Source organism: Beta vulgaris, chromosome 1 (genome assembly GCF_026745355.1).
Source record: "Beta vulgaris subsp. vulgaris cultivar EL10 chromosome 1, EL10.2, whole genome shotgun sequence".
In the NCBI taxonomy this organism is placed as follows: Eukaryota; Viridiplantae; Streptophyta; class Magnoliopsida; order Caryophyllales; family Amaranthaceae; genus Beta; species Beta vulgaris.
Genome location: NC_079202.1, coordinates 19,872,513 through 19,944,601, shown reverse-complemented (window position 1 = coordinate 19,944,601; position 72,089 = coordinate 19,872,513). Strand labels below are relative to the sequence as shown.

At 35.1% G+C, this 72,089-nt stretch overlaps 4 protein-coding genes across 6 annotated transcripts in view; 1 reads left to right on the top strand and 3 right to left on the bottom strand.

Moving 5' to 3' along the window:
- Positions 1-8,430: 8,430 nt before the first annotated feature.
- On the bottom strand, positions 8,431-13,730 carry LOC104900964 (outer envelope pore protein 21B, chloroplastic). 3 transcript variants are annotated; one of them, XM_010688507.4, is made up of 5 exons: positions 13,553-13,719; positions 12,756-12,827; positions 12,346-12,507; positions 12,021-12,119; positions 8,431-8,709 (listed from the first exon to the last, which is right to left on the bottom strand). In XM_010688507.4, exons 1-5 carry the CDS (start codon positions 13,643-13,645, stop codon positions 8,626-8,628), a joined length of 510 nt encoding a protein of 169 aa, XP_010686809.1. In that variant the 5' UTR covers positions 13,646-13,719; the 3' UTR covers positions 8,431-8,625. The 3 variants fall into 3 exon arrangements, with proteins under 3 accessions (XP_010686809.1, XP_048501542.1, XP_048501544.1); XM_048645585.2 differs by lacking the exon at positions 8,431-8,709 and adding an exon at positions 10,682-10,951 and having other exon boundaries at positions 13,553-13,722; XM_048645587.2 differs by lacking the exons at positions 8,431-8,709; positions 12,756-12,827 and adding an exon at positions 10,682-10,951 and having other exon boundaries at positions 13,553-13,730.
- Positions 13,731-29,265: 15,535 nt separating this feature from the next.
- On the bottom strand, positions 29,266-36,572 carry LOC104900975 (dolichyl-diphosphooligosaccharide--protein glycosyltransferase subunit 1A). The gene is made up of 10 exons (XM_010688517.4): positions 36,358-36,572; positions 35,806-35,850; positions 34,247-34,881; positions 33,983-34,130; positions 33,730-33,906; positions 32,923-32,991; positions 32,722-32,811; positions 30,570-30,728; positions 30,229-30,453; positions 29,266-29,752 (listed from the first exon to the last, which is right to left on the bottom strand). The coding sequence occupies exons 1-10, from the start codon at positions 36,466-36,468 to the stop codon at positions 29,561-29,563; spliced, it is 1,851 nt and encodes a 616-aa protein (XP_010686819.1). The 5' UTR covers positions 36,469-36,572; the 3' UTR covers positions 29,266-29,560.
- Positions 36,573-37,512: 940 nt separating this feature from the next.
- LOC104901378 (uncharacterized) lies at positions 37,513-39,990 on the top strand. The gene has a single exon (XM_010688947.1). It carries the CDS (start codon positions 37,513-37,515, stop codon positions 39,988-39,990), a length of 2,478 nt encoding a protein of 825 aa, XP_010687249.1.
- Positions 39,991-71,373: 31,383 nt separating this feature from the next.
- Positions 71,374-72,089, bottom strand: part of LOC104901388 (uncharacterized) — a 1,898-nt gene continuing 1,182 nt past the window's right edge. Inside the window, exon 3 of the mRNA XM_010688959.1 lies at positions 71,374-72,089. This exon is cut by the window's right edge and continues 127 nt beyond it. Within this exon, the coding sequence (XP_010687261.1) occupies positions 71,374-72,089 (716 nt within the window).

Sequence of the window (72,089 nt, the reverse complement as noted above, 5' to 3'; positions counted from 1 at the left end):
TAGTCGAACCATCTCACTGTTGCTTTCCTTTTAATGATTAATCCTTTGGATCTCGACTTCAAGTTCATTGTTCTTCTCCAAATTTATTATTTGGACTTGATCCATCCACTCTTGAAAGGCTTCTACAGGCATGTTCAAAACCTTTCCCTTGCCTTTATTTTTCGTCAATCCGTCGTCTGGAGTAGTTAGGTCTCCACTGCTTGGCGTATTTGGCTCACTTGAAGTGGAGTAGTTGCTAGCTTCATTGATCCTCCACCTCTTTAAGCCACTTTCTTGATTAGCTGTCTTCTTTTTGCAAGCTTTGCCTGTATCTGCCATAGGCTTCCAGACAACACTATGCCCTTAGAATTTCCCAACAATGAAGCTTATTGAAGTATGTTTTATTATTCTTTTTGTACATTGCAAATGCAGTTTTCATGACGTCGTCATCAGACTTACCACTTTTCCGACGAGCTTCCACATGAACATATGCACCAACAAATTTGGATACTTTTGCATGTATTTTTTTTCCATTTACTTTGTAATTGACCCAACTCTCTGTCAAATGGTAAGATATCAGACTCCTTGAAACTTTCAACTCCTTTCAACATCGATCTCTATAACACTTAGCTTCCTTAAATATTTTAGTGATTTTTGTCCAGAAGATAATTGCTATTTGTTTAGTATTACTACCTTTATCTTGGCTTATCGTTAGCCAAGCCTTCACGAGAACCTCTTCTTCAGATGACCTCCAGAATTTCCTCGACCCTTTATATTCTTCTTCGTTATCATCACGCTCAACTGATGCAGCTCGAGATCGATATGAACTACTGAAATTCGGAAATAACCTTGCACCTTGTGACTACCGGAAATGTTAAGACATAGGAAATGATGTTTCATCTTGAGAATCCGATAATTCTCATTCGAATTGTACAAAATGTGGAGCAAATTGGGAGTAAGAAGGTGTATTTGAGAAACTCATATTCTGTTAGGGGAATTGTTGGTTAAGTTGAGTAGGATAAATCATATTTTGTGAGTTGTATCGCATATGAAAATTTGCAGTTTGAGAATTGAGATCAATTTGGAAACTAGTTTGAAATTTTGGATCAATGTGAGGTTGTTGAGGTCTTTTGGATTTTGGAGGGTTTTTTTTTCTACGAATTTATTTTTGTGGGGTGGATAAATTATGAAAGGAAACAAATATGACTTTAAATAACAAAATGAGCTCAAAAATGAAATGTGTAGAAGTAACTCAATATTGGTCTCTATTTATCGCAAATAAGTACATGCACCCAAGTGCACATAGAGTATGGTGCACCCTTTTCTAAACTACGTCGTTTTATTATTTTTAGAGTCTATAATTTTTAAAAATTATTGTTATTTGCTTCCTTAAATTTTGCAACTAAAGTTTCCTTTTTCAAATTTAAATTTAAAAGGTATATGTTCTTTTACCTTAAGTGTATATGTTCATTTACTATATTTTCTTTTCATTATAACCTTTGTTCTTTTATACATATAAATTTACACGTTCTTTAATTTTAAGTCTTGTGTTCTTTTTTAAAGTAGAAAAGTTGTTGAAAAATGTTCGTGTTCTTTTATACAAATGGTACGTTCTTTTTGGGTGCACGATGAGCATTGTGCACCCTAGTGCATAATCCACGCTTTGTCTATTTATAGACCAAAAAAAGTATAGTTGGTGTTTTTAAAAAAACAATAATTAATAGGAAATATGTCTGTTGCAAAAAATTGCAACGTTAATAATTTTGTGCAATCCTAACCATTAGATTGGAGAAATAAGGAGGGTTGGATGTCTGTCATGCAGTACAAATGTGGCCCACTTCATTTTTAGCTTCATCTCACCTTGTGCCATGTGGCGATTCACTCACTTTTGCCAAAGGAGTTTTAAATCGTTGGAACGATCTAAGCATTGCCCCTCTCTCCTCTCTTTTTGATCTAAGCATTGTCCCTCTCTCCTCTCTTTTTTCACTCTCCTATTTGTTTAATGTTTTCTATTGTCTCTCTCCTCATGATCCATAAATTGGATTAACCATTGGTCATGCTCTAAGCTACATATTTGGGTATTTGAACCCTTACAGAGATAATTTAGAAAGATTGTTACCGATTCCACATTTATGCTGTATAAATTCTTATTACATGTGTTTGTTCAGTTTGTGGAATGAAAAGGAAACACAATCAAATAGAAAGGAGTAATACCACTTATAAGTGTGGGATTCAAGAGGGTGGCGAAATTTATGACTACATTAAAAAAAAAAAAGGTAATAACTTGGTGGAAATAGCTATCTTCTTCAGGCTATAGGAGAAGGAAATTCATCACTCCACCCATTAAACATGTAATAGACAAGGTTTATTGTTTCCGATTCCAACCCTTAAAAAAATCATACCAAACACGCTATATATGTTCGATTAACGTAAAGCGTAAAAGTTGAAAGTGGGATGAGGGGAGCAGGGGAGGAGGGAAAGAGGATCGGATAAGGAGTGATAAAACATTATCAGATAGTGTTCAACATAGTCAATATCAACGATAATTTAATCTATAAACTCCTATTTGTGTATTAAAGACGCTTTTTATTTATAAATCAACCATTATTTGTGCGTGTTAAATTTTAATGATCTTTGACAAAACTTAAATGTTGCATTGATTAGCGTATCCACCACTTTTCCCCAAGAAAGTGCTACTGGATATTTATAAGAATACCTATTTGTGAGTTCAATATACTAATTGTTTATAAATCAACTTTTGTTTATGTGTTTGAGACACTTATTTATAAATCAATACATGTTTTTGCGTATTAATGAAGATTATCTCTGCTAGTAGTTAAGCTGGCCACTAGCTGATAGTGTTTCATCGTCTTTCATATGATGAATCTGAAGAGACATTGGAATCAAAGTACAAGCAAAAAACAAAAAACTAAAGGATAAGACAGGCTAGATTTCATCCCGTTTCCGCATCTCATTTGATTTTCTATATATATGGTTATTCTTGTTCTACCTTCTTTTTTGGAAGTGGATATGGTTGTTCTACTTTAATGTCTTTAAATGGCTGATGTGAGGATGGATTCCATTGACTAAGCTAAACATTGGTAATCCTCAAACGAATATAGATATGGGAATTTCAGAATTCAGAGGCATACGTAAACTTAAATTGGAAGAACAAATTACAGCACTTTTGACTAAAAAATGGATGACCAATTCATGAGAGCATCATTAGCACCAAAGAAAATACGATAAAATATTAGGGCTCCCGGCTCATTAGTTTTTTTTTTTAGAGAAAACGGGATCATTAGTTATTGATATTATTTCCTAGTGGAAGTGGGGTTGGTCGATATTAATTAGGCCGGCTTGATAGAGTCAAAATACGGCTAGTTTGATTAGTGGTGATAAATGTTAATAATGCATTGTAGTATAAATTTGGAAAGAAAATCTCATGTGTAAGGCTATCTCATTCATGAATATCTATTTTTTTTTCTAAAATCTCATGGGTGATAATAAAATTTACAGAGAAAAACTCGTATGTTTTGTGATGAATTCTCATAACCATAATATTGATATTAGAATTTTTTTACAAATTACCCTTAATTATAGTATCATCAACACTATTTATGACCACTAACTTAATAGACCATTTAGGATCGGACCCAACAATTCTTATTCAAGGCCGGAGACTTCGATGTCGAGCTAATCCTACATATTAAGAATTATGTTAAAGAATGGACATCAGGCTCCCATCACGTCTGTAGTGTGAATAGCCGGAGTTCTGAGACTCCCTAAAGAGGTTTGGTAGAGAAAACCCCCACTCACATCATTTTAATCTTTAGATTTGATGGGTAAGGATGATAGTGCCTCTTTTGGGTCTATCATTAGAGATTGGCTTGGAAAAATCTTTTCCTACATTGTGTTGAGACTTGAGACTTGCGTGAAGGAATCAGAGTTGTTGTCTTGGTGGACATTAAGAATATCTACATTGAGGGAGATAACCTCGTAATTAGAGATGGCAATGGGCCGGGTCTGGGTCGGGTCCAGCTAGACCCAGACCCAGACCCGTTTATTTTTTCAAGATCCAGACCCGACCCAGACCCGCTGGGTCTAGAATTTTCAGACCCGGACCCAGACCCGCTGGGTCTAGCGGGTCCATGGGTCCTAAATGGGTCCTAAATGGGTCCTTCTTAGTTTCTTATTTTAAAATTATTATACTTATTTTAAAATTATTATACTTATTTTAGTAGTGCATGTTGCTATGATCACTACATTATTTCAAGATATTTGGTGAAGCATCTCAATGACTATAACAGTAGGTAGGCAGTGACTGTGGGTGACATTTTCTATCAAACTACAAGGACATTTTCGAACAATAGCTCATTATTCACAATAGCACTGTAATTTCACAATTACAATAAATTTCACAAGAGCACTATAACAGTAGCTAATTATTCTATCAAATTACCATGACATTTTCGAACCAAACTACAATTTTAGCTCATAGGATCTACACATTTTCTATCATACCTTGCGATGCAGATTAGATATTAGACTTGCAGATTATAGTACCTTGCGAGTTGCGACTTGAGGTAAAATAACGCACAATCAGAAACAAAAAAAAAGAAATGCGTTTATTAACTTTGCGTGATGATAATGAAGAAACGTAGGAGAACGAACCAGTTAGAGTCTTAGAGAGTAGAAATAAGGAAGGAACAAAGGAGTGAGCCATGGATATTGGATACTGATGGAGTTAAAGAAAGAAAGAAACGGCTCTTAGAGTCTTAGAGATCTGGGTAGGGGGGCAGGGCAGATGGTGAGTATTAGGTTATTAGGGTTTTAGTCTTTTAGAATTTTTTATTTTTTTAATATATTAATTTATATGGGTCTGTGGGTCGGGTCTGGACCGGGTCTGGGTCTGATATTTCTAGACCCGGACCCAGACCCGACCCATGCTCTCTGGGACCCAGACCCGACCCAGACCCATTGGGTCTAAAAAAATTGGACCCAGACCCTTATAAATGGGTCGGGTCCAAGCGGGTCTGGGGCGGGTCCAGGACCCATTGCCATCCCTACTCGTAATATCATCAACTCTCCACTAGACTTTGAAAGCTCCTTGTAAAATTGATAGTGTTTTTTTTTTTTTTTTTTGTGATGCAAGGGAAGATTTTAATCACTTCGAAGTTTCTATTTCCCAATGTTTTAGGAAGGTCAATCAAGCATTGAATTTTCTAGGTCATAAGGTACACTCGTGTTGCTCTCTTTATCATTGGTTTGAGCTTGATGATTCTATTTTCCTTTCCATCATTTATAAGGATAATTTAGGTTGGTCATATCCTAAAACCTAGCCTAAACTTTATTTTCCTTCTAAAAAAAAGTCACATTTAAACAAGTGGTCACCTCTTAACTTAAAAATGCCACTTTTACTCTAAGTAGTGCTTTAGATTAAAAAAATTAACCCTATATATATATATATATATATATATAATATATATTAATAATATATTATAATATATATATATATATATATATATATAATATATATATATATATATATATATATATATATATATATATCCTTGAGAGTACAATAAGTGAAATATAGCTCTTTTTCTCCCAAAATATTAGTGTTTTGTTTTTCACAGGGTTCGGAAAACCATATAGAAATGCTTATATTAGGCCCGGCCCTAGAGTTCTTTTGAGGGGCAACCACACCCAGATTTTGAAAAAACTGTAATAAATTAAAGCGATAGCAAGGATATTAAGTATTATTGTTCCCTTTAGGGTTCATCTCTTGGGAGGGTTTTCTTCTTCTCTTTTGAAGGTTTTGCCCCTAGATCGGGCCTCTTTCTCTCATCTCTCTCTCCTTTCTCTCCTCCTTTTCTTTCTCTTCTTCTTTTATGTGTTTTTGGTGGTTGGCCCGAAAGGGGGGCCCGTCGGTCGAGATCGGGCCCTAACCATCGCTTGCCGACGAGCCACCAATCTTCTCCTCCTTCTTAATAGGCTAAGATCAGCGTCCGTTTTGCGTGGGTTCGACCTCCTTCGTGAAGTCCGCAGATCGATCTCATGGTCCGGGTATTCTGGGCTTGGGTATTTTGGCTAAGAAACCTTGGTTGGATTCTATCAATTTTTGGGCTTAAGGGTTAGATTTCAGTGCCGTTATCCATGTCCGGACAGTGAAGGATATAATCTTGCATTTTGCGAGGTGTTTGTCTGTGTAGTCTATTCTAAGATGGAGGATTTAATTGCTTTGGTGTGTTCCTTTATTTTTGTGTGCTTGTGTGTGATTTTAATACCCATTTGCATAAAAAAAATTTCTTGTTTTTATGGGTATTAATTGGTGTGTTGAATATCCAGGGTTTCATGATTTTTGCCAGAGTTGCGAAGACTACGAATGTATGTTCACCAGATTAACTATGCATCAACAGATAGAATGCCGAAATAGAGCAAACTCACAGAATCGTATTGCTTCATATGAAGGGAAATTATTTAAGGCTAAATTTTACAATCTGTGATGTAGTCAATTACGAAGGTTCATGTATATCTGTTAGTTTTCTGAATTTGTCAGAAATTTTGTAAGTGCCATTTGACCTTATGATTAATGAAATCCTTTTTCTTCTTGTCAAAAAAAAATATTAAGTAATATTATGGCAAGTTTACTTTTTCGCACTGAGCTTTTCTTTCCACATTTTTCCTATTTACACTTTTTCTTTTCTACTCTTTGTCCCACAATACTTTTAAATTTTTACATTTCCTATTTTAATTTTGTCCTACATAGTCTTTACACTTTTACTTTCTTAATACAGCCCATTGATATTTTAATCATTTTGTATTTCAAATATCCATCAATCTCTCTCCTCCAAATAAAATAATCACTATACTACCTCGTAATCACATATACCTTTTACGACTCAATGTTATTTTCGAAATAACAACTTTTTGTAATTTTTGTTTATTAACAATTAGACATATTAAGATTCATTGTATAGAATTGGCAATTGTACCTAAATAAATGGGTCAAGTTGTCAACTAAAAAACAGAGAAAGTACAACTTAGTAGCAAAATTCTAACTCCATCACTATGTAAAAGGCCCCGAACTTTTGTTTTCGCCCCGGACCTAGAAAATATCAGTAACTACACCCTGGCCTATATGTCCCATAAACTATCCCATGTCCCATAAACAACATAGAGACGCCTCGTTCCGATTTTAGTGGATTGCCACCTTCATCAGATTACTGTCAACAAGATTTGCACAATTGCACCAAAAAGTAGTACATAACACCTTAATATATAATTCATTTCTTGTACTCCTAGTAATAGATATGTACAATTATATCATCCCCTTTCTCCAACTCTAACCACCATGTGATAAGAATCAAAAGCACCACGTGACCTTTGCTCATATTCTTATCTTAAACCAACTTTCAGAAAAAAGAAAAGAAAAGAATCCCACAATGTTTAAAGTTTAAGGTAATACTAGTAAGTTCACCCTTTTCCCACCAAAAAGCTGTAAAGACCTTATCATAAAAACTTCCAATTCTTACCCAACAAATAACCCTTCTCCATAAAGGAACTCCTAACAACTTCCACCTGCTAGGCCTAAACTCAGGTCCCCCGTTAACAGAAAACGGACGTTTGGTATTAAACTCCTTTCTGCCATATTCCCATGTTTGTGAAATTGTTTGTTAGTTACTATATGCTGACAAAGGGATCTGTTAAAGCTGGTTGTTAGACTGAGATTCCACCCTTAAATCTCTGATTATTGAACTGGAAACAGCATATGTTGAGGATCAGAGCCCCTTCAGACACGAATGAACGCGTATGAAGAATGAGGCTAAATCCATAACAGTTATCTGTATAACAAGTGGGGAAAATACGAAGGTGGCATAATGAGATGAGCAGAAAGACTTGTTCATTAAGGGAATTTATGTCGATTTCTCCTGTTATCTGGAAAAAAATGGGTCACTTTCCGGTAAGGCCCCGAGAATAGCTTTAGGGAAGAACTTTTTGCAACGGTATGGGAAGGAAAGGTACTGTAGTGGGCACAAGTTATTCCAGTTTGTGAAACACTAGTTCTCAAGGCCCACATTTCCTGGCACCAGGTCAACTTCAGTGCACTAAACTTTGGTGTTGATGAGGGAAACTATACATAATGCACTTACAGCACAAAAGTTTTGGTGATGAGACAATTACATTCACATGGGCAGCAATTCATTAACATTAACTATTCCCTTCGTCCCACAATAGACTTTCCATTTCTAATTTTTGCATTATTCATGAATCCATGAGTAAAGAAAATCTTCCAAAAAAAATCCAATATATTAAGAAAAATATATTCATGTGGGGTCTTGTTTGATTCGTCTCATTGACTACATTATGAAAATCTAACTTTTATATTTTTTTCTAATATGTAATTAAAGATGTTGATGATACAAAACGTGCATTGGCAAACATGCAAAGGAGAAATGAGAAGTCTATTGAGGGACGGAGGGAATAACTTGCAAAAAGCATTATCATCATTAGGCAAAAGAACATCAATGAATATGGTCAGTTAATTGGCTGTCCATCTAATTAAAAAATGAAAACGTGCTTTTTAGGGTCTAATCGATGGCCTAACCTCCAAAATTTTAATATTAGATGATCTACCCTTTTTCACAAATCATATCTTATATTCCACTTGCCCTTCACATCAGCATTAACAGTCCAGTTATTTTCTCTGAGCTGCATGTATGGAACCTGCGATGATCCAAGGGAAAAAGTGGATTCAGGAAAAGGAAGAAATAAGATAGACGATGGTATAAACTGTGGTGGCAGGATAGCAGTGACGAGAGCAGATGTAAAAACAAGCCATGAGTGAGCAAACATCCATTAAACAAAAAAAAAAAGTACATCATATGTGTCTTTTAAGAAGCAGCAGAAAAACAAGAGCTCACTTTGCCAGAAAAGTTAAGTCAGAAACTATAACTTCCTGCTATTGAGAGGAAAAAAGAAACTGTTATCAAAATTGCCCAAAGAAATGACTAAATCCCATTTAGTACACAGACATTCCAAAAAAGTTTCAAGAAGTTCAGTAGGCTACAGTCCACAGACACAACACATGCTAGTATGTAACTCGATGCAAAACTGTAGTTATATGGAAACTGAAAAGTTGGAACTTCCTGCAAAGAATAATTCCACTTAGAAACAGAGATTGGAATTTGGAAGGTAGCTGAGGTTCTAAGAAAACATTTCCACTTATACATATACATTCCAGAGTTGCAGTGCCTTTCAGATCATGGATATGAGAGGATTAATAGACAAATCAAAAGCCAGTAAAAATTCTAAGATATGAATGATGCAGCTAAATCACTGGAAGAAGTCAATAAGGCATACTTTGCACGTTAAAAGACTAGAACTCACATCTAGGTCTCATTACTATTAACAAGTCAATACCATAATTTATTGAAAAACTGAACATGAAGCAAGGACAGGTTACAAATGTAAAGTAATAAAACTCAGTACCACAACCCATTACCCCTTAAAATACATATGAAAATCAGTAGCACACTGATGCACAATTGCAATAGTTATCCAGTTCTTGTTTACTTTCCCAACAATCCAATTTTCACCATTTAGGCTCCTTCCTTAGCCCCTATATCAACTATACTCCCTTGGTTTTTTTTATGGTTCTTCCCATTTTCCATTTCAAAGTGTAATTTAATAATCCTTTCCACTTTTACTCTCAGTCTCACAAAAACTACCCTTGTGAAATCCTTGGTCCCACCATTTTATCCTTCGTAACTCCCCAAAAGCAGGAGGCGAATAACAAAAAAATAAGAAAAAGGTATTATTTCACCTACTTGCCAATTTTGGTCATGGAATTTTTAAAAACATGCAGGACTATTAAGTTTGTTCTGGAAGAATGAGAGTTTCCACGGACAGTCTTTCTTTCGATGAATCCATGATAACATTTGTCGAGTTAGACAACACTATAATTCTTGTCCCCTTCCCTTCACATCTATAGGTCATGCATTTATCATAGACATGATTACATAAAACCAAGCACGTATAATTATTAGAAACTGACAACTCCAGTCTATTGTTTTGGAACTTAATATCTATCATCTATGTCATCGGAGATCCCCTATTTATTTCTATTAGCTGTACTAAAAGAATTCAGCTAACCTTGCTGAAGAGAGCAAATATTAGAACTAAACAAGCAAATCGCAGTGCATACTTCTTCCATCCCAAAACACCTTATTATAAGTACTATTTCAGAATGTTCAAAGAAATCCGCCTTTCTTTTTCTAGGTTATAAAGATGCACTATTTCTCAAATAGGCCCCTTTAGTCATTAGTTATTTGTAAAAATAGATGCTGCTGGCAAAAGTAGACTACCCTCAATATGGAAGTAACTACTTCGCAAACATAAAGATTCAAAAGAAAATCTAATTTTTGTCACATGTCGAAACCCAAATAGAAGTGCATCAAACTGAATTCACCAACAGATGTTATTGCAGACATTAGACATTATTCCTTAGATTTGTTAACTATAGTACCAGATAGTGACTCTCTCATGACAAAAACGTCACTACATCAAAGAAACCATATGGAAGTGATTCCTCTCCTCGATGATATAGTTAGACATTAGTTGCTCAAATCCCTTTTTTGGTCAACTTTAATACCAGATAGCGACTCTTTCGATTTCATGGTCCTGCCAAAAAATGTCATGACATCAAAAAAGAAACCTTTGTGCTGACCTTCGAAGATAATCGCCTTTCATACATTAACTATAAAATCCCTTATGAAAAATAGTGACTTTAACTTAGAAACATTGAGAGTAATAGACAACTATGCTACAGTGTAACTGTCCTATTCTCTGCTTATATCTTCTTAAATTTTATCTTCTTACATAGCAGCCAGATATACACCCAACTCTTCCAAAATTCCACTTTCAAGCTGTAAGGTGCTGCATGGAGAGCTTCAATAGCAGCTCCGGCCTATACGTTTCTCAATGTATAATGACAAATAGGACAGTCATAGAGGCAGTTATTTGCAAAGCATACAACAACAGCAAAGAGCTAAAATTATCATAACAGCTCATAAGACAAAAAAGATTGACCTCCCTCAGGTTTTTATTAATTTACACATTTCTTTAGGGTACATTTGTCACGGCACTAATTTGAACCTTAATATCTCTAATTATTAATAAGCAAAAATTGCAAAAATTGCAAAAAGTTGATATTTGGATAATACACATTGAGACAAATCTAACAAGATCTCATATGACTATATTTTTCCTTACGTACAAATCATAAGAGTTGGTCAAAGTCATGTATATGAATAGTCTCAAACGTCAAAACGGGTAAACTAATAAAAACAGAGGGAGTAATTAACAAGAAACAGTCAGTTGACACTATCAATACGATTGAGACACCAATTACTGGAGTCAACGATGAAATACTACTTAGAATGTATGACAATTCACAAACATGAGGCAGTGCGTATGACTTTGATCTCAAATCACATACATCTAGACATGCGACGGAAACAAAATATTTATATAATAATCTAGGGCTGCCAAGCGCAACAAAAACACAACATAGACAAGTGTTTTTCAACTAATTTATGTTCTTGGATCTGCCTACTTCTCCAAAGTCCTATGAACTAAACTATTATAGAAAAACTGTCCTCATTAAGGTCCAAAACGCTATTATTTGCTTGAAAAGTACAAGAGCATTAAAATCACTTCAGATCAATTTAGATAGAAAATATTTTGTAGAGTATCAGCAACTAGACTTCAAGCAATGTCCAATATCAGGAGAAGATAACAGCTTTAGCAGTACAGAAAAAAGGTCGATTACATTCAGCTTCATTCTAATTCCCACTATTACCCATATACCCATTTTCATAAAGACAAGATACAGAAAATTTAACTTAGAACCAAATGTCAACACCACTAACCCCACTAGCTATGGTAAATTTGTACGTCACACTTCAAGTAAAGTCATATGCGGAAAAGTATATCAAACTCGTCAGTATAGATATATGAACAATAATAAGGCCTACCTTCTCAATAACGTCATAGCCAACCTTGACCCTCAAATCTTGTTCCTTCTGAAAATTGAAAATGCTCCAGCTAAATTCAGCACCTCCCATCGACCTTCTCTACAAAGAATAGGGAAGCAAATAATTAACTAACACAAAGTGGACCATCAAGCTTTTCACCTAAAATGATTGCAAAAAAAAGTGAAGGAATAAGGATTGATTTAGCTCGCAAGTCATATGACGGGTGCCTCTACAAGTACTTTATGAGTTACACATGGAGAAGGGGGGGGGGGATATCACCAAACGTGAACTACAACTATGGATTATATTGTAAACCAATACTAACCTGCTTAAACTCTTTGTCAGCATCATATCGCCCCTTGACTTTAAAGCTAATGGAATCATCAGATGTGACAGGGAAAGCCATTTTACCACGAGCAGTGTACCCAAGCTTCTCATGCTTATCATATTGAACCCCCAAGCCAAGACTGGATGCTAGTTGTGGTTGCTGTCAATTCAATAGTTACATGGGAGCAAAGAGGAAGAGTAAGAAGTTTAGAAATCCGAATAGTCAAATGATCAATATGGTTTGCTAAATTAAGAGAATTGCATAGTTTAAAAGGGCAACAAGAGATACGTCCTTGAACAGAGATTGAATTGTTGAACACGTAGCACAAAGAAAGGAAGAAGAATAAGAATCTTATAAATTGAGACCCCTGAAAATGAATTAACTTATTTACTAAAACAAGCGCATACATTATGGAAGCGCCTCAACATTGCACAGAAGTAGTTTGGTGACCCATATTTTGTATCTAGCTCTCCGTGAACCTGAAAATAAGAAGACCTCTCCAAACATCACAAATGGTAAACCACAAAACACATACAGTTTACAAATTAAATGATGCAATGCCAAGGCACCTAGAAACAGAAAGCAATAAAGCAATCCACGAACAGAAAACCTTTCAAGAAACCACGAAAAGGTTGTACGGCCGACACTTCAAAAACCTAAGAGAGGAGCCCAAAACTGATGTGAAATAGTCACCAATGCGCAACACAGTTCACCCTTCACATACTACATCTACAGTAGGCATATGATAACGGAGTTAGCTTCAAACTTTCAGAATATTAAATGAAATCAACCAAACCCGATTCCAATTCAGCTTGGAAGGCCGAGATTTTCATGTAAAACAAGCTATTTCTCTCTCTACCCCTTCCCGTCCTATTGCAAAGAACATATTATACAACTGGGAGTCAGCAATTTCTGAACAACAACATGATGAACTCCCTGACCCACAAAAGTAAGTAGTTCAATAATTTCTCCAAACTGTAAGCCAGAACATTCTATCCAAATTTTTTAACACAGAATTTCAGCAGTGAGTGTTAAAATTTAGCCAATCTCTAACTAACAAAATTAAGAGCACTAAGACCTGGTAGTAAGCCAAATGTAACAGAAAATGAAGCTAACAACTAACAATAACATGCAGGTAAAATGCTGAAAAAAATAAATTAAACAGAATAAAATTTTGCAGCCACAAAAGTGGAAGAAAGAAAACCTGCAAGAAAGTGTCGGAATCAATGATAAGCTTCTGCTTGGCATGAAGTCTGAGAGATTTGGAGTCTTTGCTGTACCTCAAAGATGTCTCCATGCTTGCCGTACCCCTTTCAAGAGTGCTCAAGTGAAGAGAAAGTGAGTCTCATAGATAGAATTAGTGCAGATATGGATATAAGGGTTTCTCTTTCCTTTTCTTTTGGGTTGGGCCAACTTGGGGCTGGGGAGTGGCCCGTGGGTAGAGGTGCCCAACGGGCCGGGTCTAACTTAATCGGGCAGGGCCCATTGCATAAATTAAACGGGCCGGGCTAGATCAGGGTCCTTTAAGCCCGGCCCGGCCCATTTAATCGAGAGTGTGTAGTGTAGTATTTGGCTTACCCTTTGTCATTCTACATCTTTTCTCTTTCGTGTACATTATCAAAGATCAAAAATACAAAGGTAAAAGATCAAGAATAAAAGATAAAAATGGATTGTAGTATTCGGGAATTGAAGTGCACAATAATATTATAATTGTATAACTCATACTTTAACTGCATCCTTTCCCCTACTTTCATTGCACAAGATGTTTTTATAGAAGAAAAAAAATGCAATTATACATCTTGTAGAACTTTTTTTGGGTGAAAAACTAGAAAAATTACCAAAATTAGCTTAAATCATGCAATTTTAACAAGCAAAAAGTCCATCAAGACTGGCTCTGAATCTACATCTGCAACTATTGACATAAGACGAATTTTACCTAAAACGATTTTTGTGTACCTCAAAAGAAAATTATATGTGATATAAGCCTTTTATTATGGGTATACAAGCAATTTAGGGCCTAACATGTCATAAAAATTATAAGTATTATACTTGACATAATGCATCTTATCACCAATAGGTATTCAAAGTATTTATGAAGTATCAATCATCACTTACTCTCATTGAGGTTCCATGTGTTGATTGTCATGAATTACAGAAATTTTATCAAGCATGCATCATCACCTATTAGACTATCAATTTCTCTTAAGTCGATTGTAAGTTAATGTATTTTAGATTATTTTAAGGAAAAATTAATACTAGTTATTTCAACTTTTGACCATCTTTCATAAACGGTCCATACTTTTGAAAATTTATGAACAGTCCAAATTTTTTATCCAATCTTCCATAAATGGTCCCATTAACCTGTTTTAAATTTGAGGTCATGTAACCTTTTAATGAATTTAATTTTTTTTCCTTTTTTTTTTTACTTTCTATTTGACTTATTGTTTTTATTTTTTCTCTTTTTCTATTCTTTTCCCTCTCCTTCTTCTCACTTATCTTTCTTTCTCCCTTTTTACCCCACCTCATAACTCCTCAACCACCCAATCCACTATAAAAGCCACCACCAACCTCCTTACTACCAGTTCAACCGCCCCCACAACCACTACAACTCCAACGTCGTCATCCACCCCAAAACCACCCCCACCCACCCTAAAGCACCATCAATCACCCCGAAACAACCCTACCCACCCCTACCACCCACCCAAAACATCCCTAACCTACCCCTTACACCCACATACCCAAATCCCGAAACACCCACCATCCAAAACTCCCACATGGAAACCCAAAGCCTCGAAACTACCCCCACCCACTCTGAGAGAGAGAGATAAAATACGAGGGTGAGGTTTATTTGTAGGTTTTGGTGGCTGTTAGTGGCGGTTTATGGAGAGAGAGAGTGGGGGGGATGAGGTGGGGTATTATGGGTTGTGGTGGCTGTTAGTGGCGGTCTCCAGTGACAGAAAAGATTAGGGTGGTTAGAGGGAGTAGATGAGGGTGGTGGTTTCCGGTGAGAGAGAAGATGAGGATGGTCGCTTCCGGTGTGTGTGTATGTGTGTGTGTGTGAGAGAGAGAGAGAGGGGATAAGGGTGGTGGCTTCCGATGAGAGCGAGAAGAATGTTGATGATGATGATTGGGTAGTGATGGGGTGGTGCTGGAGTGATGCACGTTTATGGGTGGTTATGCACGGTGATGGGTGGTTGTTGGTGGATGGAGGGAGGAGAATGAGGGTGATGATGGTTGATGTAGGGAGGAGAGAGAGGATGAGGGTGTGATGGTGGGCGGGGTTGAAGAGGAGAGAGAAGATGAGGGTATGATGGTGGGTGGGGCTAAAGAGGAGAGAGAAAGAAAAGAGGAAGGAAGAGGCTAAAAGGAAAATATTAAAATGAAAAAGGTTTTCCAAAATACAAAAAAAAAACGAGAATTAAAAGACAATCATGTTTCACCTACTGTTGTAGGTTACTAGGTATTTTGGACCATTTGTGGAATATTGGAGTCAAAGTTGGGATCAACCATGAAATTTTTCATCGTATGGATCTTTTATGGAACAGGGGCTATAGTTTGGACCACCAGTGTTAATTTTTTCTTATTTTAATATGATATGCATTTCACATACATTTAATCTGGGATTGTTAGTTCTTATCATTTAGTTGTGGTTCTACTTGTCCATTGGTGAGTTTGTGCTAATTGTTAGTTGGTTGTTTGGACTCATGCATTTTCAACAACTTATGTACATATCGAGGTTTTAGTCCCATTTTCTTGGGTGGTCTAAAATACACAAAGTAGACTCTATCGAAATTAGTTGATTATTTCACTTATAGTTTTGCTCTCTAAATTTCACTTTTGCCTCTTTATTTAGGATGATGGCAAGTGACATTTGTAGTGACATGTAAGTTTTTTTTAAAGGGGATTCACAAGACCAACTAAATAATCATTAACCTACAAATCATAGGCTGACAAAGAAAAAATAAAAGGTGGGAAATAAAACTCTAGACTCTACAACATAAGTACCAAGGAGGAAGATTGCTAGAGCATGAGCCACCTTATTACCAATCCTACCAAAAAAAAAGACCAGCAAATAGAAGTAAAATTAGTAGCAAGATCCAAAATTTCATCAACAAGTAAATAAAAACTACTAAGGTCTTCTTCTTTGCAGTTGGTTGCATGAACCACGTTCATCATTTTCCATAAGCACATTCCTGGAGCCAAACTCCAATGCGATCTTCATACCTAGAGAATAACACTAGCATCAATGTATTTTGTGTCCAGCTGATGAGTTGTTTGCAAAATAGCACAACCCAATAAAGAGATCTCCAAACACCTCAAAATAACACGAACCCCACCTCGCACCAGACCCTCATCCATAGTAATCTTCACTACACCAGTTGGAGGAGGGATCCAATGATCCATTGGGGCAACAGACCTCGACGATTCACCACATACTATTTCCCCATTCAATTTCCCAATATAAGAACACACATGAAATGGGAGATGACACCTCCTTCTAAAAAACTCGATTACGAGCACCCCTATATAACCCAACATAAAACTATAACACGAACTCGCGGATCTTCATCCAACTTGTGAAACACGTCAATCACCCAAGCCATAAAAGATGGGAAGCGACGCTTTACTAGCCAAGCCATCTCGGCAGCACCTTATATACTCGCAGCCGAAACAAACCCAATAAGAGCATGCTGGTAGCATTCATAGGGAGCTCCACACAACCCACACTCCTCCTTCAATATAGGGATGACAAATCTTATGATAAGCCTGCAAGAAGAAAACTTCGATCCTCGGAAGAATGTTGGCGCGCCAAATGGAATTCCATATCCTTCTATCAACATGTCGTGAACTAGGTGCGCGCGCATTGTACGACAAGCCGAGCAAACCGAATAACAACCATATTTCTCCAAGTCCCAATAGAGAACGTCAAGAGGCTTTCTTATGATCAAGGAAATAGATAGAATACTATCGCACTCAAAAGAAGAAAAGGTCACAAACTTTGAGATTTTCCAAGAAGACTAATTATCACTAATTAAATCACAAACTTTGAGATTTTCCGAACCATACACACAAGGATCCGACCAAACATTAATGCTCGACTCATCCCCCACTTGCCAATGACTACCTCTACGAACTACCTAACAAGCTTCACAAATCCTTCTCTAGGTGTAACTTGTGCAATTACCCAACAAAGCCTCCTCAGAAAGACTAATGAGGAAAATATCTACCCTTAAGAACTTGGGCCACCAAAGAATTTGTATTGTGCTGAAGTCTCCGTAGGGGCAGATCAAGGGGGGGCCTCCCCGGGCCTTGGCCTACCCCAACACTGAAAATACGACTAAGTATTAAGTTCCCAATAGTATAATGAAAAACATCTGTAGCTTAGATGTTCTTTACCTGATTTTAATGCATGTGTTGGACTGCTGGTGCGATGTTCGAATCCCTAATATAGAAAATTTTCTAATGCTGGTTCTGCTTGCCAGTTGCCACAACTCTTGCATTTACTTCCTTCTATTCTTTCCCATTTTATTTTTCTTTTACTTTTACAATGCTAGACAAAACTAACAGTTTCAACTACTCAATGAACTTTACTAAATTATCATCATCACAATTCATATAGTATTGTTGTTTATTTTATATTTATTTACTACAAATTTTATTTATATAATTGCTTGATATTGTAAATTCAAATACTATTTAATTTAGGGTGCATTCTCTTCATTCTTCCCTTTCAAAAAAATACTTTTCAAGTTCAATTATAAGTTCAAATAGGTTCCAATAAGTTTTTGTAGGTTCTCACATCTTCTAATATAAGTTTCAATAAGTTCATAAGCTCAGATTAGTTTAGATAGCTTTTATTTAATTCCAATAAGTTCAAGAAAAATAAGGTGGAGAGAACGCAATCTTTAGTAGACCTTTTAAGATAATATCATAGTGAAAATTAATGCTCGTTATTTTTTTTTCTCTCTTTCTTTTTTGGGAATTTTCTCTTGTTTTTCTTCCTTCTTTACTTTTCTTGTCACACAACAATATCTTTGTGACGTTGTCTCCATTTTTTTTTTTTTGCATTGTTCCTTGGTACATGTAAGATTTGGAAAATTATTAGGGAAATTCTATATGGTGACCTTGTATTATTTTAAATTCTATTTGGTAGCCAAAAATAAACTTCTTTACATATCGTGACCCTGTACTAGTTTGCCTTTTTAACTCGTGACATTACTAAGCCTAAAACGTTATGTTAACGTTAAGTTTTCATTTTTTTCGTTGTATAATGCGTTAGGTTAGCTTGGTAACTTGTATTCCTCCAAAAAACTTTGTTAGTTTCCCTCCCAAATGTATCAGCCCCTTCCCCATATAAACAGGTGCTCAAAGAACCTAAAGCACCATTTTTTTTCTTCCTTTAATTCTGTTTCTCTTCAATGGCTTCGTCTTCAAATGCTTCTTCTTTCTCAAGCTTGGGTGCTACTAATGAGGGTCCTTTTGTGTGGGTTAAATTGAGACGCTGTGTTTGCCAATCTAATGCATATTTTGAGATTAAAATTTCTGGATCTACTGCTAATCCTAACAAGCTATACTATAAGTGAAAGCGTGTGGAAAATCTGGCTGGGTTGCAGATGCAGATATGAAGAACAAAGTTGCTGCTGTGGGTTATGGAGTTAGGGAGATGGCAGTTAGGGAGATGGCAGATGGGATAGCTGATGTCAAAGAGAAATTAGGTTCATTTGTCAAATTCATGGAGATGGTTGTTAAAATGACATGGTTTATGTACATAGTTATGGTTATTCTTGTAATGTTGAAATAGTTACTTACTAGGCTGAAGTGATGTATTGTAAGCAGGAGTAATATGTATTTCCAGTTGTACTTTTGCAAATCAAGAAATGAAGTTTAATTTCTCCAAAATAATTCATCTCATTATATCTAAATGAAGTTTAATTTCCACAAATCACATAATGTGCAAAAAGAAGGCTTACATTCCTAACAACCTTCTGTGAAAACAAAACATGGTTACTAATTAGAATCCCCCCCCAAAACAAATTTATAAACTAAACAGGTTGTGACATGGTCAGTCTTGCACTTCTTCTTGGTTGGACCTGAAGCACTGGTTGTGAAGATGTGGTTGCTCTATTGTCTTGTTGCTTCTTTTGTTTTGCTGTTGCACCCCCCTTACAAGCTAGAGAGTTATGCCCAAACTCTTTACAGTTGCCACGCCTAATGGTCTTGGACCTCTTCCCCTTTTGCTGCTCATCCTCCTCCCTTCTCCTATTTCTGCATGGTCTTCCTGCCCCTCTTTTCATCACTGGGGGTGCAATCTCAGGTAGCACATTCTCAGGCTCTGGCCACTATTCAGGGTCAGGTATTGACTTTATATTGGATGAGTAGGTTCTCTTGTACACCTCCACACTATACAAACTGCTTACATACTTGTGAGGATCCTCTTGGCATGTAAAATGGCCCTCATACCATGTTTACATGGTATTCCACTTATTTGCCACAAATTACAAGCACAAGTTCTGTTAATCAAGCTCACTGGTAGAACTGACCTCCCATCATGTACTTCAAACTCTCCTTGACCAGAGAAATAAGCTTTGCAAGTCCTTGAATCTTGGCATAGGGTTTTTACCCTCTTGACAATATCGGGACATATGTCAGTGTTTTCCCAGCCCTCACAAATCTGCCTTATGGATGCTAGCCTGACCATTGTTACTCTTCTTATACCTGCAAATAAGAAAAAAAACAAGTCAACACAGGCCTATTAACTTGAAATAAAAAAAAAAACACCAATCATACCTTCTAGAAGTGTCAACACAGGCCTGCATCTATCTATGCCAAGTGTAGCAATAAAGCTTTCCACGAAGTTTGTCTTATTAACATCACTTTTAATATCAGGGTTGAATTGCCACTTTGTCCACCTACTTTGATCTCCTAACTTTGAAAGCCATACTCTTGTGTTAGGATTTATTTTGTCCAAAGCTTCCATTGCCTTCTTAAAAGTGAACTTAGATGTGGCTCCACAAGCCTTCCAAAATAAACTAAACAGTAGAGGACTTGCAAAGACCCTCTTCCAGTTTTTACTTAAGTGTTTACAGCAATACCTTCTCCCAACTTTTGGCCAATGCTCAGTCAATGCCATGTCAATGCCCTTGTGAAGAACAGAAAAAACATCAAACTTCTGCATCAGTTATAATACAATACAATAATTAATAGAAGCAAAGAAAATAATTACAAAATATATGTACCTTTTGCCTATCATATATAATGCACCAGTTGTCACCTCTACCACTATCCTTCAATGCATTCTTTAAATGCCACACAAAGAATGACCAACTTTCACCATCCTCACCAGGTACCACTACTACAAAAATGGCCAAAGAGACTACCTATAGGAGACCGGTTGAGGTTGCTAACCCATTTCTTAATTGTAGGAAACCATTGATTATCTAAAACCAGTCTCTTAAGTTTAACTATTTGACTAATAAAAAAAGTTGTTGTGAAATAAGAGACTGCTTCCAAGTAAAACCGGTTTCCTTGAAATATTTTATTTTTTTAATTCAATTTTTTTTTTCAACATAATACACTATTATACATATATATTCTTCTTGTAAAGATATAGGAGACTACTTCTAACTTGAACCGATTTCCTAAAAATAATAATTTTAAAATTTAATATCTTTTCAATTAATACTAATTATAATGCAGTTGCATTAAATTGAAAAATGCACCTGTTAATAATCTTAAGTTGTTGCTTAAAATAGCTACGGCAACGGTGGGCGCCAAAAATGGTCTATTAATTTCCCACCTTTTGTTTATGAAATTTCAAAACTCAAACACACTGTCACACCATAGATCCCTCTTTATCAAAGTTATCTAACCGACGATATGCATCAGATAACCATTTTCTCGCTCCTCCAACTTCAAAACCCTTGTTCGATTCCCCGCTTATCATCGCCGCTTCAAAACCTGTATAAAAATGACGGAAAACAACAACCCACCAACTTAAAGCCCAGAAATCATGGAACCCTCGACCAAAATCCAAAAGCTTTAACACCATGAAAATGAAAATGGCGTCGATTCTTTCTCCTTCTTCAAACTTGAACCAATAATCCATTTTCTCTCTCCTCTACCTTTTCTTTCTCTTTCCTCTGTACTTTCCAGCGAACCAGAACTTCGAAGATGATCAGCATCGAAGATTAGAAGGCGGTGTTTTCGCTGTTAAATTCATAACAACGTTATTTCGATGGAGTTATGGCGGATTCCAACTATAAATTTCATTTGTATCTGCACTTCAGGATATGCACCGCTCTCGCTACTCTTATTAAGGTTTATCCCTCCTCTTGATTTTCAATTTTATTCAATATTGAGTTTGATTTGATTGCTTTTTTCAAGTTGTGCACTGTGATTTTCAATTTTTGGTTCATTGTTGGAATTGTTCAACTTGATTAGGGTTTATGAAGTGTGATTTTGGTTGGAGTTGCTTTTGTTTGTGTTTCCAGTGATATGAGATATTATTTTAGTTAAGATGTGATGATCTTTGGAATTGTTGTGAATTGGATGTGGCTAAAAAATGGTAGGATCCTAGTCTGTGGCGTGACTATCAACTAATGAGCTGTAAAATAAAATGTATCACCTTTCGTATGAGATTGTAGGTAAGGTATAGAAATGAGATTATCTATGTTTGTTGAAGAACAAAGTAGTGTACTCAATGATGAGCTGGTTCAATTGAGTGATTAGTGAAGAAAGTTCGGGAAGTGGGTCTTAATAGATTCAATCAGATAATTGAGTTAGGTGGGTCTTATTGAACTCTATGCTTGTGCTTTTGATATAGATGACACTTGATCAACATTTTATCCAATTGTTTTCATTGCTTCTATATGATATCCAAAATGTTGGAATTGGACTTCGAGTCCTTGATGTCTGACCTTAGCTTCATGAGCTGCCAATCCATCATGCTGGAGTCTCAAGTTTGAATACTAGCCTGATTTGCATTTTGCAACTTCTTGGGAGTCGATTTTTTTCACGGCATGCATTTCTGGATTATTAACCTTAACTACGTAGTCTAGTCAAATCAGGTAGATTAGGAAGGCAAAGTTGCTCTCATACAATGTGCAAAAGCAATGGGAATCTAGAAGTATGTGTTTTTTTCTATTCGCAATTGTGACAAGCATCCACAAGTACCTTTGATGGAGATTAAGTATTGCACCGAGAAATTTCTTCAAGATTATGGACTGAATCATATGACAATACGACTATGTGGTTTCATGCAGGTAAAGGCATAGAGTTAGGAAATGTCCAGCTTCAGAGGATGATAATCTCTCCTGTTCTAACATTATCAGTTACAATATTAATAATCAGCTAAAGGGCTTTGTTACTTTATGAATTATTTACGTGCAATCTAGTTTGGTTGAGAACCTTTTTCACCCCTAGCCTTGTTTAACTTGGACCTATATTTATGATAGTAATTGGTAACAATCACTTCTTCAGCACTAAGGATGTTCGACTTTCTTTGGGACTATCCTCTCCTCCTTACTGTATTAAATTTGAAAGATTGATTGACTACTATTATTACTTGAGCTAATCTGGTAATGATACTTCCCCTTGGTTCATAATACTTGTAACACTCCTCTTAAATGGAAATGTCAGACTCATAGTACTTGCAACCAAGTCGTATATGTAGTACCTTTTGTTTCAGAAAAATGTACCAACTTACTTTCTCTCTCTCCTTTCTTAATTTTTGTCAGTTTGTCTATGAACTTGGTTGCTAATATAAAGAAACAGAAGTATTTTAGTAACTTTTTTGTAAAATTCTTGAACAGTCAAGTGTAAGGGTGTCTACTTCTACATCTTCCTAATCACTGTCCTTGGTAGTGTCTATACCAGGCTGTTGTTGTAGCTATCGGTACTGACATTGCTATGGTTTCAATTCACCTTCAGGGTCTAATTGGGCAGTATGCCGTGCCAATATTGGAAGAGAAGTTTGTTTGTGGAACAGATGCCCAGACAAGGATAGCTTATATGGACACTCAGTTCATTACGCAAGAGTTGAATTCTTGAATCTCTCCTCTTGAAGACTCTTATTGACAGGGTTGTTTGGGTATCTCTATCTGAAATAATTGATCTTATATATTCCAGGATATAGCTCGATTAACTTTCATTACCTTGCGTAATGAGAATCTTAACGGGAAGATTCTGACATTTGCTGGACCTCGTGCATGGACTAGGAAAAACATCCAACTGGTACAACATAATACACAAAGGCATTGCAATCAGGATGTATGACAAGTTTAACGCTGAACTGTTACCTTAAGAATCACCACTCTTTGTAGGAGTTAAGTTTTTTTGAACTGAGCACAACTTTCAGATGCCACTTTTGTCAAAAAACAAGTTTGTAGCTTTCATATCCACAGGTATCTGACCTTATTTTCACCTCAGAAGAGTTTTCTTACATTCATTTAAAAAGAAACTTGTTTTCAGCATTAAAGTTAAGGCTTATGACCACTTTATCTCTCAAGTAATTGGAGTTACTGCTTACTGTTTTGCATAATGGTGGCATGGATCGTGATGACTATGATCATGCTGCAAGCTTGCACCTATCACCCACATCAAATGATTCTCAATTTCGCCGATGAATGGTTACTCTGCTTATCTATTCTACCACCTGACAATTAGCTACTGAATTTTGTGCTTGTGCTTCCGATGTAGACGACACTTGATCAAAATCTTATCCAATTGTTTCATTGCTTCTTGCCGAGTTTGTATATATGAAAGTTATAAAATATAGATATACTAGTTCTAATTATAATTCTTTGTAATTATTTTGTAGTACTTTTCGGGGAATCCTAACAGTTATTCGCAAGAGTTGATTGACGAGCTAAGAGATATGTGGGTGAATTATTTAAACAATCAAACACAATACGATGGAGATTGAAGACGACGGTCAAGTTTGCTCTTGTACATATTATTTGATTATTTTAGAATTCTAGTTTTAGTAGCTAGCATTAGATTATAGAAACTTTATTCTAAGACATTATTCAAAGAATTTGATGCTTTGAATGAAATTGGTTTTGTATATAAATTAAATTTAGCAAATATTTTTTTGACATGATGAATAAAGCAAGCAAAAATTTATTTTTAATAATATTATTCTAGCTATTTATAAATTGTTATACAAACCTGTCAAAAAAAATTTTTAATTAAAAAAAAAGCGTATATATAAGAATCCGCAAATACAGGATAATGTATGTATATTGTATCATTTTAATTTAAAAAAAACGTATAATAAACCTAATAAACCGGTTGTGGTCAATAAATGGTTTCAAAGGGTAAGGCAAGGAGACTGGTTTTTAATGTTAAATGGTCTCCTAACCTCTTTACATATTATATATATAGTTATCTAAGAAACTGGTTTTACCTGTCAACTGGTCTCCTAAATAAACAAAGAAACCAGACATAATAACCGGTCTCTTAACCTAGGACACCTGTGAGATGGAGATGTGTTGTAGTCCGGTTTCATAGGCCATTTTCAACCGGTTTCCTAGGTCTTTTTTGTAGTAGTGTACAATAGCCCAAGCAAAGGGGATATATTTCATTATTGCCATCAAGGGCTATTGTAGACAAAAGAATGCCCTCATAGTTACCCTTAAGGTGTGCACCATCCACACCTATCAAACTTCTGCATCCAGCAAGTAACCCCTCCAGAGGTCCTTTTAGAGCAATGAATATAGAAGAGAAAGACAATGGTCTTTCTGGATGATCTGGGGGTGTCCATGCACAAATTGCAATAGACTCAGGGTTTGTTTCTTTGACAATTTCACAATATCTAGGCAATAACTATAAGAAACATCATGCCCCCCATGTATTTCTATCAATGCTTCTGCCCTCATCTTGTAAATAGTGCTCTGTTTCATTTGCATTCCATATCTCTGCCATAACAACTCATTCAGAGACTTTGCACTAATGTCATTGTTTGCTCTGATATCATCCAGTAGCTTCTCTTTTGCCCACTTGCAGGTTACCATTGGGTTGCTCACTTCTAACCCTAGACAAGTGTGTTCTGAGTTTTGGATGGATTTGATAGCCCAAGCTGTGCCATCTGGTAGCCTTGAAGCATGTAGTCTCCACATACAACCCTGGGCAGAACATACTGCAGTATACCTAGTGTTACTAGCTTTGTCAACAACCACAGAGAAACCACATTGAATGCAGTAGTCTCTCACCACACTTCTCAAATGATGCTTGTCTAGAAATAACATCCAAGGCCTAAGCACTATCTTTCCAAACTCATCATCACCATATACCTCACCATTCTGGTATAACCTCTTCAAGTAGTTAGATTCATGTTTTCCATCAATCTTGACATCATCATCATCTTCAAAATCATGGCCCTCATATGGGTCATACTCATCATGAATGTTTTCCAAACCATCATCATCAGATAAGCCATCCTCAGAGACCAAACTCTCATCAGTGTTAGTCCCATTTCCAGTAGGTGAGTGCATTTCATCATCATCCAAGTTATGCCCCCTTCATCTGTGTGCAAACTAATTACAGCATTGTTAAGATCAGTTCCATGGCTGCTACTGTTCCCACTAGTAGGCCTCACATTCAACCCTTTTCTAGCTGCAGTGGTTTTAGGAGTTCTTTTTGCTCCAGCAGATGTTGTTTTGGATGCATTTGATGAACCCTCAGTTGTACTAGAAGCAGTGTTAGGGTGTAACATAACTAGATTAATGTCATTCACAGTAGTACTAATAGTAGTCACTATTATTCTATGGCTAGGGCTAGTACTAGGACTATGTAACAATGGAATGTGTTTCACAGGTTCATTTTCTTCCCTAGTTACATGAGCCCTCCCCCTTCCTCTTCCCTTTCCTGTACCTCTTCCCTTAAGGCTAGCTCTCCCCCTACCTCTTCCCCTTCCTCTGACTGGACTGGTGGGTACACCTTCCTTGATTACATCAATCCATGTTTCCTCTATTGCTAGGTTAACTGGATTGTCATTTGGTGAATAAGGGATAGAGGAATTAATTGTGTCAAGAAATTCAGTAGCAGAACATATCTAAACTTCTCTATGCCTTTGGCTCCTCCTAGGTGTGCTAGTGGCAGTTGGTTTCAAAGAGGGTGCAATAGGTTGTGACAACCCATCATTACTCTCCACAACTTTCTTCCCAGACCTTAAGCTTTTCACAACCTTCATGAGTTCAGATGGTTCACTAAGTTCCCCAACCCAAATGTAGATTAACTTAGACCCAGGTAAGTTAGCAAACATTTTCATTAAGTCACTGTCAGTTTGTAATTCAATGTGTTTCATCTTAAACACATAATTAAAGAAAGGGTTCTTTGGGACTTGAATTTTGTTTTCCCGGGCCTTATCTTCGTACTCTATAACTAAGTCAATTAAATTGACGGGATCAATATCACTTACAACCAAATCAACATCAAAACCCTTATATTGAAATTTCAAAACCACAGGTTCAGACATTCTTCAAGAGCAAAATATACATGCAAGAAAAACACATAAACATAGTATCAACAACTACAAAATGAAGAGAAGAACAAAAAACCAACGAAATTCAGAAAAAAATCGACATACCTGGACAATAATCGAACCTTTACAAACCCAGGAGATTTTGCAACCTTACTCCTCAATTGCACTCTTTCATTCGAAGCTCGCTCAAAAAATTAGGGTTTAGGGTTGAATCGCATTCGAAGCTCGCGCAAAAAATGCCCCAAATTCGCAGGTGAGGAAAATTTTTACGCCTCAATCGCAATTGAACAGGGACACAGTTGTTTCTGGTTCAGAAGAAAAACATGGCAAAGAGAGAAGTCAAACTTTAAAATCAAAATTTTAAGTCAACTAACGTTTGTTTAGTTTGTAATGTCACGTTTCCTAACTGCAAGCTAATTAAGGGTCACGATACGTAAAGAAGTTTATTTTTGGCTACCAAATAGAATTTAAAATAATACAAGGTCACTATATAGAATTTCCCAAATTATTATTTAGAAAATAATATTTTTAGTTAAGGACTTATGGCCCACCTAATACAAAAATTCTGGATCCGCCATTGAGTCTTTGTGCTTACTTACCTAACAATGCCCAATTAAAAAGCTTGAAATCTCACAACCTAAGACCCCTTGATCTTTTTCCAAGCTAACAAATGGATCTTTCTTTGACCTTGCTTCTGACCCCACCAGAAATGAGGGAGTAGTGGCATGTAATTTGATTAGTGCGACAAAAGAAACATTTGCATCGAACTCGTACCAATAAGGAGTGATGCAAATAATGTTTTCAAAAATCTAAGATTCCAGTCATCTGCATCACACTATATTCTAAGTGCAAGGCAAATGATACTTCTTTTCAAAAACTGAAAATTAAGCATTTGCATCGCGCTTTGATCAAGATGCAATGTGATGCCTTTTTATAATAGTTTCCAAAGAGAACATCATTTGTGTCACACGTTAATTAGGGTTCAACGCAAATGTACTTATATTGCATTGTGCATTTGGCTTGTACTTGCAACCACAACGCAAATGTTGATTAATTTGAATCGGAACATTATTGTCAATATAGTAATCAACACAACCGAGCAAATATTTTTCACTAATAAAAGCAAATGTGAGCCCTTTCCAAAACTCACACTAATGCTAAAACTTATACGCTCTCCATTTTTAAACAGATGCTCCAATTTCACTTGCATACTTGCCAATGCACAATTTTGACTATTAATATCTCTTTTTTTTAGGAGATGACCAGTAAAATCTCTAATCATCCGTTATTATTTGAAAATATATGTTGAGACAACTTCAACAATATCTTGTATGCTACATTGTGTTTCACACATATGTGAATATTATCCGAGAGTTAGTGAGGAAGATTTACTAGCTTTAATGCAAAAAAAATATCCTTCTAGATGTTGAAGTAATTGAGGCCTTGCATGTCAATCATTATGAGCTACTACAAAGGTAGTAACATATTTAATTAGCCAAAACATGGGCGGCAAGTAAGCTCTAGTATAGCCGTATATAATTGAGCTTTTTTTTCGACTCTTCATATTTTAGAAATATTTTAGATTTGACTTATAAGTTTTTACTATTCTACTTGTAATAGGTTTTCTTGTTTTAAACAGTTAGGACTCTTTATTTTCGTTGTTATTTAGATAGAGTCTATGTCTAGCATAACTCTTAAAAGTGTGTGAGGTGATAAGACTTAGTTAATAGTAGTTCTACATCTAGTTGGTTTATGACTTATGGACTATTCCTAAGTACATTAGGAGAGTTTAATTAGCATAATTGTGTTGTTCATTCGGTTGAATTAGTCAATGAAATTCAAAAGTTTAAGTGGTCATTTGGTAACAAATTGCAGGAGTCCATTACCACCAAGTAATAGTAATAGATTGATGAAGACTGAACCAAATAAGAAGAAATGAAATCGATAATTAATTCTATTTCTTAGAGCTCAAAAACAATGATTATACATGCTCCGAGTGTTATTCATTTGTTGATCTCTTCATTGAAACTTTGTGGCTTAATCTTAAGCTTTCATAAATTCACTTTTGTTTTGTTTACTTTGTGATTCGATTGCTTAAACTACTGTTTTGTTTACTTTGTGGTTCGATTGCTTAAACTATTCAAACAATTCGACATGGACGTGTTATTTGAATTCTTGGTGATCAACTTATTTATTTTATTTATAGGATCCACATAGAAAAATATCTTCGTTATTCCACACACATCTATTTGGTCTATCTATAGATCAAATATAATGCAAAACTAATTTTTTTTAATAAGGTAAGGAGAAATTTTGACAAGTTGAGAAGAATAAAAGGAATCTCAGCATGTCAAGAGTGAGAACCAATCGCAAGACCTCCTAGAACCGGGAATAGAACTCTAACCACTAGGCTATCTTTCACTCTCATGCAAAAGTGAAAATGAAACATCAATTTTAAAACTGAGGAAGTAGTATTTATGCCTGTTCATACAAATACTAAACTAACGCATGATTTCGTTATGTAATCTGAACTCTTATACCATTTCAGAATATTATAACTCATCCGTGGCCCAAACCTTCTGTATAATGATAATCTTCCTACATTAGAGCCTCACAGTGTACAAAATCTGATAGCATATAGCATAAGATCAGCAATCTGATAGCCAAATCCCATGTGTGTACAGCATTTGCTAACCATTTGCAGAAACAAAAACTATGAAGCAAAACTACTTAGATTTCATCAAGATACTCTAGAAGATCATCAACATCCTGCCTCAAGGTCGTAACCTTTTGCTGGTAAGGAGCAATCCGATTTTCGATTTCCCGACCGCTCAGCTTCTTTTCGTAACAATCTACCACAATTGAATGTTTAGCAATTAACCTTTCTTGTAATTCTCGCTCCTTTGCAACAAGTTCCTCTGCCTACAAAATACCCAGGTATGATTCTATCAATCTTAAAGAAGAGTAAGCATTGCAAAGTGCTTTTAGGAAAGAGTAAATGAATTTATAATCACACAAACAGATCTTGTCAGCTACACAATAGGTTTGAAGATGACACCATCTAATTTATACTCCCTCAGTAAGCTTCTTGTATTCCTTCTTGAGCAACCCACCGATAAACTTTTTGTTAACTTCAATGGAAATTTAACCCCATCAGGTCATCAAACACGTGACGTGGACCGCCAACTAACTCCATCTCTCTATACACTCTTTCTACGTGATGTGGGATCCCACAAACTCCCTATCACCCAAAATTATATACCAAAATTCTATAGATACCAAGAATTATTAAAATGCACGCCCAACCCTAACAGGAAGTATATTTGAAGACGGAGAAAATTATAATCTGAAATGATTGCATACTTGACCATGGAAAATGAAAATAACCATACACAAACCTTAGGAAAGATTTGGGCTGCTTGTGGAGATGATTGCAAGGTTGTAAGCAAGGGCTTCAACTCCTTTGAAAGCTCTTTAAACAAACTGTCTGCGGCTTTTCGAGCCGTTTTACAAGCTTGAACATTACCAGTTCTAGACAATTCAATCAATGAAGATTCCAGTTTATCATGGATTGTCAAACATCGATTGATAATATTCCCAAGCTGCTGGATTGTGGTTAGCACCTAATATCAAGAAGGCCGAAACATAGGAGGGGGTCCCAAATTAGCATATAATTTAATGAATAGATTTTACCTTCTTGAACTCATAACTCCACATAAGTGACAAACTATAAACTAACCTCATCCCATTGCAGTTTTGCCAAATAGGAGGCAGAGGACTTGGAAATTGAGAAGTCAGCATGGGAGTACGCAATACAAGCAACGAAAAGGAAGAAAAATCCAGAAATCAACATCAATGGCTCCCTGAGCAAGGACAAACAGCTAAACTTGTAGTAGACCTGAAAATCATGACAGCCACCTCACATAAGAGAATATAAGGTAGTTGATACGGACTTAATAACTTAAAGAACAAAGAGTCTACATCACTTAGTTACCATCACAAATCACCACAAGGATGAAGGAACCTTTATTTTCAATATGCCACCTAAGCCATACAATCTAATATATACTATTTTCATTGCCTATGATGGATCACATAAAAATAGATGGCATTCCCCATAATTACTATAGCTTTTTAAATTCTATCTCATCTTCTTCCCAAAGTATGAATCTTTGGCACAGTTGCTTTGATGAAACGAGAAGGTTATATGAGTAGTTAATCAGTGATGGAAAAGCATTCGAAATAAGGAGATAAAGCGTAGTTTAATAATCATGATATTCGCAACTAAGACAAAATCCTGCTCTCTAGATGTGTAAGTATGTTGACTCTTCAATCATAATATTTTGGTGTTCACTGATAAAAACTTTTAGGTGATTCTTGATGCTTTCAAGTATTTCTCCCCCAATGTTGTGCTTAATTCTTGTATTCCTATCCTACACATAGGGTCATTTCCCATCCTACAAATAATTCTTGTATTCTTCATTTCCCACCCCAAATCATTGGTCCATAAGATACATACTTCATAAACTTTACTGAGCTTGGCAGGGGAGGAGTTTGAAAGATATTTGTTGGAATTTCAAGAGTTGATCCGGTTAATATTTCTGCTCAATTTTTATCAAAAATCACAATTATACTGGCAGTTTAATTTGAAAGAGAAAATCAATGACTGAAAGCTTGACCCCTAATCACCCAATAAGTTAGAGTGGGTCGTCCAAATTTTATGTAACAAATCAATGACCCAAACTTTACCATAGTGATGCTTTGTTGTAATCTAAGTAGCACCGATACGGATACGGGTACGAATGAGGGTATGGGGACGGAAAACGGCAAAATTAGAAGTTCTGAAAACGGGTACATCTTGAATTCGGCAAAAAAATAAACTCAATGAATAATATTGCCTTAAATTTTTGTTTTTGTAAATCAAATGGAAATTATTATTAATTTATAGTATTTCAATCATAAATTATAATTAGATTTTTAAGGAACAATGTTTCATACTTATGACTCAACGGAGAAAGTGATACTCCTAAATAAAGAGAGTAAGAGACTAGAGAGATTAATATGTCATCTTTACTCTATCATTAAAGTAGATGACAAGTGTATTCCTAAAAAAAAATACAGAAGAACAGAAAAAAGTGGATGACAGATGTAAACAACACACTATACTAAATGAAGCGTGAGGTTTGAGGAGTGAAATTTTTCTTCTTCCACTATCCACAAGATCTCACCCCCTCTCCTCTCTCTGGCTACTTCCTCCGTGCTTCTTCAGGAATCTAGATTCCAAGTCAGATTTTCTTTTAGGTTAATTTCATCTAGACAAATTTTGGCAAGCCGGCGAGCCGACGAGGGGCAACTGGGCGAGACTTCGAATGACTTCGACCCTTCTCAGTTCAGGTGAGACAGAATTGCGAATTTTCGAAAACCCTAGAATCTGAATTTTGGCCTTTAAAATTTCACTAAGCGTGGCTTTCTTCTCAAAAACGTACCCAATCCATACCCAAATTCACCTTAGGCGTCTCCGAAAATAACCCACGTACCCACCCTTTTGGATTCGTTTTGGGTATGAATCCCAGGCGAACCCGTACCGTACTCGTATCCAGTACGGGAAACAGCACCTTGGAGGCATACCTGTGCTTCATAGGTTGTAATTGTCAACCACGAAAGGATTTATATAATTCAAATGCTCCTATTAGAGAAAAAATCCCAACATAGAGTAATTGAAGACCAACTATTTCTCAAACTTGGCAATGCAAGATAGCATAACTCACAATGCCACTGTTATCAAGTGAAAATGATAATCAATACCTTAAACCCAAAACAATCATTGTCAAGCAGACAGCCATTATGATTTTTAACTTACACTAGGCATCTCAAAGTGTAATAATCTATACCTGAAAATGTTGATTATGCTCTGGAACCGCATTGGTCTTCTGCAGCACCAGCACTGGTCGACCACTTATGTCCAGGTGACTCTGTTTCGTCTGTCAAATATGAGTAACAACAAAATTCCATGTTCAGATATATTAAACATCCAAGCTTTGCTTTTTGGAGAGGGAAAGAAAACCAGTGGGGGGATGAGCAGGGATGGCAACCTCTTGCCATTGTTCCACTGGAAATGGAGCAGAAACAGATATGTCACTTGACCCTTCCGGCAAAACAACCTGCAGCAACGGTTCATTGCGAGAAACGTCAGAAAACACAACCTTTAATTGTTTATATAATGATAAAAGGTATGAAAAGAAAAAAGTTTCCAAATTGAAAATCTTTCTTCCCTCTTCTCTTCAGACTCTGGGATAAATTTCTTGAAAAATTGTTTTGGCTATTTATGAAAAGGAGGGAGACTTTGATAGCTCTTACAGGAAATTGCAAGTATTACAGGGGGATTTAATATCCAACTGCAGAGCTCAGACATGTAACTACCCATAGGGTACAAAGACTATGGCACCATGCAGGACAAGCATCCTATTTTCCTATCATGAACTAAGGTCTCTTTTAGACCTCCCAATTCCAAGGGCCTCAAAAACATAAGAGATTATGTGCAATAGTAGCAAGCAGAGTCAGTATTAAGCACGGTTACCATTTCCAGCTTGTTGTTTAAGCAGGATGATTACTAATTATTTGAATTAAAACAGCCTTCCACAAGGAAAACATTATAGAACCTTACTATTACTACTACTAGTAGTAGTTTCTTTTTGTTTTATGCCTTAGTATTTAACCTTTTTTTATGTATGACATTAATCTTTATTTTGGAGCTATCAGAACACAGACGGATAAGGTCAGTTACTTCCTAATCAGATGAAACATAAATAATAACTAGTATGCTATAAAAAATCATCATACATGTAAGTGAATGGAGAACAAGAAGAGGAGATCCCGTTGAACCCTCAACAAAGTAATACCTTCACTACAAGCTCATCGACCAGTAGCTCATTAATAGGGCTACCGAAAGAGATGTTAACAAAACGTTTTCCTTGAGTTGCAAATAAGTAATCCTTTAGTGGCAAGCCATATCCAAAGGTAAAAAATGTTTTCCAGCCACCAAGCAGAGGATACCTCGGTTCAATTTCTAGCTCAGTCTGCATGAAGAAAATAAGATCAAAACAAAGACCAAAATATCAAAAACAATTTTTACAGCACTGAAAGAAACTTCACATTTTTCGAATTACTCCACAGATTAGACGTGGAAATATTGCCAATCTCATCTCTATAGTAGACTGAATGTGCGCTTGGAGGTAGTTTAGCCACTAGTCTGCTAAATGCTGAAGCACCCTTTGTATGTGGACTCATTTGATAATCAAGTCTGCGTAAATTAACAATGAAAACCCACAAAATAAGAACTTGCTACATGTGCTTCAAACATGATATATATTTAATATAATATACTGTAATTTAGGCAAATGGAATAAAGGAACTAACCTAGAAAATTCTCCCTTGAGAACAGCACCTCCATGGACAAGGTTATAATGCTCAGTAATTTGTACATTTCCCCAGTGTGAAATTTCTATCTCACGCACTAACTTTTGAGCAACTGCGAATGGCTTGTTGTATTCATAATGAACAACTATTGGGGTATATGAGAAAGGAGATTGGTTCTCATATGGTCCATACTTGATCTCAGAACCTTGAGCTTTGCTGTTTTCTAGTTTTGTATAAGATTCAATTCTTGCATCAGGCAGTTTAACAGTTAGAGTCTGGACCTTTACTGCATAGGGGGATAGATAATATGCACTATCTTGGAATACAACAAGCTGAAAATCACCCTGGGAAACTTGCTCAGGGAAAGGCCTCAAGATTTGAGCAAATACAGCTAAAACCTCCAAAGTCAAACTTTCTCCCTTGGCAAGTTTCCTCGGTAGAGAGACAGTGTAGGATGTTAAAGATTCAGGCATCCCCTCAGATTGACCAGATTGAACTGGGAGACTAGCTCCACGACCTTTTGTCTTCCCTTTGCCTACATGAGGATAAGCTGACAAAAAGGCCAAATGTTTTGCCTGGCGATCTGGGAAGGCAACCAGCAAGTCTGAAACTGGGTCATTTCCATCATTTTCCACCTACACAGCATGGTACCATAATTTCGAAGATAAGTTCTATGTAGCAAGGAGCAAATATACAGTAGCTGCTGAAGTTGGAATGTTACTAGATAATTTGAAATATGGCTGAGCCAGATGCATAAGTTAAGCATGAATCATAACCTAAACACAAGCTCCTCTAGAACTAAGACTAATCTTGATTCCTAGCATCAAGGCTCGATGGTGTAATAACAAGTATCTCGACCTACATCCAAGTTCAGTTTTTAAAGTTTAGGCAGCATTGTTGGTAAGCAAGGATACCTGCAAGTTTATCCATTATCTGCAGCATTTAAATCCTATGAAGCTTTTTTCTTTTCACCTCAAAAAAAGTAAGCTTTCAGTTAAGAAAAATGTTCAGATATGTTCTAACAAGTTTAAATAAAGGCTACCCAAGTTCAAGTCGCAACTAATAGGATCAGGGGAGTTCCAAAAAGTTCAGATAGCGGATTTTCAGTTGAAAAGATCAAAGCCTTAGATACAGTATATATAGATATGAATGCACTACCAAAGTGCTGCTGCAGTAAGCATTCTAAGTTTTCTTTGGCTTTGAAAAGTGAAAATCCAAAACGAGACAACTAATGATGTCAAGCAGGACATTGCTCCACTTCACATATTTATACAATGCAAATGTACCCAGATAAAAGTTTATGACTAGAAGTGTTAAAGTGTGTTCATGATAGTCAAAGGACACTAAAATATATCTAAAGACCAAACAACTAAAACTTGAATGCAACTATAACCACTAGTTTTTACGAGTTCCTCTCTCTATCACTAATAGAACTTTCAATTCCTCCAACTACTACGCAAGCAAGGGTAGTGTCCATTGCACAACATAGCCACAAAAGTATATGTATACTCATACATTGTAAGCATAGATTCCAATGAAGAGAGAGCCAACAAAGTCACCTTAAGAGTGGAGGTGATGCGCACAATGTGGGATGTCAAATCAATCTGCATCACCATAGCAAGTATACATTCAGCTAAAATTTCAGGAAAAAGATCAAATTCATCCAAAAAAGCAAGAAAAACACCAAGGAAATCCAAAAGCATCCAAATTTTCGTCTTTCAATATCAGCCCCTGTAACCCATCAAATTAAGAGAAGTGGGAATTCCAACATTAATTTTTAGGCATCAAAACAAACCCAATTTATGGTGCAACTCATCTCACCATTTCTTAGAAATAATTAACACTAATTCTCCGCATCATCCTTAATATTACAGAATTAAACCACATCATATTCATAAAAAATTAATATACCAAGATACAAAAACAACGATCAAAAGCTAACAACCCAGAATCAGTCTATCTTATTGCCTTACATTTGAATCCCAGATCAGTAATTTCTATGTTTTCTTAAGAAAAGATGCAAATGTCCATAATTAGTTTATACAGCAAAATCCAGAGCTTCAAAAACTGAAGAAAAATGGCAAAAAGATACGGGTAGAAGAGAGACTTACGCGACGGTCAACCTTCGAGATAATTAGATCGGAGAGAACAGGGGAAGAGAGAAGAGCAATTGAGAAGATGGTGATAAATAGATCTAGCTTCAACTTACAACCTAACCCCATTTTTGTTGAGTTCACTGATAAATTTTGATTTCAGGATGTAGGGAGGGTTTTTAATAGCCTTCCGAGGCTCTAAAACCTCCGACAACAACGATCAAAGAAAGCTAGTTTTTTTTTTTCCTTTCTTCTTTTTTGGGTATGATGGAACGGTTTTGCATTTAGGTGTAGACAACATTCGATTTCACACCACCCAGAGGTTTGCGAATTAGTTAAGAAAGATTGGGAGAGGACTTATGAAGGATCGCCGGCTTTTGTCCTCCAAAGGAAAATACAAAACTCCCTTAGGAGTATCAGAGGATGGTGCCTTAGCTTTAAGAAGGCACACAACATTAACTGGGTCGACATCAATAACAACCTCACGGAGCAACAAAAAGGCATTGTGTCGATTGCTCAAGCTCAAAAGGATTATGAAAATAGGACTAATACCTTGAACTCAATAGAGGTAAAGTCTGAATATTGGAGACAAAGAGCTAAGTCCAGATGGGACGAATTGGGAGATAAAACTTCAGCCTTCTTCTACAAAAGTGTCAAGGGAAGAGCCGCGAGAAACGAGATTAAGGCGATTAAAGATGGGATGGGAAATTGGATCTCGAATCAAGCACAAATCAAAGATCTATTCTTGGAGAACTTTAAGGAAACTTATCAATGTGGAAGGAGCTGTGGAGAAGCCCTCCTATTGGATGACCCTTTTTTTCACCAGTAGCTACATTGTCCCAGTCCCATATTGATCTTCTTAGCAAGCCATTCTCAAATGATGAAATCAAAGCAGCGTGCTTCAGTCCCAAACCCCTCAAATCTCCTGGTCCAGATGGCACCCCACCGGCTTTCTTCTAGCAAAACTGGGACATTGTGGGATTGGATGTGATTAAGAGTGTGAACTCCTTTCTATCCTCAGGTTACTTGCTCAAGGAGCAAAACCGAACCTTCATCACACTCATCCCTAAACAAGACAGACCACAGGATACGAAAGATTTTAGACCCATAAGCCTTTGTAATTCTTCTTACAAAATTATAGCCAAAACTCTTTCTAATAGGCTTAAGTTGATTATGGGAGATATAGTCGACGAGTTCCAGAATGCCTTTGTTCCAGGCAGACAAATGGCGGCGGACAACTGTTTCATCTCACATGAAATTACTAATTGGGTTAGAAAGAAGAAGAAAGGAAATAGTTTCGCGGGGATTCTAAAGGTGGACCTGAGCAAAGCTCACGATAGGATCAGATGGGAATTTGTTGAAATAATGCTGCGAAGGATGAACTTTCCAGAGATTTGGGTAACTTGGATCATGCAATGTATTACCACAGTGTCCTACTCAATATTGGTGAATGGAGAACCATCAAAAGTGTTTCGCCCTTCAGTTGGTCTCAGACAAGGAGATCCACTCTCCTCATATATATTTATCCTGTGTATGGAGGTACTTTCGCGAAACCTTTCTAAGATGCAAAATAACAAGGAGCTAAATGGTCTGAAAATAGCAAGAAATGCGCCAAAAATTTCCCACTTGTTTTTCACTGATGATGCCCTGTTCTTCTTCAAAGCCAACCCCAAAAATTGTTGGGCCATAAAAACCGTTCTCGCTACCTTTTGTGAAAAGTCTGGAGAAAAGATAAATTTCGAGAAGTCTCATGTCATCTTTAGTCCTAATACTCCGCCAAAGTTCAAGAAGATCCTCAGGAAGCCTCTGGGAGTGAAGGATAAAGATAAAGTAGGATCCTATTTAGGATGCCTGATGGAAGTCGATGGGAGAACCACTTCAGTCTTCAATGACATTACTACAAAAACTGCATACAAAATACTGACTTGGAAATTCAGCACCCTCTCCCAAGCTGGTAAGCTTATCCTCATCAATACAATTCTAACCGCTCTAGCCTCCAGCATTATCTCTATTTACCTACTTCCAGTAAAAACCACTAGAAATATCACCTCTTTGCTCTTAAAGTTCTGGTGGTCGTCTTCTATGGAAAAGAAACCGATTTATTGGAGGAAACGTGAACTTCTCGAAAAACATAAATTTCTAGGGGGTTTGAGCTTTAGGAATGTGGCTCATGTGAACAAAGCTTTGCTTTTTAACCAAGCATGGCGAATCCACAAAAACAAAGGTTCTCTCATCCACAAACTGTATACGGCCAAGTACAAGAAAGACCCAATTCAGATGGTCATGGATAATGAAGAGCCAAAGAATGGGTCTTACGCCTTCCGCAGCCTTTTCCAAGCTAGCAAAGCGTTCAAGGAAGGTCTCTATAAGAAACTAGGGAATGGAAGGTCAATAAGAATTGACAATGACAGATGGCATGTGAACATATCCCCTAAACCTAAAGTCCCGGAAATTCATGAGTCGCGGGAAAGGTATGTTTGGGTTTCTGACCTGATTGATCAGAACAAAAAATGGAAACCGTCTGTTATATGGGACCTCTTCCATACTCGTGATGCACGAGAAATCTTCGCCACCCATATCCCTCATCAGGAGATTGAGGATGAGATCGGGTGGACGCAAACCAAATCTGGGAATTATACAGCAAAATCCGGGTATTGGTTCCTCAACGAGGGTCAAAGAGATCAGGTAACACCTTCGAACTCATGGACCAGATTATGGAAATCGGATATATTTCCAAAATGGAAGCTTTTTCTTTGGAAAATATTCAATAAGGCTCTACCAACCACTGATAACCTCGAGAAGAGGAAAATCAATGGTATCAACAACATTTGTTGTTTGTGCAAACAGCAATCAGAATCCCTCGAACACTTGTTCAGTGACTGCCATCTCTCGCAAAGAATTTGGAGTTGCTCTTTGGGAATTGTGGCAACAAACGGAAATCACCTGAATCTCCAAGAATGGATCAAAATTTTTTTGAATCTATTCATAAAGAGGAAGATAGAAGAAGGTCGAAGAGTAGAAATTGACTTCATTGCAACTCTGTGGGGTATTTGGATTCATCGAAATGAAGTCATTTTTAAGGGTGAGAATGCAAACCCGATGAGAATAATGTCTATAATCAGGGAACAGTCGATGAGAGCCAGGAAAATAAGGAAAGACGAAAATTCAAATCACATCATAGTTACAAGGATCTCAGGTAAGGTGGAGGAAGGCTCGAGTTCGTTAGATTGGACAATAGGAGACAGAACTACAAGTAATGTGCAAATATTAGTTGTAGATGGAGCTTGGAAGAAGAAAGCGGGTTCAAATGAATGGCAAGCAGCAATTGCTTGGAAGAATACAAACAATGATCCTACAGAAGAATCAGCGCATAAAATCTTTGCTAACTCCCCAACGCAAACAGAAGCTTATGCAATACTCAAGGCGATTTCAGACATGGCTTGGAGAACCGCAGGGATAATAATACTTTCGGATAGTCGAGAGGTCATACTAGCTCTAAGGAACGAGAAAAGCTCAAATCAAAACATAGATGGCATCATTAGAGATATTAAGAGAATAGCAGAAGGGTTCATGTTTGTTTCTTGTATTAAAGTTTCTAGGTCAGAAGTAAGATTAGCTCATAACCTTGCTACACAAGCAAGGAAAAGCTAATCCTAGTTTGTTTTATTTTACGTTTTGTCAAAAAAAAAAAATGTTTAATACCTCTATCAATATCATTATCTAAAGCAAAATCCTAAATCCTACGTGTCAAGCTCACAATCACCGAGCAATTATAGAACATTTGGGGAGTAAAACGCTCATCTAGGCTATCCACGTAGGATTGTCGATGTGGCATCCGAAATTTTTAAAATTTTTGGTAATTTTGAAATCTTAATTAGGGGTGATTTGAGGTAATTATTGATGATTGGCTTAAATTGTGGAATAAAAAAAGCAAGGTCGGATTCTAAAATCTCCAATTATGTTACTAATTGTCCGAAATTTTTTTCTTTCCAATGATATGTACATCCGATTTTGCCTATATACTTCATATACTAGGTTTTGGACCCGTGCATAATGCACGGGAACTTTAATACAATAAAAATGTTTATATATCCGCTACATTGAAAACATATAAACGATTATTTACGTCTACTTGATCAAAAACTTGTGTTTAAGAGAATACACATTTACATTAATTATAAAGTTGTTTAACATATACATGATATTCATATGTTTTGGAAGACTTCTTTTTAGAGCAAAACAAAATGTTTTAAGAAGCTACTTCATCCGTTCGTAGTCTAATATAACAATGAGATTTTTACACTATTCATTCACTATCATACCCTTTCACTATATATTGTTATTTTTATGTAAAGACAAATATAGTCATGTGGGGTACTGTTAGATTCGTCTTGATATATACTTTCAAAATATCAAATGTGTATAATTTTACTAAATAGTAAATAAAGATATTAATAGTAAAAATTGAGCATTGCGTGAAAACCCAATTGCTGCAGTAGAAAAAGAACGGAGGAAGTATAATATAGTCAGAAGCAATTATATCATCATAAGTAAAGCCAACAACACCTTAGGAGGAAGATTGGAATTCCAGATTTTCTTCCACACTTCCGATACAATAGAATCGCCAACAACTGTATGGGAATTCTTAAAAAAATTAATAAAGTGATGGTCTTATATAGTAGAACATACCAATTTTGGTGTAGCCCCATAGAAAGCCATCATCTAAGGGTTGAGATGGTAAAGGTTAAGGATCTCAACCGCCTCAACAGGGAGAAAATTTGCACGAACTTGGTTTTCATCCCAGTAACCAGTGGGGGGGGGGTCAATCGTCTCAGAAACTCTCTCTACATTACATCTTCATTTTTTCCTCGAAATGACCTTAAAGTATTAGACTTCCCATTATCTTTCTGATATAGGAGTACTATTAGGCAATTTTTACCAATGATTGAGAAATGGCTACATAAAATTGGCCATGACTGAGAACTGGTCTCGGGAGATACAAACCCACCATGCGATAGGGTTTGTCCTTGACTTTTGACACACGACCAACTAAAATTGCCTTTCTGAAACCTCAGAGGAAATTTGTTCCATCTGACGGAATGAGTACCATACGGGGTATAAATACCTTATTCCACGTTGCTACCTAAAATGACCACAATTTCGATGATATATTGTATCATACTTTATTCCCCATTTCATCTGGTGGAATGAGTATCATACAGGGTTTCCCCACTCTACTTTTTTCCTAAATACCTTATTCCCCGTTGCTACTTGAAATGATCACAATTTCGATGATATATTGTATCATACCTTATTTCACATTCCATCTGACGGAATGAGTATAATACAGGGTTTCTCAATTTACTTTTCACCTCCCAAAGACTACCTCAAGTGACTTCAATGGCCCACAATTAACCCTTATTCATTAATTTCTTCCTAAAACCAATTTTCGAATATATTAAGGGAACTAAAGTTTTAATATTCATTAAGACTAATTTAGAAAATGTAAACAAATATAAATACGCACTACTTGTATAATATATGTGTGTTTTATAGGTTCTTTATAAGATGTACATTTCAATATTATCTTCTACATCAAAGAAAAAAAAAACCAAAACAAAGTTAAATAAATTAACAACTTTTCCAATTCAATAACTTTATTTGATCTTTTCAAAACAGTTTCACTCTATTATAAACCTATTAAACTTGAATACTTATAAATCCCCCTTTTTTTTACATATAAGCTTGACAATTAACTCATCTTGTTGATTCACCTTCTAAATTAGTGTCGCAATGCTCATTAGATATCTCTCTTTCCAGTCTAATATCGTCCACACAATTTATGGTTTAAAAATTGCAACATTACTTTTATATAAAATTATAAGATAATTATTTTACTTGTAGTTCCCTAAAATGACCACAATTTTGATGATATATTTTATCTTACATCATTCCCCATTTCATCTAACTGAATGAGTATTATACAATATTAATTATATAAGAAAATCATGGCGCTGCTTAACTTTAATGATGAATAAGTGAGAAATATCTATTTTAGCAAGGAAACTATATTTAATCATGCATGTAAGAAATAATTATTGATATTCTATAATGTCAACTACTTCATAATTCACTCATACTTTCATATATAATTTCAGTTTAGGATGTTATATTTATGAACAGTTATATTAGTTTTTTTTTTTTGCAAGAATGATTAGTTAAAGAATATTGGATTATATTGAAGAAAAATAATTACTATTCTTAGTTTCTTAATACACGCAACATATTTCTTTTTGGGATATTTCATAAAACTTGCAAAATAATTCGCAAACTATTATAAAATTAAAGAAAGCTTTATTTTATAATTTAAGCACATGTGTCATGTTTTCACTTTCTCTCCTACTCTTTTATTTTATAATTTTTATAGAATGGGCCAAATTCAAAGTGTGTGAATTTTCTTTAAAAATGATATTAGTATCAAGTGTAAGTTCATAAGTGTATGTACTTATATCGTTTGTTTCATTTGAATGTAAGAATGTGGGAAAATATTTGAGTGACCCTAGTCCCTAAGCCTAAGGTTGTCAAACTTCTTAGTCGCAATAATAGAATAATATATTAATATATATCCAATAAATTCGAGAGAGAATTGCCATAGATTAATGTTTTAATGTACTCTTGACCTTAACTTTTTAGTAGTGAGAAAGATATCCATTTTTATCTTTAAACAACTTATCTTGTCTGACATTTTCTTAATTCTCCCTTAATTGTCTGAAAAACACTTAATTATTATATCTAAATTTGTTTAATCTTATCTAAATTTTCCAAACTTATATTATCATAGTTATGTCAAAATTAGTTAAAATAGACAGATGCTTATATTGGTTTTCATTTTTTTTTACCTAATTCAATTTCTTGAACATATATATAGATGAACTCTTATTTTACCTCTCTCACTTTAACTTTGTTTTTTTAAAAAAATACTTTTAGTATGTATTGGTCATGGATATGATTTTTTTATGATTATTATATTAGCTTACCTAAACCACTTTGGGACTAAAAATTGAATATTTGAGTTGTTATTGTTTTTGTCATATGTAATCTCTAGTCATAATCATGGTGTGTTATATTTTTTTCAACAAAATCATCTTTTTATTTCTTGTTTGGTAATAAAATAAACTTGCATTACTATTATTATTACATTTGCATATTTTCTTGAAGGGGCTAGCATCTCATGATAATGGTGTGGTATTCATTACCAAAAGTGAATAATATTAAAAAAAAACTTATTAGACAAATGTACCCATTGGCTTGAAATTAGGTAATTTTTAAATTAATTATATTATATAAGTTTGATAGGTGTAATGAAAAACTTAAAGTTGTCATACCAACGCACCCATTGGCTTGTACTTAGCTAATATTTGTTTTATATTTGAAATTTCATATTTTGACTTTTTGAGTATCTGGTATTAGTGAAAAACTTAAAGTTATATCAATTCATCTTTTTCATTGTATATTTTCTCTCTCCTCTAAATTGGTATTTAGCTTGAAAATAATTCATAACTGGTTTTTGTGAAAATATAAGAATGACCGCTAAGATAATATATGATTTTCGTTTTAAAAAAAAAAGATAATATTTGATTGTTTCCTTAATTGATAATTGGTTGATTGATTTCCTTTAGTTATTGTAGTTTTAATATTATTTCCTTCATGTTACACAATCGAGGAATAATTGATTATGTTAAAAATTTATTTTAGCAATGCCACGTGGCATAAGCAAGTATTAGGTGAAAAGTTGAGGGAAGGAGAACAGAGGAAGGTTGAGGTCTTGCCACGTAGGACAATTTTTTCTTGCTTTAATATTATATATGATAGTAATGAAATCAAAATATCAATCAAGGATGATTTATGTTAATTGTCAATAAACATTAATTTCGGCCAATCAAAAATTGAAATTTAAAAAAAAATATAGAAATTAAGTATAAATAGTACCAAATTTTCATTCATCAACACTACTCATTTCCGTGCTTTCAATTTACGTCATGCCACGTTCCTCTCCGCCTCAAGCCAATACCATGTCCTCCACAAAATATAATCTCATATTCGAAAGGAAAAATGGCCCACTAAAATTGACTATTCGAATTTTCTTAATGTGGAATCTATGGCTTTAACACTATTTCGTGAAGGGCATCTATATTTCCAGAATGTGTCGAGTATGTTTACGTTTCATATCAATAGAAGCAATGAAGTTTGGGCTTATGTTGAAGATGTCAATACAACAATAGATGGTTATCGTCCTTATTTTAATTTTTGGAATATGATGATATATGATCTACAATGCCATACTCCTAGGGCTTACAAAGTTGATGATGACTATTTTGAAGACATTGATTTAAACAATACGAATTGTAGTCGTATTAGTAATAAAGTTTTGCTCGATTATATTTGTAATGAAACGGATCATGTAGAGTTGAACAATACTAATTTTAAGTGTTTTTTGTTATTGTTTTCCTTTTTATTCTATTCAAGCTCCCAATAATGTCCAATTATGGAATGATATTGAAGTAATGGTCTCTACCATTTACCATTTTATTTTGAGAAATAACATGTTCACCAATAATGGTATTCATCACTTTCAAAGGAATTATAGGTCCATGTATTGATACTTTTTCTACCTTTGACTATATTATGACTTGGTCCAAATTCAATAGTTAACAATGTACCTACCATACTTAATTGCATTGCCTTACCTAATTGCAATAAATGTAACCTAGCAAAACCGGTTATATTTGGTTTATATAAAGATCTATTTGATCTTTGTATGTTCATTCCATCAATTCCCAAAAAAACGATTTTATTCATTCTTAAAAAAAACTCCTTATTTCATTTAACATTTCAATTTTTAGAAGTTTAAAATATACAAAGTATCATCTTCTAATGGATCCGAGATGTATCAATGATGTGAAAGACGTTAACAATGTAATGGAAGAATTCTTGGACCAGTGGTACATGGTTGATGATAAACTAACTACATGTCTTGGAAATTTAATTACAATAGAAGAAGAAGAAGAAGAATGTGAGGAAGCTATGAAGTACATTGGTATGATAATGTCATTTAGTAATGTTATTCAACTTGCTACCAAAGAAGCAAAGTGTACTGTTGAGTATTTGGATTCTCTTATTAAGAAGTGAAGTATGAAGAACGATTTGATAGGTAATATTATCTAACAAAAAAAATATTAACCTTTGTTTTTATTATTCGTAGTTGTTTACAATGTTAGTTTCTTATTTTCAATGTACTAATATATTAAGTTCAGTAATTTATTATGATATATGTATTGTTCGGTTATGGTAAAATATTTGTATTATTCGTAGTTGTTTACAATATTAGTTTCTTATTTCCAATGTACTAATCTATTAAGTCCAATGAGTTATTATGATGATATATGTATTATTCGGTTATATTTTATTTCGTTTATAATATGCATATTATAATTTGACATAATATAAGTAGTGACTTACTAATCGTACTTTTTCATAAAAATATATATATAGTAGCTTTTTTTTTGCGGAATTATCTTTGATTATTAACTTATGGTGGAAACCATAAAAGTCGTTTAATATTGACAATATAAATTAATGTTAATTGATTTAAGATTTATTAATTAATCGAGTTAAATTTCATAACATATATCAAAAGCATTCCTAATTTAGATAACGTGATTGTCGGGATCGACTCAATCTAAAATTAATACGGAAATTATTTTGTAGTCTAATGTTCGTTTAATATGGAAAATATCAATTAATATTATATAAACTTTGAACTACTTAAATTATATAATCATGTTCAATTTCATAACATATATCAAAATCATTCCTAATTTAGATTACGTGATTTTGGGGATTGACTAAATCTATATTCAAGATGGGAATTATTTTTTATTCTTATATTCGTTTTATATGGAAAAAATCAATTAATCTTATTTAAAGTTTGAATTAATTTAATTATTTAATCATGTTCAATTTCATAACATATATAAAAATCATTCCTAATTAAATAATGTGATTTTGGGGATTGACTCAAATTATATTTAGTACGAAATTATTTTTTACTCTCATATTCGTTTAATATGGAAAATATCAATTAGTCTTATTTTAACTTTGAATTAATTAAATTATTCAATCATATTCAATTTCATAACATATATCAAAATCATTCCTAATTAGATAACGTGATTTTGGGGAATGACTCAATTTATATTTAGTACGATTATTTTGTACTCTCATATTTGTTTAATATGGAAAATATCAATTAATCGTATTAATTATCTAAGGTTTACCTATAAATAAGGTTATTATGTTTATTTCCCCCTAAACCCTATGAAAGTTAGATACTTAAAAGCGCGTGTACATTAATATTGTATTGGTATGAGGAATGACTATTTTTCTTTTGACTCACCTACTTCACCAAAAGTTTTAAAAACTTGGCATCCAAAAGTGGAACATTCTAATTTTTTTGATCATCAAGGTATGTTACTAACAATGTCTCGTTCCGGTGATATTAAATTTTATAAAGTTCACAACAATGTTACGAATCCTGAAGATTTGTATTTGGATGATTAGTATATGACAGAGTATGTGTTCTCTACAATCAAAGATTCTAGGATTTATATTGATTTAGAATATATCGTACTACATTTTCTTCATTGCAATCCTCCACGAGCTCATTACGTATGTCGATATCCAATTGAAGAAATCAACATGAATGATGGAGGTGTAATACCAACACAAGAAAGCATTTTGTTGGATTATTTATCAAATTAAAGTGTTTAGTTGAATTGTGTTTTTTACGTTGTATTATCTTTAATTACGTAATATTGCTCATCTAAAGGTCAATGAAATAAAAACAAAATTTCTGTTTCTATTTATGTTGTACTACCACTTATATATTAGTTGTCATTTCCAACTTTGACTCTAATTGGTCAATGACTATAAATGTCATACCAACTTCTAGCAAAAATTCATTCATTGTCCCTCAATAAATTCGATTTTGATATATACAAATGAGGCTTTTTTTTATAAAAAAATATATATATATATATCAGCATCCCAAAAAAGTTACTTAATATTTCCTTAATAATTAATGTTTCTTCCAACTTATTCAATGCAAAAAAAAAAGGTTTTAGAAAAATCTACCTAATGTGTACTTCATGCAACAATGTCATTTTCAATTTTGACCACACTTGGTCAATCCTTATCAATTCATATCTACTTCCACCAACATGTATTAAATTCCCTTAAACCATGAAATTCGGCCATCTCTACTATAAATAAGTAAGTTTGCTATTTTTGTTACCTAAATATCTCCTACAAATTACTACTTCACCTATTATTCTCAAACTTTTCTACTTTAAGCACATCATCTTAGTGGATCCTAAAATAGCTAAGTACTTCCTCCGTGTTTTTATTCTTGCTACATAGAGAAAGTGGGGGGTTTTTAAGAAAGGTAGAGAGAGAAAATAGGGGACCACCACTTTTTGAATAAAAAAACATTTGTTAAGGAAAAAATGAGTATTTTAAAAGAGAAGGTGGGGACCACCAACTCTTTAATAGTATTTTAAGATTTTTATGGTGAAAAGGAATCCATTTATGGTATGTAGCATCTATTGTAACATTTCCATTTAAGGGAAATGTAGCATCTATAAAAAAAACGGAGGAAGTATATAGTAGAAGTTATGGAGGCTACTTTCGAATTCTTAGAGTTTTGGTCGACAATTGATCAGAAACTTTCTAATGCATGTTACAAATTACGTAAATTAGAAGAGTATGAAGGAACGGTAACAATGGGTTATATGAGTCAAATTATCTATTTTCGCAACCAAATTGAACTTGCTTCTCAAGAAGCAAGGAATATTGTTGAATATTATCGTGATGAATTGGAGAGAGGTGATGATTGAAGATGGTGTTTTACAGTCTATAATTAATTAAGAGTTTGAAATCTCTAATGTAGTAATTTTAATCATCTGTAGTTGGTCTTTATTTTAGTTGTGTCTTATGTTTTATTTGATTATGTATTTTGTTATGAGTTAAAGGATATACTAGATTTGTTCTTAGACTACCTTATTGTATCTTTCTTAACATCAATGTAATATATGTTTCCAAGTTTTAATTTATTGTTCTTATACTACTTTACAATTACGATTTACTACAATATATGGTTTACTATTTATTAACAAATATTGTTATTTATTGAATGACAATTTAAGTCATTTATGATATGAAAATTTAAACTATTACATAATAAACGGATTTATTTTTTAAATATGTATTTCACGATTTTATGAATAAATAATTATTCTTTTACCATTGTTTACATTTATTCATAATTTCGTTTGAAAAGGATAGTAACAAAATCTTCAAGAATAAAATCATGTTTCATATTAGTTATCTTCTAAATATGATAGGTGATTTATAACGTATTCATTATATGCTAGAAAGGAAAAGTTGTAAAAAATATTTTTCCAATTATTTAATAATGTGATCTATTATTTTATTCCTTGGATCATGCTAAAGCTATCAAGTAATATCTTTGAAAAGTGATTTAAATTCACATACTACTTAATTGTTATCAATGCAAAAAATTTGAGTAAAACACAATTCATTCAATTTGGAATAATTTTGTTATTTTTTCTTATTTTGTATACTTATTTATGAGGCTTTTCATTACAAGTAAAAATTGTTTTTCATCGAAGACCAATATATCGCAGTTATGCCCGATATATGATAATTCACAACGCGAGAACAATACAATAGTAGGTAATGTATATGCATTTGTGTTGGTTCAATTCATAAGAGTAATCAATATTCTCAATTATTGTTTAAATAAATGTAATTTAATAATTTTTCTATATTATTTCAGATGTATTTGGAATTATCGTTTCAACTCAGAGTAAAGAGTTAATAATTATAGATGAAAGGTATTATCTATACATAATACATATTGAAATAATCAATTTTAGACATTACAGATATACTTTTGGTATTAGTTGTATATCGTGTTATTTTTACAAAAAAAGTTATATAGCTATGAAGATCAAGCTCATTAGTCAGTTAATTGCATTAAAGGAATCTATGAGTGAACCAATTTGTATTCTAGCATGTGGATTATGCGTACGAACTGATGGAGGTATTGTATTTTGATATTGTTATTTTATTCATTGTTAATTTAACAATAACGATTGTTACTCGAAATTATATTTAATTTTCCCTATGTTATTTTAGATGCTTACTTGCAAAGTACAAAGAAATTCAATATTTATATACGACCTCGGACAAAAAAATCGTCTATTTTGATAAACTGGTAATGTCAAACCTAATTAATTTGAAGTTAATAATTCATCATTATTAAAATTGTGCTTATTTTGCTTTAACATGTGTTAACTTTAATAATTATGTTGTCAGGTTTAAGAACGACCATTATGTTCGAGAGAAAGCTAAGTTCATAACCCATTGCCAACTACCAATTACACGCACTCTAAGGATAGCTAATGCGAAACGTTCAACTATAGTAATTTTGTGAAAATTAAGAATGTGAGTTTAGTAATTTTGTTTATATTATCTTTTGTATCGTTACATATCAATATTTCATTAAAGTATAAATCATTACAATGGATGACATTATCTTATTTATATTTTTAATGTAATTCGTGTAGAATCAACTTATTAGGCTTATTGGGAAGGTAGTTGATATTGATTTAGGAAGTTTCAAGTTGTTTAATTCATTCAGCTTATCCGTCGTCGTTACGATTGAGGATACAACCGGTACTATAAGCATTTTGGTACGTGATGAACAAATCGAGTATTTGTTTCGGACAACTCTGTCTAAAATAATGAATCATTATGCGCAGGTATGTGTATATTTGTTGATATTGATGGTTAAGAAATATTTAGAAAATGTTTCAAGCTGTTTATAATGTGATATTATTATGATTTTTACAAGTTAAGGAGATGGGATTAGTTCGTTCTTATTTATTATCCCGTACAACAATAAAATACATCTTCATTCTTGGAAAGAATATTACTCACACTGAGATTGGTTCAAAAGTGCACTGTGTGGAAGAGATAATCTATGTTCCGTGGTCGGAGGAATGTGCCTATTTGTTTACATAATATTTCTATTGGATGTCCACATATCGTTATTTCATTTTATTATCTTTTTATTGTTTAAAGTTAATATTAATAATATTCTATCATTATTATTATTATTATTATTATTATTTTTCAATTTCATTTTCATATAATGCTTTAATGTTAATGATAAATCATTTCTGTTTTGATAAGGACCCCATATAGGACCTACTAAATATACGTGCCAATTAATTAAGAAAATTTTAATGGAATGTATTATAGGTAGCCGAATTTTGTTTCCATTTAAAGCTGTAAAACATTGATTCTTCAATAAATATGTCTTTTAGTAAAGTCTCATTATAATGCTTTTATTTAATGAATTATCAATATTCTTTACAAAGTTACCATGTTATTTGTGTCCTACAATAAAACATATATTTCGGTTTTTATAATAAGTAATGTTTTCCTATTAATTGATACATTTAGAAAAGGGAAGTTTCATTGGGATATATATATATATATATATATATATATATATATATATATATATATATATACTTCCTCCGTTTAGAAATAGTTGCACCATTTCTATTTTGTGCACTATTCACATATTACACTTAGATTGTCTTTAGTGATTTATATATTAGGAAAAACATAGTCATGTGGGATCTTGTTAGATTCGTCTCGATGTAAATTTTTTTAATATAAACTTTTTATAATTTTTACTTATTGATAATTAAAGATATTAATGGTTGAAATCATACATCGGCATGCGTGAAAAGTAGAAATGGTGCAACTATTTCTAAACAGAGGAAGTATATATGTAGCTGGAATATTTCGGAAATAATATTTTGAGAAATCTCTTAAATTTTTTAACAATGGAGAGAAAATCCGAGAGAAAGAAAAAGAGTTATGCCATGAAAAAAAGGTCAACGAATAGGCTGAATATTTTTGAAAGTATGCCTATTGAGATAACAATTAACATTCTTGGACGGTTTGCTTCACAACAACCATTCAGTCTGTTTTGTTGCAAATTAAGGTATTTTTAAATAATAACATCTTTTTTAAAGAGGTAGTTAATGATAAAATCTTACTTAATGGCTATTTATTGTTTCTCAGTTGTAAGATTCTGAATACACTATCACACGATGAACATGTGATGAAGAAAATTTACATTATTGAAGGTTTAATTAATCGTGATTCGTTGGGGAATATTAATGCAAAGATTTTTTTTTGAGAAATGTCTTGAATGCAAAAATCCTTCTGAACTGCTTCGTTATGGATTAGTAAGTCACTCTATTTTATATATCTATTTATTTATTTTCGTAGTAATTTTATATGATTATTTATCGTTTATAATATTAGTAGATACAATATGAATTGTTAATTAAAGCTTTTTTAAAAAGTTTCGAATTGTTGTATAATATGAGCACTATAAGAGGAGGGGGGTGAATTATAGTGAGAGAATAAGTACTACTTTTTGCGGAATTAAAAGTAAACTTGGGAACAAACAATGGGAACACGAGAGATTTTACGAGGAAAAACTTCCTAGGCCTAGTAGGAAGAAACAACCTCGACCACAAGGGATTTTAAACAACTTTCCACTATAATAGGCCAAAACAACTCTGATTACAACCTATTACTTTTCTCTCGATTCTCAACTTAAGTCACTCAACTCAAGTTCCCAACGACAGTTCCCAACAACTGACGTTTTCTCTCAAACTTCACTCGAAGTTCCTTTCTCTTTCTTTTCTCTTTCTCTTGCTTCACTCAAAGCTTTCTCACACTTACAAGAGTTCACTCAAACCCTTTTTCTCAAAAATACACTTTGTAAAACAATGGAAGAGTAATAAAAACTCGATTAATGTAAGTATGAATTCTCTTAAGGAAAGGCACTGACACTTTAGATAACTTAAGACAAATTAACTAAGTCAGACACAATTTTCTCAAATGAATTAGGCGCCTATTTATAGACATTAAGACAAGACATGATTTCCACTAACTTAGACCATTATCACATGTTCTCCATGATGTTTAATTAATTAATTAAATTAAATTAATTATTCCATGTCATGTAAAGCATCCACTAATCCACTACTTCACTTCATAGAAGCAGTAACATATTACGTGGTTTTGCAAAACTTGGAGAATAATTAAATTTATTTAATTAAATTAAATACTTGGAGGATAATTAACTTAAGCCACTAAATCCACTAACTACATAAACGTGTAGCAGTAAACCTTAGGCGTGTAATCTAATTTTAGGAAATAAATAAATAAAATACTTTAGCTAGTTTTTAGGAAAAATATCTTTTTCAAAATCTTTTAAAAACCGGAAAACAGTTTTTATTTCAAAAATCCGAAACATTTTAAAACCGGAAATAATATATTTTCGAAAACTAAATCTTTTAAATAAAATATAAAAGATAAAATATATATTTTAAAAAGATAATATTTGAAAATCAGTTATTTTAAAATCAGAAAATCTTTTTAAAATCTTTTCCTAACAAACTTAAACTAACTTCCTAAAATAATGGATCTTAGTCAAATTATCCCTAAAAACTCTAACAACTATATTGGGCACACAATTAACTTAGGCGCACAATATTAGTCACTTAGAAGTTCCTAAATTAGTTTTAAGTCTTGTTCCCTAATTATTAAGTCTTGTTCCTAAGCCTTGTTCCTATAGTGCCAGGTCTGTTCCTTTCATGGGAACAGAACCAAGTTCCTTTGAGAATTCACCACGAACTTAATAAAGCTTTACTCAACCTTAACAAGAAGATTAATAAATACCCTAATGTATTCTAATCTTCATTCCATGCTTGATTCTTCATTTCTCGAACATCTTTACTTCGATCTTGATTAATTCTCCGCTTTAATCTTCAATCAAGTATTCTCTTAGCTCGAGCATGAATTACCTTGCAATCAACATAAAATATATACTATGTCTTTTGTGGTTAGGTCATCTTCAAAACTCAAGGGTCAACAATTTCCCCCTTTTTGAAGATGGCAACAAAAGGCATATACTAAAAATAATACACATAAGTCATATAAAACAATTTTAACAAAGTATGTAACCAAGTTAAATTAATATTATAGACTCGTTATTTTATTTTGTAAAGTCGAAATATGAGAACATAATTCATGACAAAAAAAAATTTACTCTGATTTGCCTTATCTTTCCCCCTTTGGCATCTTCAAAAACATAGTCCACGATTTCAAAAAGATGAATATTATTCACTAAACACATCACATACATCACCAAACTTGTAAGAAATAAGTTGGTTAGTATAAGCAAATAAAGCATTCAACTCTCAAAAACCGCAATCCAAGAATATTAGCCATTCATTTAGACGCACACATGCAAAAAGATCAAACTTAGAATTAAGCAACACAATAAGTTCCATTGTAGCATGATTAAAGGAGAAGGATAGAAAAGACAAATATTAAACAAAGTTCATGTTCCCACACAAAATAAAACAAGCTAAACGAGAAAAGTTTATGATTTAGGAGAGGGAGGTTGTTCTACTTCTTCCACCACATCATGAAGCTTTGCCATCACTTCTTGATGATTTTCGGCCAATGTATCATTTCCCTTGAGCACAATGTCTTCCAACTTCAACAATCTAGAGTTCATGCTTGATTGAGGAAGAAAGTTCACCAAGCCGAGCCATAATCTCTTGTTGTCCATCCAAGGCTTTGTCAACTTTGCTCATAACCCCTTTTACCAACCCATTTAAATCCTTAGCTTCCGTAGCAAACTCCATCATTGCTTCCGAATGACCCATAACCAAGGAAAACAAAGAATCCAACCTTCTAGCATGAGCTAGAGTATATGTAGAACCAATGGTAGGATTTTGAGAAGACGAGGGAGCTTGAGAAGGATTGGGAGTTGCTGTTTGTTCCTTAGGTTTGGGAACAGCAGGTTGTTCCTCTTGAATGGGAACACCACCTATTTTCTTAGCTTTAGGAACAGAACAGGAGGGTTTTGAGGTAGAGGGAGGGATAGGATCATCTTGTGGTGCTAGGGTAGAGGGTGAGGCAGATTTTTGTGGAGATGGAGGAAAAGGAGGATTGGTTTCCATGGGAACAGGAGTCGGTTCCCTAGAAGGAGGTAGGTTAGATTCATAATCTTCCCTATCAATCACCTTTACTTCATCTTCCTCACAACTTTCCTCGGCATCAAGCAAAGGAAAATTAAGCACTTTCATATTTGAACCCTTTGACTAGCTCTAGTGCTTTTCACAACCGGTTTCACCACCTCATCAACCACCTGCTTCCCTTTCCTTTTAGTTTCTTCTTTTTCTTTTTCAATTTTCTTTTCTTTTTGATTCTTCTTTTTCGGCCTTTTCATTTTTCTTCTCTTCAACTTCTTTTTCTTCTTCTTCTTCTTCCACTTCATCATCCACATCATCATCCTCATCATCATCAAGATTAGAACGTCCCTTAATAACTTCTCCATTCACAACACAAACATTCAAGTTATTCAAGGCACGCACATTCAACATATTTCCCGAAATTTTCACTTTAAACTTAAGTAGAATTTCGGTTACTAAAGCTCCATATCCAACAACAAATCCATTTTCAATGCAATGACTCAATGTTGAATCATTAAAGAGGGAAAGTTTATGTGTTTGTGAGAGGCTAAACAATGAATGTAAATTAAATCCAACATGCTAACTTGAGCACGTTTGGAAAGACGAGGCAATAAAGCTTTCTTGAGGATGTGAAACAAAATTTTGTGATAAGGGGAAAGAAGATTTGATCAAGAAATTTTTACCCTTTTGACCACCATACTTAACAATCAATTGATCAAAAGAAATGTCCGAAAATGGATATGAACCACGTTGTTTCTTGAAATAAACATCTGTTCCTCTCACGGGAACACCAAGCAGTTTACCCAAAATTTTAGCATTAAAATCTATTTGAGTTCCTTTCACCAAGTGGAACAATTTCCTTCTTCATCCATGGAAAAGTTTTCACAAAATTCGTCCATCAATTTAGGAATCAAACTATTTCCATAACATTTCACAAAAAGATTTTCCCAACCTTGAAACTTAATCATATTAAGCAATTGACGAAAGTTTACTCTTTTGCACCAAGAAACATCAATAAAAAGTCCATGCACATACCTAGTTGCCGTGGAATTTTTTCGAACAACACGAGTTGTTCCTCTCTCGGGAACATCTGATTCCCCCTCACTAGTTGCATGAGCTTCTTCAACCTCCATTTCAACCGATTCTTCTACTTTCTTCCTTTTCCTTAGAATTCTTGATGAAGAATTGGGAGAAATATCCATGGGTGTTGGTGATTCAATTTTAGAGGATGAGGAGAGGGTTTTTCGGCTTTGTGGGAGGAGAGAGAGTGAGAAGTTTTTTGGTAGTCATGTTTTGTGGAGTATTTTCGGTTTTATGAGAAGGAAGGAAAAAAAAGTTTGTTTTGTTTTAAGGAAAGAATAATATAAAACCGTGTAATGTACACAATTTTAAAAAAAAATCTTCTATAAAAAAATATCTTCAACTAACTTGAGAGATATAAGGAAAAATCAGATTTTTAGGAAATAAAATCTGAACAGAATATTTTTGGTTTTTCGAATTTTAAAGAAAAAAAATCTAAATCGAATACGCTCAGAATTGGGAACAACGTTTGGGAACAATGAATGGAAACAATGAAATTTTACTACTTTGGAACTCCATTAATTCTTTTAATCCTTTGTCATCACTTAAGGCATAGAATTGTCTATGAACAATAAGGGGAATATTATTGGACATTGGTGAGCAGTTTTCAGACATTTTTACTTATACATATGAAATAATCATATAAGAATTGTGATGTATTTAAGCAAATAAAACATCGAAAATGCACATCCAGACATAATGCCAAAGAATTAACACAAAGGGGAATAATGTAGCAATCATTTCAATTTAATTAAGCCAAGTTCAAGTCTCAATTTCTCAAACCTATCTCTATTTAAGGGTTTGTCAAGATGTCTGCAATTTGACGTTCAGTCTCACAGAATTCCATTTTAATAAGACCCTTTTCAACATTATCTTTCAGAAAGTGATGCCTAATATGGATGTGTTTGACTCTTGAATGATGTACGGGATCTTTAGAAATACTAATAGCACTAGTATTATCACAATAGATGGGAACACATTCAAAGTAGATTCCATAGTCACGTAGTTGTTGTTTTATCCATAGCATTTGGGAACAACATGCTGCTGCTGCAACATATTCAGCCTCTGCTGTAGATAAAGCAACTGTGTTTTGCTTCTTGGTGCTCCAAGAAACTAAACTATGACTAAGGAACTGAACCATACCTGATGTACTTTCTATTGACCAGATCTCCTGCATAGTCAGCATCCGCAAATCCTTTCAATTCAAAGGTATCACTCTCGAATAGAATAGGCTTAAATCATCTGTTCCCTTGAGGTATCTTAGGATTCTCTTCACAGCTGTGAGATGAGATTCCTTTGGATTGGCTTGAAACCTTGCACATAACCCTACACTGAAAGCAATATCAGGACGACTTGCAGTTAGATATAGTAATGAGCCAATCATACCTCGATACTTGGTTTGATCCACACTTTTCCTATAGAATCTTCATCCAATCTGGTTGAGATTCCCATAGGTGTATGATTTACTTTGGATGCTTCCAAACCATACTTTTTCAATAGTTCCTTTATGTAATTTTGTTGATGGATGTAGATTCCTTCTTCTGTTTGCTTGATTTGCAACCCCAAGAAGAAGTTGAGCTCACCCATCATACTCATTTCAAATTCTTTACTCATGAGATTAGCAAAGTCCTTGCACAAAGATTCATTAGTGGCACCAAATATAATATCATCAACATATATTTGAACAACTAATAAATGTTTTCCTTTTGATTTTAAAAACAAGGTTCGATCCAATTTTCCTCTTTTAAACTCATTTTCAAGAAGGAACTTAGAAAGTCTTTCATACCATGCTCTTGGAGCTTGCTTTAACCCATAAAGAGCTTTGTCAAGCTTAAAGACATGATTAGGAAATTCTTTATTTTCAAAACCTGGAGGTTGTTCTACAAATACCTCCTCATTAAGATAACCATTTAGAAAAGCACATTTTACATCCATTTGATACAATTTGAAACCCATGAAGGCAGCAAAAGCTATGAAGTTCTAATTGCTTCCAGTCTTGCAACTGGAGCAAAAGTTTCTTCATAATCAATGCCTTCCTGTTGATTGTATCCTTTCACAACTAACCTGGCCTTGTTTCTTATGATAGTTCCGAACTCATCTAATTTGTTTCGAAACACCCACTTTAAACCAATAACCTTGTTATGTTTAGGCTTAGGTTCAAGGTGCCAAACTTTGTTTCTTTCAAATTGATGAAGTTCATCCTGCATTGCTACGATCCAATCAGCATCAGTGAGAGCTTCTTCATGATTCCTAGGTTCCAACATAGAAAGAAAAGCATGAAAAGCACAAAAGTTTTTCAATTGAGATCTCGTTTGAGTTCCCTTATTTATGTCACTGATTATTAGTTCCACAGGATGGGAACGATGAGTTTTCCAAGGCTTTGGTTGGAAATCCTGGATGGAAACTTGGTTTCCTTGATCATCTTCATTTCCCTGTACTTGGGAACCAGGTTCAACAATAGTGGATTCATTCACTAGTGCATCATCACTTAGTTCCTCTTCTTCCTCATTGGGAACAGGAACAGGATGTTGTTCCCTTGGCTTTGTTCCCATGACTTCGTCTTCCAAAGTCTCATCAATAAGACTTAGATCTTTTGTCAATCCTATTTCGAAGTCATCTTCAACCTGTGTGCTTGCATCAAATTTATCTGTTTCATCAAAAATAACATGCACACTTTCTTCTACACACATAGACCTTTTATTATACACTCTATAAGCCTTGCTACTAGAAGAATATCCTAAGAATACAGCTTCTTCACTTCTAGCATCAAATTTTCCAATATTTTGTTTCCCATTATTATGAACAAAACATTTACATCCAAATGTTCTGAAATATGTAATATTGGGCTTTTTACCAAAATACAGCTCATAGGGCGTTTTATTTAATAAAGGTCTTACCATGGCTCGATTTATAATGTGACAAGCAGTATTCACAGCTTCTGCCCAAAAGTTTTTAGGAAGATCCACTAGCTATCAGCATAGTCCTAGCCATCTCTTCTAGTGTTCTATTCTTCCTTTCAACAACACCATTTTGTTGAGGTGTTCTAGGGGCTGAGAAATTGTGATCTAATCCATTGTCTCTGCTAAAGTCATCGAACTTAAAATTTTCAAACTCTTTACCATGGTCGGATCTAAGGTGAAGTAACTTATGACCACTCAAATTTTTACTTTCTTTGCAAAGACAAGGAACTCATCATAAGTCTCGTCCTTGCTAGAAAGAAAAATAACCCAAGTAAATCTAGAGAAGTCATCTACAATTACTAACACATATTTCTTTCCACTCCGGCTTTGTATCCTCATAGGTCCACATAAATCCATATGTATTAACTCTAAAGGTCTTGTGGTACTTACCACATTCTTGGACTTGAAAGAGGACCTAACATGAAACTTAGTAGAGGGTAAACCTAAAACTAGTTCTTTAGAACGCAATTTATCAAGCAAGGAAAAGCTAGCATGCCTAGACGCTTGTGCCATAAGAATGAATCATCATCAATAACACTAAGGCATGTGAATTTGTTTTTGGGAACAAGGTTGAGATCCACAACATATGTGTTCCCTTTCCTTGTTCCTTCCAAAATGATATCCTTTGTGCTATTGTTGACAATCAAACATTTTTCACTATTAAACTTCACACAGTTCCCTCTATCACAAATTGGGAAATACTTAACAAGTTATGCTTTAATCCATAACTAGAAACACATTTTCTATGGAATGTGACGATGACTTACCAACTTTGCCCATGGCAACTATGTTACCTTTCTTTTGTCACCAAAAGTCACACTTCCACCATTATAGGCTGAGAGTGAGAGAAATCTTGATTTATCTCCAGTCATATGCTTAGAACAACCACTGTCTAGGTACCATGTGTTGTTCCCCTCACTCCAACCTGCAAGAAAACTAATTGTTAGAGTTAGGAACCCAATCTTCTTGGGTTCCTTTCCTTCAGGAACAATAGATTTCTTTTTCCAAATTACTTACTTGTTTCCAAGTTCTCATTGATGCGACCAAGTTTTTAGGACAAGAGTTCCTAAAATGACCAGTGTTCCCACAAAACATACAAACTTTATCACTTGGAAATCAACTCTCTTTTTAGGTTTTTCAAATTTCTTTTTGTGATTAAAACCAAGACCTTCATTCGTTTTGTTTGAGGTTCTTAATCCAGTTTGGAATAGGTAGCATTTTCTTTTCATTTCTCATTTGGTGCAGTCCCCTACAAGTTCCTTATTTTCAATTTCCAAAAATGAAATATGATTTTTCAATTCGTTTATTTCAGATTTGAAACTTTGTAAGGGAACTGGCTTAATGTCAAACGAACTTACTTTAGGAACAAACTCTTTTAGTTGTGATAGCTCAAGACTTAACAAGTAGTTCTCATTTTTAAGATTTTCGAAATCCTATCTTAATTTAAGATTTTTGTCAAACAATTCGAAAAATCTTTTCTCAATATCAATACGAACACTTTTAAGCCAAGAGTATGTTCCTTTGCTACACTTAAAGCATGTTGACATTGTTTTAGTTTAATGGTTTCATCTTTGCAATCATTTACAGCGTCAACAATAAACTCAAATAATTTTTCTTTACTTAAAGAATTAAGGCGAGTTTTGATGGTGTCTAGACTTGCCTCAAGAGATTCAATCTCTTCATCAGATTCGGAATTGTCAAGAGCCATAAGACAGAAGTTTGCAGTCTCCTCATTTGGTTGAGGATCATCTTCTTCCTCAGAGTCAGAGTCTCCCCATGCAGCAACCATAGCTTTCTTCATGTCAGATCGAGTATAGGATTTTTTGTATTCTTTGTTCCTATCTCTGCTCTGTTCCCTTCCTTTGCCTTTTTCTTGTTCCCATTGGGGACAATCCTTGATGAAGTGCTCAGAACTGCCACACTTATGACAAACAAGTTTGTTAGAATATTTCTTATTCTTACCTTTGTAATCACCTTTCTTCATGTTCCTAAACATTCTTTTGAATTTTCGGACCATGAGAGCAGATTCTTCTTCATCTGTTTTTGAGCCTTCACTTTCATCAGCTTTTAAGGCAATCGACTTTTGTTTGGACATGTCTCCATTTTCATTGTCCAATTGCAACTCATGAGTCATGAGGGAACCAGCAAGTTCCAAATTGAACTTAGTAAAGTCCTTAGTTTCCTGTAAGGCAGTTACCTTTGCCATCCAACGATCCCTAGGAAGGCTCCTTAGGACCTTTCGTACCTGTTCCTCAGATGTAATCACTTTACCAAGAGATGTTAGCTCATTAATTATTTAGTAAAGCGTGTAAACATGTCTTGGATAGACTCTTTTGATTTCATTTGAAAAAGTTCATATTGGTTCATCAAAAGATCTATTTTTGATCTCTTAACTTCACTCGTACCTTCATGAGTGACTTCAAGAAGATCCCAAATTTGTTTTGCGGTTTTACATCCCATGACACGATTGTGTTCATGAGGACCAAGACCACAATGAAGCAATTTTATAGCAAGAGCATTAATTTCCATCTTTTCGAAATCAGCTTTATCAAAATCAGATATAGATTTAGGAATTACCTCATTTTTTATTAGTGGTAGTGACTTCAAAATCACCTACCTCTATGACTCTCCATACCTGGTAATTGTCGGCTTTGATAAAGATCTCCATTCTGTTCTTCCAGTAAGTGTAAAACTTACCATTGAACATTGGTGGCCTCTGCGTAGAGTACCCTTCTTCCAGTTTCTCTCTAGTATTCATATTTTTCAAGATCTTGAACTCAACAGGGTTTCCTGAATATTAGAGTTCCCGCTCTGATACCAATTGTTGTATAATATGAGCACTATAAGAGGGGGGGTGAATTATAGTGAGAGAATAAGCTACTTTTTGCGGAATTAAAAGTAAACTTGGGAACAAACAATGGGAACACGAGAGATTTTACGAGGAAAAACTTCCTAGGCCTAGTAGGAAGAAACAACCTCGACCACAAGGGATTTTAAACAACTTTCCACTATAATAGGCCAAAAAACTCTGATTACAACCTATTACTTTTCTCTCGATTCTCAACTTAAGTCACTCAACTCAAGTTCCCAACGACAGTTCCCAACAACTGACGTTTTCTCTCAAACTTCACTCGAAGTTCCTTTCTCTTTCTCTTGCTTCACTCAAAGCTTTCTCACACTTACAAGAGTTCACTCAAACCCTTTTTCTCAAAAATACACTTTGTAAACAATGGAAGAGTAATAAAACTCGATTAATGTAAGTATGAATTCCTTAAGGAAAAGGCACTGACACTTTAGATAACTTAAGACAAATTAACTAAGTCAGACACATTTTTCTCAAATGAATTAGGCGCCTATTTATAGACTATTAAGACAAGACATGATTTCCACTAACTTAGACCATTATCACATGTTCTCCATGATGTTTAATTAATTAATTAAATTAAATTAATTATTCCATGTCATGTAAAGTATCCACTAATCCACTACTTCACTTCATAGAAGCAGTAACATATTACGTGGTTTTTGCAAACTTGGAGAATAATTAAACTTATTTAATTTAATTAAATACTTGGAGGATAATTAACTTAAGCCACTAAATCCACTAACTACATAAACGTTAGCAGTAAACCTTAGGCGTGTAATCTAGATTTTAGGAAATAAATAAATAAAATACTTTAGCTAGTTTTTAGGAAAAATATCTTTTTCAAAATCTTTTATAAAACCGGAAAACAGTTTTTATATTTCAAAAAATCCGAAACATTTTGAAAACCGGAAATAATATATTTTTCGAAAACTAAATCTTTTAAATAAAATATAAAAGATAAAATATATATTTTAAAAAGATAATATTTGAAAATCAGTTATTTTAAAATCAGAAAATCTTTTTAAAATCTTTTCCTAACAAACTTAAACTAACTTCCTAAAATAATGGATCTTAGTCAAATTATCCCTAAAAACTCTAACAACTATATTGGGCACACAATTATCTTAGGCGCACAATATTAGTCACTTAGAAGTTCCTAAATTAGTTTTAAGTCTTGTTCCCTAATTATTAAGTCTTGTTCCTAAGCCTTGTTCCTATAGTGCCAGGTCTGTTCCTTTCATGGGAACAGAACCAAGTTCCTTTGAGAATTCACCACGAACTTAATAAAGCTTTTACTCAACCTTAACAAGAAGATTAATAAATACCCTAATGTATTCTAATCTTCATTCCATGCTTGATTCTTCATTTCTCGAACATCTTTACTTCGATCTTGATTAATTCTCCGCTTTAATCTTCAATCAAGTATTCTCTTAGCTCGAGCATGAATTACCTTGCAATCAACATAAATAAAATATACTAGGAAAAATTGACAAGAATAATCCCAACTTTCTGCTGTCTTCTTAAAATAATCCCAACTTTGAATTATTCCAGAATAATCCTAACTTTGAGGGAATCTTCTCAAAATAAACCGAAGTATCACTTTTCTTGCATATACTAATCCGTTTTAGGTCTATAATATATAAAAAATTAATAGTTCGGATTATTTTGAGAAGGTACTCCCTAAAGTTGGGATTATTCAAAAATAATCCAAAGTTGGGATTATTTTTAGAAGACTGGTGAAAGTTGGGATCATTTATGTCATTTTTTCCAATATACTATGTCTTTTGTAGTTAGGTCATCTTCAAAACTCAAGGGTCAACACGAATTACAACGAAATCAAATAAAATTTTTAAAACTCAATAAAAACCGATGCATAAGTTAAAGGTAATTCGTATGATTTGAAGACAATTTTTCTAATATTGTTAAACTTAAAGGTTTATTATATTTTTTAAATAATGTTAATCTAAAAGCTTTCTTATATACTTTTATGCAGGTCCAAATTTTTACCCATAATAACTACAACACTGGAGTTGGTAGTTTGCTTGATGCCAGAAGAGTTGGACACACTATGTCAAGTTACTTGCTAGGACTAATTTGGCTATCTTCAACCTCCGCGAATAATATAGTGATATGTCATTATTTGCTTAAAAAAACACTTAAACGACTAAATATGGATACTATTATTAGATATAGAGAGATCTTTATAAGAATGCGACAGACGATAAGGACAAGAAGGACGGAGAATTTTGCAAAGGAGCCACCATTTGTTTGTCAGAGCAAAAAAAAAAGGATCATATGAAGGGCGACATGTGGGAGATACACGATTACTATTCCGTCGATAATGATTATAATAGATTGGACTGTTATGATTGCAAGTGTGATGTAGAAGTTAGATTTTTATTCACTATGATGAATTATTGAAGAACATTTTATTTTTATTAGTTAATGTTTTCATTTATAATAGTTATAAATAAAAATTTAGAGCCAATATTGTGTAATTTTATATTATCTATATAATTTCTTATTATTGTATATGTTATTTGTATTCAATTGTGTATTAACTAAATATATTTTTTAGCATTAATCTTTCATGTTTCGAATAATATATTTTAAAATATCTAATATAAGTAATTTCTATATATGTTCGAAATTTTTAAGTTGAACCACTAACTCTTATTAAATTAATATTCTGCAAAGGAACGAACTTTCTGAAACAGATTTGAACTGGTGTCGTCGGACGGTGACACATTGCCCCAATCTACTGACGAGCATACTGCTAACACCAACGAGCCAACTAACGACACTTGCTAGCAATCAATGACATCAGGTAACCTCCCTTCCATGTGAACTTTGGGAGTCTCTTATTATTCTGTCACTGACGACACTTGCATAATTCCAGAAAACACCATGTCCACCAGGTCGAAGACACCAATCGTCGCCCTCTCTGAAGGAGAAATGTTGGAACGGGCCAAGAAGAGGAAGCAATCTGCTAGCAACCTAGCGGTGACGTTGTCACCCATGAATGCTCCTAAAGTCGCCAGGACGGCGGGTTCAACTGATGCCCCAAGGGTAACTAGGACGCCACTCCAAGAGGGAGAGACTTTCACCATCAGTCTCCCTAAGAACTTCTGCGAGATCACCGCGCCAACTATCTTCCTGTCGGCAGAGAAGTTAGCGTTCCCTGCTCCCCAACATCGCTTGGCTAGTCTCCCTTTGGGAACGGTGGCGAATGAAGGACTGGCTATGCAAATCATGTAAGTCCTCCAACACATATTACATTAATTGCTTGTATAAAAATTTACTTACTAACGACGACCGTCCATGTAAGCCGTCCAAAATTCATTGGCTTTGTGTTCTGCTGCCCTTACTTTGGGAAGGAATGCAAAACTTTGCGTGAGAAATTAGAGAGATCCACTTCGGCCCTGACAGCGACAGAGAAGAAGGTGTCAAAACTTTCCGCTGATCTGACCAAGGAGAAAAAGTATAACGCCGACCATGCGGCTGACATGGCTTCATTGAAGGAAGAGACGGACGCCACGGTGGCAAGCCTCCGTGAAGAGGTGATGGACGCTGCTAGCCACTATACTTGGAAGACCAAGGCTAGGCTGATGAAGCAATTTCTGGAGGGGCAGACGTCATCATGGACTCCCGAGGCGGATGTCAGGCCGTTCCTGGAAGTGTTTGGGACTCCCGAAGATTTGCTTCCTGACGGCGTCAGCACCATTAACACCATGGCGACTGCTGATTCTGGCGTCAACACCGAGGCTACTGACGCTACCTGATTTCTCCATGATTTCTGCAAGGTGTTGTGACACCTATAACAAATAGTTAGTTATGTAATGTACTTTTGGAGGTGCTGTGTCACCAAACTTGGATGTTTTAACTTTGTTTTGTGTGGTGTTATTGTGAAACTTTAAACCCTAATTTGCGTAGTTCTTTTCTATTGTTATGATGATGTTAAGTTTATGTTCATAATTCATGTTTTCCTATACCATGTTCGTTTGTCATGAATGTTGTTTATGTATGTATGCGAACACAAATACGTATGTGTGTAAATGCATGCGTATGTAAGGTACCTTGTCATGTTAGCCATGTGATGTTTTTGGCTGCAATGAAGGGTTAATGCCACTTCCAGCTAAACACACTGGTCTATTAATGTTGTGATTGTAGAAGATGTTATGGTCCGTCCGACAGGATAGGGCATTCGTCATGTAAGGTGTTTATGAGATGTGCGTTGCCCCTGTGTCATCATGGGACGTCCATAAGAGGCGTGTAACCAATAATACTAACGCCGGTCGTAATGACATTTATCTGTGTGATGAAAGAACCTACAAAATTGTTAATATACCTCAAGTGCTAACGTTAGTTAGATGAAAAACATGACGTGAATTTCCAACCAAGCGAAATAATGATATGACAAATTAAACATGACATTACTTACTTTCACTACTGACTACATAATGACATGTCGATCAAAAGTGATAACGTTTGAGGTGGACGGCGTTCCAACTCCTTGGGACAGACTTGCCGTCTTTGGTACATATACGGTAGGCGCCGTTTTCCACTATCTTTTGAATTCGGTACGGACCTTCCCATGCTGGCGCCAACTTCCCTGCGTTGAGTTCCTTAGTGTTTTGGAAGACTTCTCTCAGGACCCAGTCCCCAACATTGAATGTTTTGGCTTTGACATTTTTATTGAAGCTTCTAGCCACTATCTATTGTTGGGACCCCATACGAACAAGTGCTGCCTCTCTTAACTCTTCACTGGTAACAATATCGTGGCTTAACTCTTCTTCGTTTCTCTCTGGTGTCAGCAGTCCATATCGTGACGTCGGGATGCGTACCTTATGAGGGAGGACGGCCTCACATCCATATACTAAAGAGAAAGGGGTTTGCCCCGTTGCCGTCCTGGGGGTAATATTATTTGCCCAGAGAATTGACGGGAGCTCTTCCGCCCATTTACCTTTGGCTGCCTTGAGGCGTCTTTTGATGACTTTGATAATTGACTTGTTACTTGACTCATCTTGTCCATTTGTTTGTGGGTATCTAGGCGTTGCCGTGCTGAGCTGTATGTTCCATTTGGCCAGGAAGTTTCGCGTGGGGGTACTAATGAATTGAGAGTCGTTGTCACAAATGATTTAAGAGGGGACGCCAAACCTGCAAATGATGTTACGCCAAATAAATGTAATAACCTCTTTACCGTACCTGAGCAAATGAGTTAGCTTCAATCCATTTAGCACTAGTAGAATAAATGCTATTTGCTGCGGTCAAAAAGTGGCATATTGCTGCGGTTTTGGGCGCACAACAATTAAGGGGGAAGCAATAGGTAAATAGTATAGAGAAATAATGAGTTAACGCTAGCATGAACACTTTTTGCCTCGGTGCTTGGGGAAGTTTCCCGACGACGTCCATGTCCCAGGTAATGAAGGGCCATGGGGTAATAGTAGGGTGTAGCTTTTCTGCTGGTTTGTGTGACATGGCCGCATGTCGCTGGCAGGCGTCGCATTTCTTGGCATACTCGACAGTGTCTTGGCGCAACGTCGGCCAATAGTATCCCATGTATGCATAGGGTTCTGTTGGAAAGACTACATCCTCCCAAATGATTGCCACAACATCCGTCATGCATCTCTTGCAACACTTGGTGGCGCTCATCGCCGTTGAGACATCTCAAGTACGGTCCTGCAATGGACTTACGAAAAAGGATACCATCAAGTAGAACATACATTGAAGATCTAAAGCGTACCTTTCGAGCTTATAGCCTATCTTCAGGAAGGATGTCGTCCTTAAGGTATTGGATGATTGGCGTCTGCCAACTTAGTGAATGAGTCGCAATGTCATTGACGTCATCAATTTTAGTTGGTTTATCAATTGCAGGTGACGACAGATGTACTATGGGTATGCTTTTGAATCCTGACTTTCTCATGGCTGACCCAATGTTTGCCAACGCATCTGTCTGTGTCTTCTGGTCCCTGGGGATTTGAAAAATGTCAAAACTTACGAAAGATTTTACCTTTAGTTGAACGGCGTCCAGATATGCCATCATTTTCGAATATTTGGCGGCAAATTCCCCTTTGATTTGACTGACGATTAGTAATGAGTCGTTGTAGGCTTCCACTTCAGTGGCGTTTAAGTCTTTGGCTAATAGTAACACATCTAACAACGCTTCATATTCTGCTTCGTTGTTGGTAGCCTTGAAGTCGAAACTATAGCTCGGGCTATGATGTCCCCTTGTGGTGACTTTAGCAATATTCCTAGGTCAGCGCCCCAGAAGTTGGAGGATCCATCTACATGTAAGATCCATTTATTGTTAGTCGTATTAACTTGAAGCATACTTGCCTCGGTCTGTGCCGTCGCTTCCAATCTAGGGCTAAAGTAGGCCACAAAGTCCGCTAATGCTTGCGACTTTATAGTTGTTCTTGGCTGATATGAAATGTCGTAAATGCTGAGGGTAATTGCCCATTTACTCATTCTTCCCGTCAATTCTGGATGTCTCAAAATTGACTTAACAGGATAGTTAGTTTTGACAGGAATAGAATGTGCCTCAAAATAATGTTTTAATTTTTTGGACGCCGTCACTATTGCCAGGACGAGCTTTTCCAAGGAAGAATACCCGGTTTCGGCGTCGACCAATGAATTACTTACATAGTATACCGGCAACTGTCCTTCTTGTCCTTCCCTGGCCAAGATGACACTTACCGAGGATTCACTGACGGCGACGTATAATTCTAGTGGCTCGTCTGCCGATGGCTTGGACAGCAATGACGGCGTCATAAGATATTGCTTGAGATCTTGGAGGGCTTGTTCATGCTCCGACGTCCATTCTGTTGAAGTTAAAATTATGAGAATAAAAGAGGATGGCTACGGAAGAAATGATTGTGTATAACTACAAAGCAAAGCAAAACAGAACTCTTATATTGAATAACTTGCACACATTACACTAACTGACGTACATTACTAACTCTTTAAATAGAGATAAGCTAAACAATTAAACCTAGAAAGGTGGAAGCATAAACCACCATTTCCTATATTAATGCAATTTTATTTGACCCACTAACACTTAGCTAACCCACTAAACATGCACGCACATTCTCTTATGATAACAGAACATTAACACTAGTTTGACTAATACTAACTACCCACAACCCACTAATTGGAAGGAATCTTAACAACTTTGAAACAATAATATCCAACATACCCCCTTGATTCAAAGTTCATAATTTGTAACGACTAACATAATTGCTAATATATTTTCAAAATTAACTAATGTTGCTCATCACATTTTAACGTGCAACAATTGCTGGACTTCAACACACATGGACAGTAATGCTCGAACACCACATGACTTGAACTTGACCACAAACACGACCTCAACTACGAACATGAACGCGACTTCGAACACGACCTCGACCACTACTTTCCCGACACATGACGTTAGAAGAGTCGTTCCTCTTCTTCTTCAACCTTTTGAGCAAGATTGGCTTGCTCTTTCTCTTTCATATCCCTTTGTTTGTCCCAACAACGGTCTTCTTTATGACCAAATCTTTTGCAGTAGTAGCACTTAATGCTACTCATACGCCCTCCATTTTCTTCTTGACCACGACCCATACCTCGACTATCACCACTTTGACTATAACCACGACCACGACTGCTACCTTGAACACCACCACGACCACGACCTCGATCATTTTCAAATTACCAATCACTTGACGACTCTCCATGCACTTGGAAAGCTTTCTCTTCCATTTTATCATCATTACTCCGGATTCTTTCTTCATGAGTGATAAGAGAACACATCAACTCATCAAAGGTATATGTTGAGAAGTCCTTAGACTCCTCAATTGCAGCAACCACATACCTAAAATCCTTATGTAAAGTTCTCAAGACCTTACTAACAACTTTCTCATTTTCAATGATTTCACCATAAGATTTCATCTGATTTACAATCCCAGAAACTCTAGACAAGTAACTTTGAACTGTCTCTTTCTCTTTATGACTTAAATTGTCAAAACTAGAACGAAGCGATTGTAGTTTTACAACGATTACCTTCTTATCACCAAAGTACTCACGTTTGATCATGTCCCACGCCTCCTTTGCTGTCTTGGCTGAGGAAATTCGTGGAAAAAGTTCGTCATCCATTGCTGACTGGATGATAAATAGAGCTTTTGCATTTAATTTGCGATTTTCACGTAACTTTTTGTCGGGTACCTCTGGTGGCTCCTCCGGTTCTTCATGCTCGCTCTCAACAATATCCCATAACTCTTGGGATTGAAACATGGTTTGCATTTTAATACTCCATAAATGATACTTCTCACCCTTAAAAATTGGAATGAAGGGTTGAGATGTGATACATTAACACCATTGTTTGCCATCACTTACACTCACTGTGTTTACAGACTCAAATCTCACTCGACCCACAATAATTTTTGAAACACATGACTCACGACTTTTAAAGGTTTAGGATCGAACCCAGATTAGCTCTTGATACCATGTTGAAGTTAAAATTATGTGAATAAAAGAGGATGGCTGCGGAAGAAATGATTGTGTATAACTACAAAGCAAAGCAAAACAGAGCACTTATATTGAATAACTTGCACACATTACACTAACTGACGTACATTACTAACTCTTTAAATAGAGATAAGCTAAACAATTAAACCTAGAAAGGTGGAAGCATAAACCACCATTTCCTATATTAATGCAATTTCATTTGACCCACTAACACTTAGCTAGCCCACTAAACATGCACGCACATTCTCTTATGATAACAGAACATTAACACTAGTTTGACTAATACTAACTACCCACAACCCACTAATTGGAAGGAATCTTAACAGCTTTGAAACAATAATATCCAACACATTCAAATCCTTTGTTCTTCTTCAGGACGTTATAGAACAACCGACATTTGTCGGAAGACTTCGAAATGAACCGGTTCAATGCGGCGACACGTCTAGTTAACTTTTGCACTTTCTTCAAATTTTGTGGCGACTGGATGTTGAGGATAGCTTTGATTTGATCTGGGCTAGCTTCGATGCCATGCTTGGTGATTATGTATCTCAAGAATTTACCTGCGGACACTCCCAAAGAACATTTTGAAGGGTTTAATTTCATGCCATACCTTCGAATGACGTCGAATGATTGCTGCAGATGTGATACATGATCATGTGCTGTTTTGACTTGACCAACATGTCATCTATATAGACCTCCATGGTGCCCCCTTTCTGGTCTTTGAACATGGTGTTGACTAAGCGCTGATAGGTCGCACCTGCATTCTTTAATCCGAACGACATGACCTTGTAACAGTAGATGCCGCGGTCGGTGAGAAATGACGTCTTTTCTTGGTCTTCTGGGTGCATGAGTATTTGATTGTATCCCGAGAAGATATCCATGAATGTCAACAACTCATGTCCTGCAGTGGCATCCACTAAGGCATCGATGTGCGACAGAGGGAGTGAATCCTTTGGACAGGCTTTGTTGAGATCGGTTAAGTCAATGCAAACCCTCCATTTTTACCATTCTTCTTTCCTACAACAACGACGTTAGCTAACCAATCAGGGTATTTTACTTCCCTTACCTTACTGGTGTCAATCAATTTCTGAACCTCGTCATTGATGATTTGGTTTCGCTCGGGGGCGAATTTGCGCCTTTTTTGCTTGACTGGTTTGTAGTTGGGGTCAACATTGAGTTTATGCGTAATCACGTCAGGGTCTATTCCTGTGACATCTTCATGTGACCATGTAAAACAATCAGTGTTAGCCGTTAAAAACTCGATTATCTGTTGACGGATGTCGAGAGACAATGCAGCTCCTATCTTGACGGTTCGATATGGCTTGCTAGGGTCTAATATGACCTCATCTACTTGTTGTTCGTAAAAATCTTGTTCTCCCAATGTCTGCGTCTGTAATTGCTATGCCTCCGATTTCCTTGGTTTGAAGGACATTTTGTAGCACTCCCTCGCAATCCGTCTGTCCCCTTTGATCTCTTGCACCCCCCATTTTGTGGGAAATTTTAAGGACTGATGGTGCGACGGCGAGACAACCTTCATGATATGGATCCAAGGCCTGCCTAAAATCACATTATAAGAAGAAGGACAATCAATGACATAGAATTTAGTTGGCATGTTAACTCCCTTAGCGAAGGTGGGCAGCGTCACTTCTCCCATGGTATGTTTGGATTCTCCACTAAATCCGACAAGGACAGTGGATTTTCGGATGACGTCTCGCTCGTCGATCCCCATGTCTTCTAGAGCACCTCTCATAAGGATGCTTGCCAAACTGCCATTATCAACTAACACACGTTTAAGTAGGCAATTACTAATAGTTAACGATATTACCAGTCCGTCATGATGTATATCTCTTTCGTCACCAAGATCAGCGTCGTCAAAAGTGATGGGCATAGCCTCCAATTCAGCGTCGTGTGGATGACAGAGTTCTTTTAGGACGTCGTTCTGATTTAGTCCGTCTCTAGCGTGTCGCTTAGCTGCAGAGTATGTTAGTCCACAAATATCTGATCCACCACTGATAACATTGATTACCTTTACATGTGCTGATGAAGAGGGTGGTTGGTGTCGATCCTCGCCTATCGATGTTGTTTCCTTCCCTTTTTCCGTCAGCAGATCTTTCA

Coding starts and splice junctions, on each gene's coding strand:
- LOC104900975 (XM_010688517.4), bottom strand. CDS start 36,468: ATGGGGTTAGGTTGTAAGTTGAAGCTAGATCTATTTATCACCATCTTC. Junction 33,907..33,982: donor TGTGGAGTAATTCGAAAAAT/GTGAAGTTTCTT, acceptor TTCTTCATGCAG/ACTGAGCTAGAAATTGAACC. Junction 32,812..32,922: donor CAGTGGAACAATGGCAAGAG/GTTGCCATCCCT, acceptor CATATTTGACAG/ACGAAACAGAGTCACCTGGA.
- LOC104901378 (XM_010688947.1), top strand. CDS start 37,513: ATGGGAGATATAGTCGACGAGTTCCAGAATGCCTTTGTTCCAGGCAGA.
- LOC104900964 (XM_048645585.2), bottom strand. CDS start 13,645: ATGGAGACATCTTTGAGGTACAGCAAAGACTCCAAATCTCTCAGACTT. Junction 12,828..13,552: donor ATTCCGACACTTTCTTGCAG/GTTTTCTTTCTT, acceptor TCTTATTTTCAG/GTTCACGGAGAGCTAGATAC. Junction 12,508..12,755: donor TGTTGAGGCGCTTCCATAAT/GTATGCGCTTGT, acceptor TTGAATTGACAG/CAACCACAACTAGCATCCAG.